At 39.2% G+C, this 72,089-nt stretch overlaps 4 protein-coding genes across 5 annotated transcripts; all 4 read left to right on the top strand.

Annotated features, from left to right (window-relative positions):
• The first annotated feature begins 12,934 nt into the window (after window positions 1–12,934).
• Window positions 12,935–14,748, top strand: LOC149821796 (putative aquaporin TIP1-1). The gene is made up of 3 exons (XM_089981056.1): window positions 12,935–13,090; window positions 13,252–13,496; window positions 14,065–14,748. Exons 1-3 carry the CDS (start codon window positions 12,952–12,954, stop codon window positions 14,431–14,433), a joined length of 753 nt encoding a protein of 250 aa, XP_089837182.1. The 5' UTR covers window positions 12,935–12,951; the 3' UTR covers window positions 14,434–14,748.
• A 23,474-nt stretch (window positions 14,749–38,222) lies between these two features.
• Window positions 38,223–45,437, top strand: LOC149821795 (uncharacterized). 2 transcript variants are annotated; one of them, XM_089981054.1, is made up of 5 exons: window positions 38,223–38,712; window positions 39,105–42,065; window positions 43,518–43,571; window positions 43,822–44,156; window positions 44,762–45,437. In XM_089981054.1, exons 1-4 carry the CDS (start codon window positions 38,248–38,250, stop codon window positions 44,059–44,061), a joined length of 3,720 nt encoding a protein of 1,239 aa, XP_089837180.1. In that variant the 5' UTR covers window positions 38,223–38,247; the 3' UTR covers window positions 44,062–44,156; window positions 44,762–45,437. The 2 variants fall into 2 exon arrangements, with proteins under 2 accessions (XP_089837180.1, XP_089837181.1); XM_089981055.1 differs by having other exon boundaries at window positions 38,578–38,712; window positions 39,283–42,065.
• Window positions 45,438–47,623: 2,186 nt separating this feature from the next.
• On the top strand, window positions 47,624–48,013 carry LOC149821794 (uncharacterized). The gene has a single exon (XM_089981438.1). It carries the CDS (start codon window positions 47,624–47,626, stop codon window positions 48,011–48,013), a length of 390 nt encoding a protein of 129 aa, XP_089837564.1.
• Window positions 48,014–54,543: 6,530 nt separating this feature from the next.
• Window positions 54,544–64,362, top strand: LOC149821793 (Ankyrin repeat family protein). The gene is made up of 6 exons (XM_089980796.1): window positions 54,544–54,815; window positions 63,245–63,336; window positions 63,416–63,494; window positions 63,704–63,798; window positions 63,890–63,985; window positions 64,063–64,362. Exons 1-6 carry the CDS (start codon window positions 54,545–54,547, stop codon window positions 64,138–64,140), a joined length of 711 nt encoding a protein of 236 aa, XP_089836922.1. The 5' UTR covers window position 54,544; the 3' UTR covers window positions 64,141–64,362.
• Window positions 64,363–72,089: the final 7,727 nt, after the last annotated feature.

Genomic DNA, 72,089 nt, shown 5'->3' with positions numbered 1-72,089 from the left:
ATTATAATTTATTCTAAACTTATGATTTTAACTAATTTATACTTACAGAGCTATTGCAGGTCTTTGAAAGAGCCATGAGTCTATATATTTGAACTGCTCTGATACCAAAGTTGTAACTCTCTAATTATTTAACTCAAAATTTGGAATATATATATTTTTTAAATTACAACGAAATATTTGGTTAACCATTCAGTTAAATAGTTGGGTGAGTTACATGGTATAACAGAGGTTATTCATGCCACATTCAATATCATGTCAATAAATTAAATGTCTAATCATTATTACAAAAATCATAATAACAAGTCATAATGTTTATCAAAGACCTGCAGGACTACAAATATGTGATCTTATGGCTTCACTCACAACAACGCCTACAATACGCTCTGTGTACCTCATTCATTTCCTGAAAAACAAGAAAGGTAGAGAGGTCAGATTACAATTAGTCTAAGTAAGCAACATTCTATCATTGTATATGTGCATAATGTCATGTGTACAGGTAAACATGCAACTATCCAAATATAAAGGTATAATTTGCATATTTCATATAAGTCACATCAATACTTTTCAATATTCATTTAAAACCCAAGTATCACCATCTTGATACTAAAAGACATGTATCACTACATGTTAAAAGTAAAAATTTAAGTTTTTTTTATTAATACGCTCTGTGGGTACGCACATGCTAAACATCATAGCGGACCGAGACCACTCAGGGGTTTAATACGATTTTTATCAAGTGACCTGAGTGACTAGCTGTACGAATATCCAAAGGGGACGATTTATGACCGAGAGAGTACTCTCCAATGGCAAGAACTAAAAATATAATGCATTCTGGAAACTTCTGTAGAAGACTTGGACCGACCACCTAGGACACATTGGTAGTCTTGGCCCTCTAACTTCGAGGACTAGAGACCGGGTGAGATACTTCGCTCTCACAAACACAAAGAGTGTCCCATGGAGTTTGTACCGTCTACCTCTTTAAGTAGACCATGAGTCCGGTAACATACACTGTCTTTCAGATGTACTTAGAAACCAGAGAATCCAATAAAATATACCATCTTTCAGGTATACCTAGAAATCCCAAATTTTAGTTAAGAGTGTTTACATTAGTTTGTATATTATTTGGTTCATATCATAGCATCTTGTAAAGATATCGTAATTGCATCCCGTACTCGGGTGGAAACAAGTGTAAATGAGTCCGACATAGTGCAAGTAAACACTTGGACAACTATTCACAAACCACAGGCTCATGTTCGCCTAACACTCTTTCATTACATGTCAAGTCATTTTCACAAATCAAATGTACATGACAACGTCATGTTTTTATAGAATTCGCTAGAGCTCCTATGGCTCCATACGGTTTCGACGAATTCACACACGTATTTATGAGATTTAGAAATACACAGAATCCCCTTTCAGGGCACCATTGATTTTAAATTGAACACCAGTTTGTATTCAAAGTGTGAACACCTCATATGCATTATCATAGTTTGAGGTGCGATTTGAGAACTTATTCAATTTAGCCCTTTCAACAAGTATACCTTGACATAGTTAATTATATATGTCAATTTTTACACACATGTATGTATTTGAGACTGTGCTATTTGTAGACTGGTTTTATAGACCTCTTTCGGTCCATTTCTGAACCTAACCTGAATGAGTGTCAGGTTGTCTAATGTAGCAAACATTCATTGTTTTACTTATCTATCATTTTCTTTTATTTATTTTTTTGAAATTCAAATTTGGGTTGCTGCTGACCCCATTAAAACAACATGAGTTGTTGTCCAGTCTGCAACACCCAACACCAACAGAACCATCATTTTCCAAAAGTGGGCTGGGCTGCGATAGAATCCGACTGTCCGGGTCTACAACGCCCAGTCACATATATATATATATATATATATTGAGATAAGTTGGGCTGCAGCAAAACCTGGTTGGTGGGGTCTGCAGTGCCCAACACCAATTGCACCTTCATTTTTCAAAAGCGGGCTGGGTTGTGGCAGAATCCAACAATCTGGGTCTGCAGTGCTCAACCATAACATGTTGATATATTTTTTTTGACCGATCTGAACCGTGAATCAATATGTATAATCACTATATATATATATATATATTTGACAAATCTAAACAGTGAATCAAAACATATCATAGCTATATCTTTTTGACATATCTAAACATTGAATCAAGAGATATCATAAGTATATTTTTTTTGACATATCAAAACAGTGAATCAAAACTTATCATAGTTATATTTTTTTGACAAATCTAAACAATGAATCAAAACATATTACAACAATACATTTTTTTGACAGATCTGAACCGTGAATCAATATGTATCATCACTATATATATTTTTTGACAGATCTAAATAGGGAATCAAAACATATCATGGCTATACATTTTTTTGACAGATTTGAATCATGAATCAATATGTATCATCACTATATATAATTTTTTTGACAGATCTAAATAGTGAATCAAGACATATCACAGCTATACAATTTTTTGACAAATCTGAACCGTGAATCAATATATATCATCATTATATATATATATATATATTGACAGATCTAAATAGTGAATCAAAACAAAATCATGGCTATACATTTTTTTGACAGATCTGAACCATGAGCCTATATATGTATCATCACTATATATTTTTTTGACAGATCTAAATAGTGAATCAAAACATATCACAGCTATATAAATTTTTTTGACAAATCTGAATCGTGATTCAATATATGTCTGGTCCTCTTTCGAATAGTATCACACATATATCTAATCCCACGGTTGAGTATATGTATGATTATACATATATCTGGACAGTAGATGTCTACGTGTGTCACACGTCCCTAAGCAAGCTTATAAGAACATAATGCCCCTACCTCTTCCGACGAGTCGAATCATCAAACACTCACGAGTTATGTGGCTGGATCTTGGTTTGTAGTCCTTCATTCGTCTAGCACCTCCACTATGGATGATAGCACAACAAAAAGGAGATAGAAGGGAAGAGAGGAAAATCGAGGGGAATGAGAGAGAGATTGAGACCCAAAAAAAAAATCATATAGCTTGTATTATGACAACTTCAGAAATTTTTCCCTTCTTGTTTTCTTTGGTTCTTTGCCATAAATCAAAATTTCTTGAAACCGTCCCTCCTCTTTCTTTATTCACGTCCATTCAATTCTTTCCTCCTTTCATTTTTGCATTATTATTTCAAATCTTACCTTTTCTTCCATCTATACACACAAGGCAACCACCTTAACTTCATCAAGAAAACTCGTGAAAGTAGAAGAAGGGAATATCTAGCTTCTTAAATAAAATTTCAACCTTCTTCTTCTTCTTAAATTTTATTCTAGAGTCTATAGGAAAAAGCGTGTGCTAAATGAAGAAATTTTTTCATGTTTTTTAAACCAAGATTTTGAATTCCAAAACCCTTATTGTGTTTCTCAATTAGTCTTTATCTTCCATAAAGAAAAACATATAGTCTTAAAATTTGATCAAGATTTTATTAAAAAGAATTATAGCATACCACAACAAAAACTGTGTGTATAGTGGGATTTGAACTCAAGTCACTTTTCAAAGGAGAAACGAATCTCTCCACAACACTATTGCTCTTTTCCTTTCTATTAGAGTATTCATTAATTTATTTTAATATACATATGAGAGTTATAGTCTGTTTGTCAAAAAGAAAGCATAACACTTTACCAAAACCGTGCGTGTGGTGGTGGGATTTGAACTCACATCATCTCTCAAAGAGGCAACAAACATCTCCACAACACCACTTCACTTTTTATTGTAATAATGTCTACATTAATTTATTTATATACATATGAGTTTTTTAATGGATCTCAAATTTGGGTTGGATCCCCAAATACTATGAATTTATAAAATTCCTCAATTGGCTTTCGGATCTTGATTGGGGTCATACAATATTTGGATTCATTAAAAATCCAATTGCATTCAAATGGGGTTTCAAATCCATCTGGGATCCAAATCCATTTGCTATATCTGAATCCAACTACTGATTCCATATGATCTTGTTCGGATCCAAGATCCATTTGGACCCAATGTATTCAAATAATATCATATCATCATATTTATTATGAAGGAAATTCACTTTTATTTATTTCAATAATTGTTGAAATTTACAGATTTTACATAAAACGCCGGATGTTTTTCGGTTTTTGAGAAACCGAAAGCCACTCTAGCTGGTCTTTAATCCTCCCCCCTTGTTTCAGTTGATGGCAACCAACACCCGTGAGTCCGTCGGCGATGACGACCCTCTCTCCCCACCCAACGACAGACACCCTCCACCGTCAATGGCGTCGACAAAGGTGAGTCATTTTTTTTTCTTGTGTTTTGCAGGCAGCCTCAATCGACTGCCATCACCACCGACGACTGAGGCCATTGTAGTCGATGGCAACGACCAGTCCACGTTGACCAACCATCATCTGCGGTAGCTGCAACAACGAAGGGGAGCCTGCCTAACAGGTGTTCCCTGTGATTGCGTCCACCGAAACAAACACCATTGTCGACGGCCATCTTTGACGGTCGATCCCAAATGCGGTCGGTGAACGACCAGCTATCAATGCCTTGGGTCGACCGCCAACGGCTGCAGTGGTGAAGTTCAATATAAAAAAATGGGTTCTTAACCCCCCTGCTTTTATGCTCCTCCATTCGGCGACATCCAGCCTCCGTCGCTGGCTGTTGCCAGCGACAGTCAGTCGAGGGTAGTCACCAACATCGAAGGTGGTCACCGGCGTCGACCGACCAGCTGTGGCCAACCCTCGATGCCAGGGTCATTCGCAATGCTGTTTGACTCCGTCGAGAGTGATTCTTAAAGGGGTATAATTTTTTTTTTTGAAGCAAGGGGTTCAACCTGAGAAGCACATGACGAGGGCTTACAAAATGTGGCACCAAACGGGATTCAGGCATCATGACAGCCGTCACTGCCTTCACAGGAGGACAACAATAGATGCCGACCCATAGGCAATTGTGCACCAGACAACTCCTCACCCTTCGCCATTCAACTTCTCAAAAGTAAATGAGAGTCTGACAAGAGAGAAGTTCATCGATACAAATTTTGTCGAGTACCGCATGAATGTCGACGCACCCACACACACAACGAATGAGAAGTGGGCCCATAACCCAATGTAGGCATTCTAAAAACATAACCGGAATGTAAAAGCAAGAATACATACCGGTTGACGCCATGGATGAAACGAGTGTTGGCATAGGTGCATGACGTTCTCCTTAGCCTATCGACGCTCACGATGAGCTAAAGCTGTCAAGTTGATGGTGAGTAGGACCCTGAACCCAAATGAGAAATAAAGGACACCTTGGTTGCTCTCATCAAGCAGTCATGCCTCAATTTATAGTGGGAGGAGAGTGGAGGTTACATACATGACATTCATGTATGTGAACCCTTCACATGCCATGTTGAATGTGAACTCTTCACATTCACTTAACCCCCTCTCCACTATCTCCCCCACTAATGCCTTTATTAGTGCCGTGTGTCAAATTAGGTCACTCAGAGTTGAACCGGATCTAAAATATCCAACAAAAACGCCCTTTGTTAATCGAACCAGGATCAGGTGCCATCACATGCCGTACCTAGTGCCCTCCATCTTTGGCTTTGTGGGGCCCAAAAGCATATTGGGGGGAAGCCAGGTGCAAAGGCACACTCAAAGTGTGCCATGTGATGGCACCTGATCCTGACTCTTCTTAATCCAATCCGAGTAGTGGAGTGCAATGGTATGCTCCCCTTGCCTGGTAGGAGCATCTAGTGCCGCGACAGCTTGTGTTGGTAGGTTGTAAGTTCAAATCAACGGTATCGTTGTATAACTGGTAGACTGCCTAACCCCAGCTTGCCTTTAAAAAATAACAAAAAAAAAAGAGAGTCGTGGAGTGCACTGTGGGCCCTACCAAAGATCAATCATTTGTGGGCCCACCAACGTGATGATCTGCTTAAAAGGATAAGGCTGACCAATGGGAATGACAGCCCAATGCCAACTCACCACGGGGCCCACTTGGTCCTCAACATCATGTGCTAGTCACGTGTGGATAAGAGGGCCTTCATTTTTCACAACAGCTTAAGCAACGCCCATTTGCTAGTTTCTGCAGGCAACCCACATCAGCTAATCTTGTTGGGCTTCTGTTCCTCGTCTAGGGTTCATCACTATCATTATTGTCATAAGAACAAGAGCATTAAATGAATGGCCTTTCCAACCTAAACAATGCAAAATGATCAAGTGGGTAGCATGTTGCCCTTGATCTAGTGACCCACTAGGGTGCATTCTCAGCCGTAGGATGTTGCTGGATGACTCAACCACACCTACCCTGATCTAGCATATGCTAACAAGATGCCAATTGCTGTAAATCTTGGAGTGGTCGTAGCTATAACCCCACAAGGTCCATTATTTGATCATTCTTATTAAACAAATGTTCGATGCGATTCGTCAAAAACAAGAGGCCAAGAGCTTTTTGTGAATATTAGAACTTCCATGATTTGAACAAGGATATAGAGGCACCGGAGCTGGTAAAGTTGTTCAAAAGCAACAGCATCAAGGCCTTGAGTGTGAAATTGATTTCTAGCTAGACCCTGTTTGTGATCAAGTAGTGGAATTGATGTTTAGACCCTCCCTGTTTGTGATGAAGTTGAATGAGAAATCTAGATCAATGTAGGGATAGCAAATGGAGGAGCTGCTTCCAATCGAAGGTGTTCATTTCTCCTTCCATACTTACAATCTACAAATGTGTGTGGTTACTTCATTCTCTAGATAGTGTAACTCGAGTAATTGGTTGGAGATCTTCATTGATTTCGCCGATATTTTGACAAAATTGCCACTGATATAATGCGAAAAACATGCAATATTTTCAAAATATCACTCATTTTGAAAATGCCATTTATTTAGGGTGAATATTTGCTCCTAGTGAAGGTATGAAACTATTAAGCTAAAAATCATATTATACAAGTTGTAGCAACTCAAAGTGTGTTCAAATGCTTTATTTGCTACAAATATGCCCTTGGATTTTGTTGTCTTGACTTAAGTAAGGCTCTGTTTAGGAGCCTTGAATCAGAGGTGTGTTGTGGTTTCCACTAGTACTCTCATGCTCTCTGCTGTTTGGGAGAATTGGAATTTCCAAAACACTGGATTGTGAATGGAGTTGGCAGCCCAACACCATTCAAGAGAGGATGTTTTTGGCAACTCCCTCCTTTAACACAACATTTTGGGGCAAACCATATTTTGGCAATACATGAAAATGGTGTTTGGATCTCAATGCAGCCCCCCAAACAAAGCCTAAATGAAAATTTGAGACAAAGTTTTGGCACGTTTAGGGCTGTTGTTTTTTTGAAGCCCTTGGACAACTTTCTTACCTGTTGCAATCACATGGTTGAAGACCTATTTTCTAATAAATTATGAAAATGAGGTGATTTTTACTCAATAATTTTGTACCTTTATCTTCTATACATATATTTTATATTTTTATATGCCCTAAGATTTTTCCTCGACCATATTTTTCTCGATATTGAGATTTGTGATATTGGTTCCATTCAAATTTGACTAACAAGTAAAGCTACAAGGGGTAACTAAGGCTAGGTTGGAACACACTTTTTGACAATGACAACTACAAATTTCCAGTTCTTTCTGTTTTATGAACAATCAGGAATCGTTGTTCCTGACTTAGGTACGCTAGAAAGTATTTTTTGAATGTCAAACACATTTGAATTCGAATTTGAAAATTCCGGGACAGGAAGCATGACCATGTTCCTTTTTCTGATATTTACATGGAGAAACCACCCTCAGGACCAGCAGAGACCTAGACACTCTTGCTCTGCCTGTCGTACTTACGGTCACTGTCACGGCTGCCTAAAACTCTATAGGCTAACCCTTTTCCTCCAGAGAGTTACCATGCTTCGGCTTGCGCAAGGGCTAACACCCATGGGATTTGAACCTAGAGCACCTGCCTAGCGGCCTAGGTCCCATCCCACTACGCCAAACCCCTTTGGGGCAAGCATGACCTTGTTCCTGAAGTCTTAACATTTCTGCTAAGATAGCAACAAGATTGTTGAAGGGGTTGATGGCTATATATGTGTAGCGCAAATGTGACCAAGTTTGTGAACTTTCTGTGCTAAGAGTCTGTTTCCTTAGCCCCAAATGAGAATTGTTTTCTCACAATGATGATAGAGCGGTACCCATTTGCCCCATTTTCCAATGCAAGCAAATGTGAAATGGAATCGTGATTCCCAATCACATTAGGGGCCATTTTACTCACTTTTCAAGTGGTGTGATTTCAAATCCCATGAAATTCTAGCAAATGTGCCCTTGGTTTATGAAATTGGTCAGGTTTCTAGATTGTTTACTCAGAACTAAGAGGAAGGAAAACTCTGCCGAATTGAAAGCTAATAAGACACAAGAAAGAGGCCCTTACCAAGAGGTGGACCACACACAACCCAATCATGGTAGGGGTATGGGCCCACTCAGTACCAATTTTCTAATTTGATCCACTTTATCACAGTTTCATTGGGGGCCCACAATTCTGAGCATGTGAGTAGGACCTACAAAAAGCTTCAAATTAAAATCAATTTTGGTTATTTATATTAATTTGAATCGTGAAGGGGGCGTTTGCAACAAAATGTAAGTGCCAGTTTGAAGCCATAGTTTTCCAAGTCTAGCTTCAACACTTTCATTATTGAAAGTTCATTGTAAGTGCCTGGGCTTATTTTAATTTGCATGCATGTGAGTGCGCCAAACCACCTTTTCAATGGAGTGTGTCCAGCATTGTGCTCATAGTTTGGACTCCCCAAAGGGCAATCACTTTTTTTCTGGACAACATAAAGAAACCACCATTATGGTTCAGACATCCCATTACAGACCAAGAGGTGCCACTTCCACTACCACCCTGTTTCTGTGTCCTCGGCGTAAAACTTTATGGGTACTCCTTTTCCGAAAATGATAGTTTCCCAATAGCTTCGACCTCGTGACGAAAAAAATGCACACCCTAGATATCAAACTCACAACATCCTTCAACTTGAAGATCATAAGAGCAACCCACCTGGCTAGGTGTGCAGAGCTTTTAAACTGTAAGACAATTACTTTCTCAAACATGATCAAAAAGTTTTTTTTTTCTTGACGACGAAGGAAAACCTTCACCGAGAACCGGGCCCACCTCCTTGCAAGGTAAAACTCTTAGATTGAGGAAATGACCATCCAGCCTTACATGCCCCAACCATAATAAAGCAACAACAGCCTCCATGAGCCTGCAAGATTCGATCCCGAGCCTTCAGCTTGATACAGGACCCCGCTGACCACATGGGTAACCACCAAGTTAAAGCCACTCAGTGAGCAGGGCCAGCACCAGCCTGCTTTAAGATGTATGGGGGTGATGTACTGGTGTCTCCTGGGTTTGTCACTGTCAGACCCTTCAATTTCATTTCTTCTTTTCAAAAGCTTGGAAATGTTCTTCTACCATGTGAAAATTGGAGCCTACAGTAAATGTGAGCATTGTTTCATTATTTTCAATATATAAAGGATAAGCATTTATTTTCTAGAGGGTAGCTGAACCTGACATATTGCATAATTTTCCAAAGACAGTAGAAATCGTGATAGTTATCACCAATGCCAAGTTTTGCCTACTCCAAAACTGCAGGAGTATAGTAGATTCATTTTTTTTTTATCTATGTTAAAATAAGGGGTCACACTCTATGCAAGTGTTTATTTGTCACCACTGGTAAAATCAGGTTATTTCTTCAACAATTTCTGATCTCTAGCGAATCTATCAGTAGCATTCGAAACCAAATGAAGTTCTGACCATTTGTCGAAAAAAAAAATTTAGATCAAATGACCAAAATTGCTCCTTGATTCTTTTGAACATGGTACTATCTGCACTTGCCTTTTCTCTTATTTCACCAAGGTTTCTTATTTCATGAACTCACACATTTGCAGTGTGATGTTTGTGAATTTACTCTTCTTTCATTGGATGCCTTTTTTTTCCATACCTTGACATTCCAATGGTAGATCTGTAACTGCAAAGTTTCCATTCAAAAAACTTGTTTTGGATGAAATGAGTTGCTTTTCCCTTTTCTCAATTTGGAAAGTGACACTGGAATAGAGCTTTCAGAGATTCGCAGCAAATTGAATGCTGTCTCACATGAATTTTCATTCTTTTAATAGAGGAAAGAATATTGGAAGCTAGGCTGCTTCCCTCATTAGTGGGAACCATAGTGACAAACGTTAAAAACAGCAAAATCTCGTTTTTCAAAAACTCGCGAGAATTTGAAAAGTTTTCATAAATCTCTCATTTTTGGCAAAATCTTGGCAATAAAAAAATAAATTAAAAAATATAAAATTTATTTTTTATAAGAAAATATTAATAAGCCAAGTGAGAGTTTCGAGCCAGGATCAAGTGCCATCACATGGCACACTTTGAGTGTACCTCTGCACCTGGCGGCCCTCTATCTGCTTTTGGGCCCTACAACTGACAGACTGTCAACCAAAGATGGAGGGCATCAGGTGCAGGTGCAGCTACACACTTCAAAGTGTGCCATGTGATGGCACCTGATCCTGGCTCGAGATTAGGGGTGGCAATCGGGTCGGGTTGGCTGGTTGGCGGGTCGGGTTGGTGGGTTGGCGTGTCAGCATACCTCAACCCGACCCGTTTATTAAACGGGTCGGCTGTGGCAAACACGAACCCGACCCGTTTAATAAACGGGTAACCCGACACGACCCGCCAACCCATTTAATAAATGGGTTGGGTCGGGTAAACAGGTTTTCAGGTTGGCGGGTCGGGTTGGCGGGTTGATGGATCGGGTAGGCAGGTTGGCGGGTCGGGTTGGCGGGTTGGGAGCCGGGTTGGCGGGTCGACCCACCCGCCTAACCCGTTTATTAAACGGGTTGGCGGGTTGGCATACCCCCAACCCGACCCGACCTGTTTAATAAACGGGTTACACGGGTCGACCCGTTTATTAAACGGGTTGGCTTAAGCCCAACCCGAACCCGCCTAAGGGTCGGGTTGGCGGGTCGTGTCAGAAATTGCCACCCCTACTCGAGATATTTTATGGTGCTTAGTACCAGTGCCCTTCCATTAAAATCCAAACTAATTACATTAGTTTAGTATAATGACAAACAAGACCAACGCTCTCTTTCCATACCCGGACCAACGCTCTCTTTCCAAAATGTGCTTAGTAAAATGTGTATTGACAATGAGGGGACACGGACTGAGTCTACACTTACAAATTTTCAAACCTTTCAGCAAAAAAAAAAAAAACATAATAAAATTGGCAAGAGATGTAGAGACTAGAGATAGAGAAGAAGCATAATTAACCATATTTTATCTATAAAAAAGAAAAGCTTTAATTTCCAAATTTTATCATTTTATTCAATCTTATCTCAAACTTGTTCATAGTTTATTCAAGTTTGCGACTTTTGAGACCCAAATGAAGAAATATGGAAATTAATCTTGAAAATATAAGTAGAGTAGGAACCGTCCATCTAATTTCAACCACACATGTAGAGTTGATATTTTGAAAGCATTGCTATTTTATTATGGCATTTTGAAAGGCTGCCATAATAGTGAAAAAACATGATATTTTCCAAATATCACTTATTTGAAAAATATTGCATATTTATCTCAACATTAATTCTATTAAAACACATTTTGTAACATTTTTATATTTATATTTTACATGTGCCAATATTTTTCATGAGACCTTATGGAGGAAAAACCGATTTCTTTTTTAAATATCTACAGATTTCATCGTGTGACAATGATCACAACAAAACAAAGTAAATCTTGCACGATATCATTAAAAAGGCGTTTGATTGCATGGACAGCAGCATCTCGGGTCACTACTGTCTAGGTCCCACGCGTCCAATGAAAATGGCGGACGGGCCCATGGTGTCCCACGCGTCCAGCGGGGTACCTCTTAGGTGTCATATTATTCCACCCCTCTTCTTGGAGCATTGGAGTTCGGAACACCTTATATATATATATATATATATAAAGAGTGGAACACCGAGACAATTCTACCCAATCATGTCCGTGCAATCAAACGCCCTCTAAGAGATCACTTTTTCTGAACCAAGGAGAGCCCCGTTGAACTGAACCGGGTCTAGTTAAGCAACTGGTTTCGGGTAGGGGTGTCAACGGGTCAGGTTTGCTTCGGACCCAGGTAGAACCAGACTTGAATCAGATTTTTGGGTATGGTATTGGGTCTGAACTCAGCTCTAATAGGATTCACCAAATAGGTTCTAATTTAGCCATTTGGTCTCGTAGTCTTTTTAAGGATCCATAATACTCACACACTTTTATCACTTTGTGTGCATACATTGATCTTCTTAAGTATTTTTCATTTGTGAGAGACATCTGTTTGGGTATACATTTGCTTGATAAAAATCTAAGCCTCGAATGACTCGGCTCTTAATCGGGTCTTCTTATTTATCACCATACCCAGATCTTATAGAGTTTGGTTTGGGTCGGGTCTGAGTAAACCAGGCCCATTGATACCCCTAGTTTCAGGCCATCAGCGAACAATGGGATTCGAACCAATTATTGAACCCAGGCCCCCACTCAAGAACCAGCCAACCCATCTACACAAAAATCCGGACATTTTCGAGGCCATTTTCGTTATTTGTGTGATTCCGTACGGTATCTCTGGTAACCCCAAGACAGCAGATCGACGTGGCACGCAGCGACCATTCGGTCGGCGGGTCGGGCCCACGCTGAGCTGTATGGAAAACGACGACGAGGCAGGGGGTTGTAAGAAAACTACCCCACGAACAAGGATAGCCGAGAAATATTTTACATAATAATTCTAGCCCACGGGCTGTAGCCAGTTCACCACCGCCTACAGCGGGTAGTCTCCCTGTCTCTCGCGTGTATATAGCTACCTTAGACTCAGGCAGAAGAGAGCGTCTGTGTGTGAGCAAGAGAGAGAGAGAGAGAGGAAAGATGTCGGTGCCGTTCTCGAGAATTGCTTGGGGGACGCCGCAGGAGGTAGTGCACCCTGGTGCGCTCAAGTGCGCCCTCGCCGAGTTCATCTCCACCCTCATCTTCGTTTTCGCCGGCGAAGGCTCCGGCATCGCTTTGAGTCCGTTTGATGCCTCTCTCTCTCTCTCTCTCTCTCTCTTCTTTTAAGCTTAAAAAGTGTTATAATGTGATTTCATTTTCAAATGATAAGAGTTGTTACTTGCAAAAAAGTTGGGCATGTTATAAGCAGTGCATGACTGCGTGTATTTTTTTGTTTGGCAGACAAGTTGGGGGGTGGGAGCACGCCGGCAGGGCTGGTGGTGGCGTCGCTGGCGCACGGGTTGGGGCTGTTCATAGGCGTAGCGGTGAGCGCCAACATCTCCGGTGGCCACGTGAACCCCGCCGTGACCTTCGGCGCCTTCATCGGAGGCAACATTACGCTGCTCCGTGGCATCCTGTACTGGATCGGCCAGCTGCTCGGCTCCACCGTCGCCTGCCTCCTCCTCAAGTTCACTACCGACGGCTTGGTACGTCCCATCCTCCCCTTCCTTTCTGCACCGTCACTTTCTCATCCACTCTGTTTTGTTGGTGTTACGGTGCTGGATGCGGAAACGAGTGCTGGACAACTAGATATGTTGCCTCCAAGGATACCTTTGGGTGCTCGATCCAGTAATGTGCTGGACGAGATTTACCTCAGGATCGAGCAGGATAAGATTTAAGAAGCAGCTAGGCCGTCAGGTTCCACGCTTCTCGCCCTGCGTTAAGTCTTAACGTTCAGGACCCAGCATTATGTAATGGGCGCGAACCATGCTGGGTGGAACCACGAGGCCTAGATCACTCAAACCAACCACCCACATTGCACGAAGTGATGCAAAATTCCGGATCCAGTATGGAACTTTTCTGATTTTTTTTACTGTTTCAACCCGATTCAAATCCGACTTTCCTATGTATTTAGCTTATTTGAATCCGATCCGGTTGAATCCCTAACACGTATACTCGAATCCAGCACCGTGATGGTACCCATCACGATGTCATGGATCTTTCTTTTTTTTCCTTTTGAGTGGATGGAGCTAATGCTGGACTGTGTGGGTGCAGGCGACGCCTATATTCTCGCTATCCGACGTCTCCGTGTGGAACGCGTTCGTGTTTGAGATAGTGATGACCTTCGGGCTGGTATACACGGTGTACGCGACGGCCATCGACCCAAATAAGGGCACCCTCGGCACTATTGCACCCATAGCGATCGGTCTCACAGTGGCCGCCAACATCTTCTCCGGCGGGCCGTTCACCGGAGCTGCCATGAACCCCGCCGTCGCCTTCGGCCCGGCCCTGGTCAGCTGGGACTGGACACACCACTGGGTCTACTGGGCCGGACCCCTCATCGGTGCCGCCATCGCCGGCCTCATCTTCGAGCACATCTTCATCTCCCGCACCCACGAGCAGCTCCCGACCACCGACTACTAGAGCCCACCGGCGGAGACTACTTTGGGGAGTTCGTTGTCGGCCGATTTCCTTTCTCCTAAAACGCTTTGATTCCTTTCTTTCTTTCTTTCTGTCATTTCTGCTCCATCCATCATCATTCATTCAGTGGTGGTGATTCCATCCTTCCCTCCACACTCTCTCCTTGTGAAGCTAATGAGGTTCTGGTGACGGTGGTGGGTGATGGATCAGTGGACTCTCTTTTGTATTCTTGGATTCTCTTCCTCCATTCTGTGATCTCTCGTGTAATTTGATGTTGTTATGCTTCAACATGTCCCTATTGTGCATGTTCACCTACCATCTCTCTCTCTCTCTCTCTCTCTCTCTCTCTATATATATATATATATATATATATATATATATATATATATACGTTGGCTTATCGATATAGTTGATGTTAAGCTAACAGATATGATGGAACATTTGCATGTGAACCCAGCTCAAACAAGTGGTACGTTTGAGGATCACAACCTACCAACGAGACCTTACATTGCACCAACTAACAACTCAATGGCTTGATCAGCTTGGGTACAAATGCCATCACTTGAACCATTGCCAATTTGAAGTTCATATTACAAAGTTTATCTTTTATGACTAGGAACCCTCTCTGAAGCGATAAAAACCTCGGTTGGCACTCACAACCACCCTGCCTTAAGTGACCCACCAGCAGGGTTTGAGCTGGTGCCTTCATATCAGCACACTCATAACCACCCTGAAGTTTCCAGTACAAAGTTATTGTGTTATTTTAACACATGAAAATGGGATATAGGTAAAATTGGCCCAACTAGATCATAGAAAGACACACGACCTTAGTTGGGCAATTAATTTTTAAGGTCTTCTTAGTTTTCCCTTTGATTATCGAATGGGTGGTAGGTAATGTCTTTGGTAACCCCACCTTAAAATATAAAAGAGAGCTTAATTAAAGCAATAATGACTTATGGGTCACTTGACAATCATCCAAAGCTTAATTATAGCAATAATGACTATATGGTTGAATGAACTTAATTATGACAATATTATATTAATATCGCCCTACAAAGAGGCCAGTTGTTAACAGCTCGAAGTAGGGCCTTCCTCTTTTGGATTCAAAGATATTTGCCACGTGTCTGTTATTCATTGGCGGAAATCAGTGAGGTCTACTTAAGGATGACCCGGTAGTACATGTCGATAAAGGTGCAATGCCATCAGTTTCACGTGGGCGGTGCAATTATGCTGCAATGCTGAGGTGGCCTCCACAGTGATAAAACTGACAGGTTGGATTGCGCCGTACCCAGTGGCCGCGTCCAGACGGGAGAATCCGGGTCAGGCGGTTGTTGAGATCCAGACCCGGTCAGAAAGATTCGAACCCGAGACCCAGTGGTCAAGAGCAAGGTGGTTTTGCCTATCCAACCGCGTACATTGGCTGGCCTCCAGTTGGATAAAACCATTGTTGTCAGTTTCGGTATCGGCCCTGAATGGGTTGGGCCACCGATACTGATACGTACCATACTCAAGTGAATCGTTCTTTATCTGCCAGAAAATAATAAAAAATATTACAGGTCAATCATAACGTGACATGTGTTAAAACTATTAATATAATAATAATAAATTATATTTTAGTATTTTTTTTGAATTTATTTAAAAATAGACGATTCAGTGTGAAGCGTATCAATATTCTTCCGATATGATGCACATCCGCCAATAGGCACCTATACTGATAACATTGGGTAAAACTCTTGTCCCCCTTGTGATTCCAAGTGGGCTTTGAGTTGGTTTGGGTTCAATTGCATTGTGTGGGTAAGTCTGTTTAGGGCTTTTCTAGACCTTTTGCCTGAGGACCTGGATTGACATGCATGTAGGCTTATCATAGTGACCAATATCAGTTTTTTTTTCAAAGAAAACTCAAAAACAAAAATGCTAGAAATTGGTGGGCTAATATTTTCTGATAAAAAAATGTCACATTTTTTAAATTGTATCATTTTAATTTTTAAAAATAATTAAAATTGTTTATTTTTTAATTCAATGTTTTGCCATTTTTGCCAAGAAAGCAGAAAATTAAAAAAATTGCAAAAGACATATTATCACTATGATGTATATCTCAAACACATTTGAGAAACCTACTTAGGACCTTATCTAATTCTGATCGTTGTTTTCAACTCATATTTTAGGAAACCGCCACATATAAAATGTATATATATATATATATATATATATATATAGAGAGAGAGAGAGAGAGAGAGAGAGAAACTCTTTGCTAACTCTATTCAAGAAAGTCTTGTAGTCCCATTGGAAATCATTCAAGCAATGCACATGTCACGGAGAGAGGGTTACCACACTCTAGCCAATGTTCAAATTCTTACATCCCAAGTTTCAAGTTTAAGGGTTTTGGCACCATGGCATTTTGTTGTGCTAAACAAGTACCTCTCTTTTTTTTTTGACATTTATAAAAGGAAAAATTCCTAGAGATGGCAGTGGAGGGTCCCGTTTGGACTGGGGATGGAGGACATGAAACGGGGACGAAGGTTAAAATTAAAACCCGCATGGTCGGGGATGGAGCCGGAGATGAAATTATGCTTTCCCCTGACCCGCTCGATCCCTGATCCCCGTTAGTAAACCTTTCTCTCCTTCTTTAGGGGTGACCAAGGTTGTTAAATGCACTGAGGCGAAGCGAGACGTTGAGTATGTTATGAAGCGAGGCGTAAGCCTCGAGGCGTTGGAGCGTAAGCTTCATGATCAATCGGGGGTCCAATCGAACCCGATCCATTTTCACCCCCTGAGTCCCGGCCCCCTAGGGCATCCTCATCCGTCTCTCTCTCTCTTCGGCACCGTCCGCTCCCTCGCCCAGTTCTGCCTCACCGGCTCCCAGAAGGACTCCGACTGCAGCATCATCCTCGAGTACAACAAGAAGCGCAACGCCTTCGACAAGGTCCACCAGGAGACCTTCGGCAAGTTCGGTTGCCGCCGAATCGTCCCGAGTATGTTCCTCGCCGTCGACCTCAAGGGCCGCACCGTCATGATTGGCGCCTGCGAGAAGCAGAAGCTCGTCTACGCCCTCAACCGCGACACTGCTGCCCGCCTCCCCATCTCCACCCCTCTCGAGGCTCACAAGTCCCACACCCGCATCTACTCCATCGTTGTCGTCGACTGCAACAACTCCATCTTTGCCGCCATCAAGCTCGACTACTCCGAAGCCAACTAGGACCCCTCTGGCCATGTTGCCATCGACGCTCAGAAGCATCTCACCTTCTACAAACTTGACCTCGTCTCTTCCGCAAGTGGTCCGAGCCCATTGACAATGGCGCCAACCTGCTCGTCATTGTCCCCGACGGCGGATTTTGGCAGGAAAGGGGCGGTTTGTAGGGACTACACAGATGGGTATGCTTTAGAAGCGAAGCACGTTTCGACTTGAGGCGTGCGCTTCACATGAGTGAAACGTGCATTTCAAGCCTGAAACGCCTCAATGCAACGCCTCAATACCTTGAGCGTGCGCTTCGCCTATGAGGCGTACGCTTCAGGTATTGAGGCGTACGCCTCTCACAACACTGGGGGTGACAGTAGACCAACTGGAAACAGACCTCTGCTCGCCCCGCTCTTTCCCGTCTCAGATCCCTGTTAGTAAACCTTTCTCTCTTTCTTTAAAAATGGCAGTATGGGCCCCGCCGTGCCTCACCCCCGTTTGAACCGAAGATGAAAGATATGAAACGGGGATGAAGGTTAAAATCAAAACCTGTGCGGGGATGGATGGCAGAATTTTTTGGAGATCTTGTCCGCCCCGATCCACTTGGGGAAAACCATAGTTCAGGTGTTGAGAACCGGAAGAGATTGATGCTCGATCTGAAGTATGGCCCACCGCAGTGCACGCCACCTGCTTGTTGTCAGAGTAAGGTTGCGTTTGGATGCATTCGTAAACAATGACTTTTTTTTTCAGGAATAGGTAAATTTTATTGAGAAAGTGGTGATGAAAGTTCACCACAGAAAAATAATACAGATAAAGCATCCTTGATTTCTCCTCTTTCTCTCCTATTTACCCACGTACTCAAACTTAAAACGAATGCCCGTCATGTGCTGCACCTGATCACCCACCATCTGCTATTAGGACCCTGCAGCAGATGGTGTAGGGCTGTCAACGGGTCGGGTCAGGGTTGACTTAAACCCATTCATATAACTAATAAGCGGGTTCAGGTTCAAGTTGCGGTTTTGTGGAGTCACAAAAATAGAATCTCAAATCTAGATCCACATAATTTTAGATTTTTTTACTATTATTATATATATAATATTCAGGTACTCGGCAAAAAATCATGATCTAAACCTGGCCTACATATTACTCCGGTAAGTACTTTCCATGCTCATAACCGTGAATTGGAGTTCGGGTCAGGTCCGATATCCGATACGAACTAGATCCATTAACATCCCTAAGATGCTCAGTATGGGACCCAACAGCAGATGGTGGGTGATCATGTGCAGGAGCACACCATAACTGTGCAATCACATTGTACCTAATTTACCCCACACTTTCTTCACCAATATATATATATATATTGGATAGTCCAAGGAAAAATTAAATAGAAAACATATCTGATGATCTAAGACTGAATCCAGATCCGATCTGTATGTTCTAATACTGATCTGGTGAAAACATATCCAAAACATTATCCTTACATGTAATAAATATATTTGGATCATAGTTTTATCTGAATCCAAATTAGATCCAACTTAAAATACTGATACAAATCCAAAAATGTTCCAATTGAACCAATCCAAATCCGATCCAAATGCACATTTCAGATCTTACTTTAAGGATCTAAAACCAGAAATAATAATGTGCCAGAATCGGATTGGATATCCAACCGGTCCATTTATACCCCCAATTTTACCACCACTCCTCATCCTCTTCTCCTTCGTTGGAAAATTCCAATAAGCCCGCTAGTTTTTTGAACGATAGGGATGCAAACGAATTGGATCCGGAACAGCAAAATACATGAGGAGTCTGATCCGCAGCTAAAATGACAAAAGCTCTATCCTAGATCTGACCCATTTGCATCTCTATTTATGACTATATCACCTACTCTATCAATTGGTGAGGTATTGCCCCACCCCAACCCGGGTTGGGTTTAGTAAGTGTGGAGTTTGGACTTCAGGCTGTAGGCCCAATTAGCTATCCTATATAGGATATGACCAATATATCGTCCCCAGTTCGGACTGGAAATTTTCATACTAAAATCGATCGTGTCTAACTCTAGTCATGATTATAATCCATTATTTTTAAATAAACAATATAAAATAATAAAATTTTATCAGGTCTACAAGTTTTATCGGGTCCACAATTTTATCCGACACTAGGATCCACCCACAAGCTATACATATATATATATATATATGTCACCAGGACACAGCCAAACGGACAAGGGACACGCCATTGTTGTGTATTTTTTCTATTCAGAATAGAATTAAGGGAATAGGACACGAGAGTAAGTTGGAGTATCCCTGTGACATAGCCTATAAGTTTACCAGTTTTTTCAAGTGGGCGAGCTCCTGCTTATGAACCACCATCGCCCTCCCCTCAGCTCCAGATGTTTCTTTCATTTTTTCCTCCAAAGTGTTCAGAATTGGATTCGGATCTAAGTCCGGTCTTACAATAAAGTTTCAGATCTAGTTAAGAAATGTGACCCTGTGATACCGGACCTGGTGAAAATGGGCAAAAATCTATTGAAAAAAGCTAATCGGATCTTAATAGACCCCATTAAGTACCTCTTTTACTTCGTTAGGAGAATATTGGAGCCACACGTGTCAGCACATCACTTTCTCATCTTTGTGCATGGTGAGAAAGGTATGTCTGATTGGCGCTTTCATACGAAAAATACATGATGCACACGGGTCTTTTTAGGGCCGGTTTGTTTGTTTGTTTCGTGTAGTTTTCATGAGAAAATGCTGAGCTAGCATCCTGTTCTCTCTCTTTCCCACCATTGGGTAAAACAAACACTGCATGCCATTCTGATACAAGTGGGCCCCAACTTTTGCCGCCACCTTTTCTTTCTCCCTTCGCAGCTAGGGATCATAGTGACAAATATCGCGAGATTTATGAAAATCTCACGATAATATCGAGAGAAATTGCTTGAAAGTTTAAAACGGCAATTTCTTGCGAGATTTTCAAAATATCACGAGATTTATGAAAAAACATAAATACCTTGATTTAAACTGGATATTTATGTTTCAAACGGCTATTTATGGTGAAAAACCAAGTATTTTTTTTAAAAATAAATTTTATTAATATTTTCTTATAAAAAATACTTTTATATATTTTAATTTATTTTTTATTGTAGAGATTTTGCCAAAAAAATGTGAGATTTATGAAAAATTTTCAATTTCTCATGAGTTTTTGAAAAATGAGATTTTGCCAAAAAAAAAAGTTTGTCACTTTGCTAGGGATGTGAAAGGCTTGGACTCGAGTAGGATCTAGGTATTACTAAGTCTAAATTGGATATAGTATAGTAAGATCTGGATTTGGGCTCGAGGTTGAATGAGAATCAGCCAAAACAGAATCTGAATCCGACTTTACATGTATTTGGATCCGGATTATAAATTGATGTTAAATGACAATAATGTCAAACAGTTATAGCAACTTTAATCAAAATAGAAATAGAGATTCAATGGAGATCAAAGCCACCGCAAACAACCCTACAATGTACTTTTTCTAATATGCACTGATGAGAGAATTGTTTTCTTCCAAGGTGAAACATTTTATACTTAAATGCCCTTTGATTTTTGAAAGTTGGTTACAAGATTGACTTTGTAAATAGGGGTGTCTAAGGGTCGGGTTTGGTTTGGACTCAGATGAAACCAGACATGATCCTGATTTTCGGGTATGGTATTGAGTCCGGACCTCAATCTAATCGGACCTACCATAAGAGAAACCATACTCAGATCCGATAAGAACAATATGCACTAGACCCGGGCCATACCCAGTAAAATAATGTTTTTTATCTTTTTTACATTGAAAACTTGTGGGTCTTTCGGGCCCATGTTGAGCCCATGTCTGGTGTCGAATTTCACAAACTATACCTGGATCCATGTATTAATCGGACCTTCATATCCAGAATCGAGTCTTCTTATTTATCACCATACCCAAACCCTATAGGGTTTGGTATGGGTCGGATCTGGGTAAACCCGACCCATTGACTATCCAACAATTACAGCTGCTACTTCATCCCCCACTCATGACCACAAAATGGTTTCAATGATGAAAAATATAAAGAGCTCAGGTATAGACTTGTGCCAAGATGTGGGCTTGAAAATGGACTCTAGATTGTATCCCATCTTAGATCTAAATCTAGACTAGAAATCTAATGTATATTTCGACCTGAACTTGGACTCAGGTTTGGATCTAAACTCAGGCTCAATGTGTTTTTAAATTGGGTTTAGATATGGGTCCTGGGCTTGGGCTTGGGATGACTTGAGCATAAATGCGGATTGAGAGTTGAGACCTCTGCCCATACTTGGACTTGAATTCAGATGTAAAGATGATCCTGAACTCATGGATCCCCACATCGAAATTTCTGAATTCAATGCTTGACCCAAGCTTAGAGACTGATTTTTGGACCCAAATGTGGACAAGATACCTGAGACATTTTGTGCTCAAGTTAGGCCTAAACACAGAATGACTAGTCTACAATATTCATATGGCAAAAATTTTGGAGCCGGCCTTGGCCTAAGCCCAGACCTGGACTTCAACATGGATCTAGTTTTGGACATCAGCTAGATCGTAAATGCAGATCTAGGCCAAGTTGAGTTGAATAAGATAGCTAGCCAAACTGGTTCCATTGCACTATCTTAACCAAGGGCTCTTTGGTTCAAATCCTGTGGGAGTATTATTTATTATGGCTAGGACTGATAAACAAGCTGAAGAAACTGAACAGAGGGTGTTCAAGATTTGGCTCCATTTTTGTCACGAGCTGAGCTGCGCACAGGCTTATGGCGAGCCCTAGTTAAATGAGCCAAGCTCGAGCTATGTCATTTACAAATAAAATATATTTTTAAAACTAAAAATAGTAAAACTTAGACTCTAAACCTATTGATTAAAGCTCAAACTGACCCGTTTATAAAAATATCCACATTATTTCAAAAGTTGTAATCAACAAGATTTGAACTCTAAGCTTATTGTTTGCAAGCCAAACACTTCAATCATCTACACTTTATGCTATAAAATGTATGTGAAATATATCTATTAGTAGTTAGCCAGTTATACAAGCCAAACGCTATGTTCACTTTTTTTTTTTTAAAGGCAAGATGGGGTTAGGCAGACCCTACCAGATATCTCTTAAGCCCTATGTGGCAGAGGTATTCAAACCTGGGCTTTCAGCTTGGCACTGGACCCCGCTTACCACATGGGATAACACAGGACCACGCTTAGGGATTTGAACACTATGTTCACTTAGCCTAATTTCATGAGTTTGAACAAGCTCTTTATGAGCCAAGCCAAACATTAAAGACCCTTTCAATCAAAACGCTGGATGCATAAATATATTTCAGTTCAGTTTCACTCACCCCTATGTCATCCCCCATCTTCGTACCCCTCTATGATGCATGTTGTTTTAATTAAATCTGACCCTAACCAATGATGTTCTGGCAAACTCATGAAAAATTGAGCAAATTTTTTTAATAGACTATATAGCAAAAAATTAAACATTTATTTTTTTAAATATTTTTTTTTTAAATTTTTTTTGTAATTATTTTTTAGCACAATGAAAATAAAAACCTTTTTAACACAATATTCATTTCATTGAACTGATTACAAAATTAAGAGGTGAACTTTCATTGAATCTCTACCAAATTACATCCAAATACATTTTTGATGAAAACCCAAAATACAAAGCACTCACACGAAGATAAGAGTCCATGATACAACTCAAAAAATACCTTAGTTAAGTGCATCTGACATCATCAAGCCTGCCTACTCGTGGGTACCTAAAAAGAGATAAATAAGCAGAAGTGAGACAAACCACAAGTCTTATTAAGAAACATGACCATCCACTACGCAATAGCGTACATGGGTAGGTCACCAAGCCCAACTGGACTCCAACTAAATCTATGACTAATTACGAGTCTCAATCCCTGTCTCCTTTCATAATTTGACTCGACAAGACCTCTAACTCAAGAAGTCACTCAAACAATTGTGCAAAACCTAAATGTACGCATGTATATTTTTTTTCTTTTTCATTTAGGTTCATCTTTTGCTTTCTACCAATGCACATCACAATTTACTTAATTCTCACTTTCATTATTATCTCTCAAGAGAGCACCACTGCCTCGAGTCACTATAGGCTTGTCGGTCTACATGGGGGTGTATATTCATCCATGAGTGATTTAAATAGTTTATTTTAATCTCCATAAGAACTCGGTTCCCCAGTACCAATGTATAGAATCCTTCGTTAAGGAGTTTCTTTCCTTGAAAAAGTCGTAGTGCACTAATGCTAGCATATCTAGCTGGACCTCCAACAATAAAAAGAAGTCTGTGTCCCTTAAGCCACTGTGGTTGGGGACTGATTTACCTTAGTGACCAAAGCAGGGCCCACAATAGTAACACGCTACTGCCAATTGAGAAAGAGTCTGTCGACAACTCAACATAATCTCATAAGGTTGGTACAAGCTCGCTCTTAAGGTGAGTAAAGAGTCACTCAAAGTGACAAGTTACCCTGTCTTTCAAGCACTACAAGAAATTTGTGAATTAGCGACGGTTGTAATCTTTCGCTAATCCGTCGCTAAATAGTTTAGTGATGGACTAGCGACGAATTAGCGATGAATAACTTCCATCGCAATTTTCTAGTAGCTAATTAGCGACAAAACATATCTGTCACTACTTTCATCGCTAATTTGCGATGGATTAGCGAATGCCATGATCCATCGTCAATCCACAGAGATTTGGTTTTGTGACAGATACACATCCATCGCTAATTACGTCACCATTGTAGCGACGGATTACAATCTGTCGCAAAGCCGATTCAGTTTTGCGATGGATAAATAACCATCCTTAATCTGTCGCTAAATTGGAGGTTGATACTAATTAACGATGAATATTATCTGTCGCTAATCCATCACAAAAAAGAAAAAATTTGTTTGAAATATAAATATCAAGAAAAAATTTCTCGTTATACAATTTATATATCCTGTGTATAAAAAATAAAGTACACATACAAAATACAAATACAAAGCAGCTGAAACAAATTTAGCACAAGATACAAGGTGAAAAAATTTATCGATCCACTATAATCCTCGTCAAGTTTTAATTATTTATAAGTGAACATATACAAAGAGTTTCTTTTGAAACAACAAGAAGGTGCAACAAATGCAACACATGAATCTAATCATCGCCAAGATTCTGAGCATCATCCTCTTCATTGTCTCGATCTGCCCCTTCATCCATGCCTCCATCAGCTCCTCTACGTTGATTATCTCTATCATCCTATAAGAGAACCAAAAGGTTAGTATTGATAAACAAAATATAATGAAATAAATTATATACCATGCACATAATTTAAGGCAATCAAAGTAACATGAATGAATTACACAAAAACTAACTAGCAATAAAATGAAGGACATTAACTGAATTTAGATATGTGTCTTAAGGCTAAAAAAAAAAATTTTGTAGTGATTCAATCATGCAGATATGTGTTCTAAGGTTGTCAAAAAAATATCATAGTAATTCAAGCATGCATATATGTGTTATAAGATTGTCAAATAAATGTGTTATGTATCACAATCATGCATATATGTGTTATAAGGCAGTAAAAAAAAATTCATAGTAATTCAATCATGAAGATATGTGTTCTAAAGTTGTCAAAAAACTTTCATAGTGATTCAATAATGCATATATATGTTATAAGGCAATCAAACAATTTTATAGTGAGGAAATCATGCTTATATATGTGTTCTAAGGTTGTAAAAAAACTTTCATAGTCATGAAATCATGCTTATATATGTGTTCTAAGGTTGTCAAAAAACTTTCATAGTGATTCAATCATGCGTATATGTGTTATAAGGCAGTCAAAAAACTTTCATAGTAATGAAATCATGCTTATATGTGTTCTAATGTTGTAAAAAAACTTTCGTAGTGATTCAATCATGCATATATGTGTTATAAAGCAGTCAAAAACTTTTATAGTGATGAAATCATGCTTATATGTGTTCTAATGTAATAAAAAAACTCTCATAGTGCTTCAATCAAGCATATATGTATTCTAAGGTTGTAAAAAAACTTTCATAGTGATTCAAGCATGCATATATGTGTTCTAAGGTTGTCAAAAAACTTTCATAGTGATAGAATCATGCTTATATATGTTCTATTGTTGTCAAAAAACTTTCATAGTGATTCAATCATACATATATGTGTTATAAGGCAATAAAAAAACTTTTATAGTGATGAAATCATGCTTATATGTGTTCTAATGTTGTTAAAAAACTCTCATAGTGATTCAATCATGTATATATGTGTTCTAAGGCTGTCAAAAAACTTTCATAGTGATTCAAGCATGCATATATGTGTTCTAAGGCAGTCAAAAAACTTTCATAATGATAAAATCATGCTAATATGTGTTCTAAGGTTGTCAAAAAACTTTTATAGTGATTCAATCATGCATATATGTCTTATAAGGCAGTCAAAAAACTTTCATAGTGATGAAATCATGCTTATATGTATTTTAATGTTGTCAAAAAAGTCTCATAGTGATTCAATCATGTATATATGTGTTCTAAGGTTGTCAAAAAACTTTCATAGTGATTCAAGCATGCATATATGTGTTCTAAGACAGTAAAAAAACTTTCATAATGATGAAATCATGCTTATATGTGTTCTAATGTTGTAAAAAACTCTCATAGTGATTCAATCATGCATATATGTGTTCTAAGGTTGTCAAAAAACTTTCATAGCGATTCAAGCATGCATATATGTGTTCTAAGGTAGTAAAAAAACTTTCATAATGATGAAATCATGCTAATATGTGTTCTAAGATTGTCAAAAAACTTTCATAGTGATTCAATCATGCATATATGTGTCATAAGGCAGTAAAAAAACTTTCATAATGATGAAATCATGCTCATATGTGATGAAATCATGCATATACTAGCTTGAAATCTAACGACATGAAACAAATGACATGAAACTTTTATACCTGACAGGAACCTGCAGACAAAGTTCCCTTGTCCCGAAAAAAGCTGCATAACTCATTACAGACAACATCAGAAATTGCTTCATATAAATAGTCATGCACTGTGTCCTTAACAAGTTGACAGACACCATCCCAAGAATTAGCAGGGTCAATCGAACGTTGAGAGTTGATGCTGGTGGAAGAACTCTAAGAGCCCTGGATATAGGAGGCAACAACTGGTGTGGTGTTCATATTACTCCCAAACCTGAACACACGACCCTTTTTTGGTTCACCGGTTGCAGTCACCCATGTTGCAGGATTAAAAGGCGGATGCTGAGTGGAGTCATCATTATATCGCTCTACCATCTGCTGCTCATATGACTCCTACAAAGTAATGATTACAGTATGAATTAATAATTGAGAATTACAATGTTCATGGTAACTTATCTATTACAATGTTTATTAATACAATAAATACATACCGTTGTCGCTCTCGCCTTTTCTGATACGAACTCTCCCGTGCTCTTACCTTTATGTGTTTTAATAAACACATCCTTGTAAGACACAATACATCATTTTTTTGCTTCCTGCGAGGTTAAATGATAAAAAAATCAATTAAAAAGTATGCAAAAATACTTATAAATTTGACAATATATATTGATGAGTTACCATTTTCTTCTGGTGGCTCTCAAAAGTCCTAGATCCACCTGTGTCTAGATGGGCATCGGGCACCTTCGCTCATTTTTTTGTAGCCTTTGCTGAGCGGTTTTGAAATTTATGGCCTGCCCACTTGTCGCACATTACATCCCAATAATCTGACCAGATAGTAGGAGGGTCATGACCCTTTCACTGCAGTGAATCATCTATCCCACTAGATGCTTTTATTGCTGCAGTCTTCATATTGTGCAGCATGTCTGCAAATCGACTGGCAGCCACCTTATGCCATACCCGCCTCGCGTCCTGCTCCTTCGCAGTCGCGAAGCAATTCAAAACCTATAAATAATTTCAGAAAGTTAGTACACATGACTATAACAAAAAATTAAATATGAAACAAATTAGCTATGATACTTGAATAAAGTTACCCTATTATTTATGCCTAAGTAAGTCAACTCCATTATTTCTTCTATAACACCGTAGTAGTCACGTTCATTTTCATCGTAGTTGTTACCCTTGACACACACATCATTATTTATCGTTGACTTGTTTACACCGTAGTCTTTTGTATAGAATCGATAACCATTTATGATATACCCATTGTAACATTGCACAACTTTGGTCGGATCATTTTGTAAATCACATATTCCTTTGTTATTAACATCACCATGGCGGACCTACAAGCACAAACAATGATTGTGATCATGACCAATTAAGTAACTTATTGTTGTTTACACGGAAAGAATGTATGTGATCGTCCTTACCAACTCTTTCAACCATGCTACAAACTTATTTTCACGTTCTTTCTGTACTTCTGAATCAGTGAGATGCGTAAGTTCTCTTCACAACTTCAGATCAAATCCTCTGCACTTAACAAATATTTAAATTACCGAACCATGTACGCATGTATAAAACTTAGTGTTACATATTAAGTATACTTACTCTATGTAGGGGTTGATCGCTGAGCAATTAAAAAGGATATAGATTTGTGCTGCGTCTTGCTCTCGATCTTCCAAGATTCTTGACCGGCAACTGCCAAAGGCATGCCCAAATAGTTGAAATATCGACAGTTTGTCAGCTACAGTAAATTGTTCTTCATCATCATTACTAAGTAGGCAAGTGTAACGTGTTAGAATGTGAGGTTCAAAGTACATAGATGAGAAATTTGAAATCTCTTATAAAGTGTACGCCTCACAAATAAAACCCTCCACTCTTGCTTTATTCTGAACCTTTTTATTGAGGCCAAACATCTGTCAACAATATACATCTCATAATCTAATAAATTCTCAATAGCATTGAAGAAAAAAATATATATTTCAAATGGATACATCCACCGATATTACACATGACCACCAATCCTAAGTTCATATGGCAAATGTATGTTCCATAACATCAAAAAATGCTAGCAGAAATATCTTCTCTAGCTGACAAATAATAGTGACGACAGAATTCTTGAGATTCTTTACCTCAGTTACTATAACTTTTGATGCACACAATGTTCTAAAAAATCTACTCAACTCGGATAATACCCCCCATATAGGTTTGTCTAACATATCATGGAATGCTAGGGGAATCAACCGTTGCATAATGACATGACAATCATGGTTGTTCAACCCATATAATTGTTCTTCATCTATCTTCACATCCCAAGCAATGTTAGAGACTTCCATCTGAAAATCTCAATTGTCTCAACCATTGACATGCCTGCTTTACTTGATCTAGTCCATGCACGTACCTTGCCATTGGTTTCAGTACTTTGCCATTGTACTCTTTGAGTTTCAATTTTGGTCTTTTACATATTACTTTTAAATCCATACGAGCCTTCAGATTATCCTTCGTTTTTCCTTTAATGTTCATTACCGTATTGAACACATTATCAAACACATTTTTCTCCACATGCATCACATCCAAATTATGTTGTATCAATAAGCTCGACCAATATGGTAGTTCCCAAAATATAGATTTCTTTGTCCAATTGTGATCCTTCTCAAATCCAAGAAAGAGCATCAAACTACAGGCATCTGTTAGTCCATATGGAAAGTATCACAATCATTTTAAAATCTGTATGCCAGACAACCATGTAAGTGAACCTTCCATTTCAGTTGTACCGAATACATTCTTTTATCGTTGGAACGGATGATCGCTAGGTAGAAATCAACGGTGACAATCAAATCAGCACAGCTTCCTTCCATGCATCAATCTAAAATATTTTGTATCCTCCATGCGGTACAGACATGCCAACCTCTCATGTGTGCTCCAACCATATAACATACCATATGTAGGGAAGTCACTGATTGTTCATAAAACAACAACCTTCATATTGAAGTTTTATTTTTTGTGGCCATCGTACGTGAGAACACCGTCATCCCATAATATTTTCAGTTCATCAATCAATGACCTTAAATATACATCAAGATTTTGGCCCGAAGAGGTTGGACCAGGGATCAATAGAGACAAGAAAAGATTTTGATGCTTCATACACAAGCTTGGAGGAAAGTTGTATGAAGTTACAAATACTGGCCAACACGAGTATGGAGTTGTTCTACCCCCAAATGGATTAAATCCATCTGTACATAAACCGAGCCTAACATTTCTCACTTCCATTGCGAAGGTCTGGTAAGTACGATCAAAGTGCTTCCAAGCTTCCGCATCAACAGGATGCGTGATCTTGTCTTCATCATGTCAAACTTTATTTGCATGTCATTTCATGTGTTTAGCTGTCCTCGAAGACATACAATCGTTGCAATCTAGGGGTGAGAGGGAAGTAGCTGAGTGACTTGTATGACACTTCTTTTGACTTCATGCTACCATTGCCTCTTGTCTTTGGCTTGAACCGAGGATGCCCACATGACAGGCATGATTTGCTATTTTCCTAATCTTTGAAATACAACATGCAATGATTTGGACAAGCATCTATCTTTTGATACTCCATACCTAGAGCGTTGACTATAACCTTCGCATGATAGAAGATTTGTGGCAATTTCTCATCTTTGGGCAACATACTCTTCATAATAGAGCATAAATAGTCAAAACATGATTGACTCAAATTAAACTCGGACTTCAAATTCAGTAGTTGAAGAACTGCAAATAAGATAATGTGACTCTCGCAATCATTTCAAAGTGGCTCATCAGCATCTGTAAGTAAATCATAAAATCTGCTAACTGCATTGTTTGGTGCTTCTTCCTCTACTCTAGTTGTTACATCATTAGGACCTATAACAGAACTCAGTTCTGGTCCTACGACATCAAATAGCAAATCCATATAAGGATTATCGTGCGCCACATCCACCCGTGTGTCAAAATTGTTCTTAAATTCTTCACCATGAAACATCCAATTCTGATAATCACTCACAAAACCCTTCATGTATAGGTGATGTCTAACGCCATGAGATTCCAAAAATCAATTATTCTTACACATCGTGCAGGGGCACCTGATCCAACTTGTGGGATCCACTGTACTGACACTTGCTATTGCAAATTCAATAAAACTATCAACACTATCCATATATTCAAGCGATACCTCATTGTCAACTATCCTACGGTACATCCATTCACGGTTTACAACTATTTTGCCCTATGATGTTACGGATATTATCCTAAACAGTTAAAAGAGAATCATAAGAATGCTATGATAAAGAAAATATCTAATTTATCATGCATTCATGGTGGATGTAATAATTTGATATATATCACACACACACACACACACACATATATATATATGATGTCATTCAATCACAAGAACTATGATGCATGCATTGATAACGTAATATTTCCATGTGTAAAACCATCCATTTGAAGCATGTTTGAAGCATTGACAACTTATAATTCATTTTCATATGCAAACCCATTCATAACACGATACATTCATTTGAAGCATATTTTCATAATACAATTTCACTTGAAAGACATAATCAAATTGAAAATAACTTAATGCAAGTATGAATACAGTCACATCAAACATTGCAATACATTCAAATCATTCATATCAAAACAATGTTAAACATGTACCTGCAACAAACACACTCCAATATCCTGCTAACTACTACCATGACTAGCATGAAATCTGAACTCCAAAAATAAGAGCACTTCTATTTTCATACATTAAAATCATGCTTAGTATGATCTTTGAACTCCATCAAAGCAATCCTAGATATTCACAACTAAGTGAGTATGTGAACAAAAAAGTGTTGCATCCAAGAAATCAAATAACCTTTGATGCGCTTGCATCACTTACTCACTACGGGTATTTACCCAATTTGCATGCTATTGCCTTTGTAATTTTTTCTTATTTCTTTTTGCATTGCATTTTTAGCCGCATGCGATGCTTAACACTATGCATTGTGCGATTATCTCAGCTATGCACCTGCAAAGCACATTTATATACAACAGGAGTAGCAACCCATCAAGAGGCGGTAGGGGCTCCGCCACCGCCTGGCAGAAAGAAAGAGGCGGTATACCTACAAACTCACCGACGAAGGGGATCCGATCGCGAGTCAGTTGCAGAGCGAGGCTACCAGAACAGGAGGACGATAAGGTCACTGGCGTGGGTCAGGGGAGATTTTCAAAAAATAGCTGATATTTGCAAAACCGTCTCCTCCCCTCCCTGCCCCCAACAACCTGACAGAAAAAGGGAGCAGGGGTGCAACCCCTGCCTTCCTGTCAAAAGGAAAGGAAGAGCGGAAGAGGCAGGGGGGTGTCGCCCCCCTCCCGTGTCTGCTTGTCAGCCTGAAAAGGGAGCATGCCCCTCCCTTGCTATCAGAGGAAACAGGGAGGGGCTTGGCCCCTCCATTGCGAAAAGATGAAGTAAGGAGAGGGGTGGGCTTAGTTGCCAGGTCGAGCTCGACCCCAACCTCGATCGAGAGGGAAGTGGGCTCGGCTACCTGGTCGAGCCCAACCCTATTAGAACAGAGAGAGAGAGAGAGAGAGGAGCAGGGAGGGCCTCCCCCTCCCTTGTCGAAAAGAAAGGACACAGAGCGAGCGAGCAGGGAGGGGCGACACCCCTTCTGTTGAAATCAAGAGGCAGAGGTTGGGGTTACATCGAGCGAACAAGGTGAGAAAGGGGCATCAGCCCTTGCCAAAAATAAAAGAGAGACAGGGCATCGACCCCTGCCAAAAATAAAAAGAGGGACAGGGGCCGATGGCCCTTGTCGGACCAGGAAGAAAGGGGGGGGGGGGGCAAGGGCCAATGACCCTTGTCATCCTTGAAAAGAATCAAGGCAGGGGCCAATGGCCCCTACCGACTTCAAAAGAAAATTGGGGCAGGGGCCATTGGCCCCTATCGAATTCTGAAAAAAGAAGTAGGGGCCAAAGCCCCCTGCTAGAATCTCCAAAACAGGCGGAAGGGGGGGGGGAGGGGGGCTTCCGTCGGCCGACTAGGTGACAGAGGGCAAAACAAGAGCGCGCGCGCGCGAGAGAGAGAGAGAGAGAGAGAGAGAGAGAGAGAGAGAGAGAGAGAGAGAGAGAGAGAGAGAGAGAGAGGAGAAAGAAGAAGGGAAGGGAGGAGACGTACCTAAGAGAAGAGGTCACCGACGTCGACAGACGAGCAAGAGGGAAGGACAGAGGAGATGAGTAGGATGGGGCAAGAGAAAGGTCAGATGACTAACGAGGTGGTGCCGATGAAACTGCTGGAGAGGGAGGCGGTCGCCAAAAGGGGCAGAAGGGAGGGCGAGCAACGGGGCGAGAGAAAGGGCGAGGGTGTGCTATGAATGAAATAGAAAGGAAAAAGAAAGGGCGCTCACATTAGGGTTTTACGGAAAATTTAGCGACAAATTAGCAATGAAAAAATTCTGTCACAAACGTCATCATAAATTTGCAACGGAATAGCGACATAAAAATGATGTCGCTCATCCATCGCGAAGTTGCGATGAAGTGTGAGACAAAATTTTTCTGTCATAAATTTGCGACGAAATTTTTCTGTCACTAATTCTGCTACTAATTCCAATTTTAGGGCCGAACAATTTTCTCTCGCTAATCCGTCACAACTTTGCGACGAATTATTTTTATCGCAAATTTCTGTGACTAAATAACATTTTTCTTGTAGTGAAGGCGTAATCAAATCTGTGTATCCTGTTTATATTAAATTTTGATTCATTATCAAAATTTTAAATTTTCAATGTACCCTTCAGGTACTCATGGCCTTGCCCAACAAAACACATTAACATTTTAATTTAAAAGAAAATTCATTTCTCAACAATAGTGTAAACACCTTATTGTACTCTCAACGAGCCTTTTCTGTGCTTAACAATAAGCTCTCACTTGAAAAAATCATTTCCTAAGGTTCACACTATGAGAAATAAAATTGAGAATATTCATAAATCTCAAGTTTACGAATCTCAAACCTCATACATGACCACTAGGACCCATGTATAGGCTAAACCACTAGTTTCTTAGGTTAATTAGTATGATTGAATTATAATTTTTTCTTTATTTCATTTTTTATTTTTTCTTTCTAGGTTCAATTCATCTTTCATGGTTCTAGAACAACCAAAAATATAGTTTTTAGTTTTCACTTTTTCTTTTCTTTTTTAATTAACCACATGAGGTGCATGAATATATATACGTGACCTACTAACACCCGCGTATACGAGGTTCTACCTAATTCAAGAGCAACTATACTCACTCACATTCTACACACTGGATTTGATTCTTGTGCATATATATATATATATATATATATATATATATATTGTTAATGTTCATTTTTTTCTTTTTTTAGAATCCATAAGGAACTACATAAACTCTTATTTCAAAATTTACTTAATATGTATATAAAATAAATTATTTTAAACATACATATATATATATATATATATTTTAAACTGAATCTTCTTTCTCATAAATCCTCATATCATCCAACATATATATGTCTATGTCTAGATTTCAAAATATATTAATTGAATATTAAATTAAAACTTTTTCTTGACCATATTCAAAACACACTAGTGAGAGGTCAAAACATTTTTTTTTCTTTATGGCATAACTAACATTCAAATTTAATAGGCCAATAAAAGTTTTATTTTTTTATAATGCACATGAGCAAAGTGACAACTAATTGTAACATAAAATTTTATTTCAAATGTACATGAGTATGGGCTATTCATACATGACAGAAATTTACTTTAAATATATATATGAACATGAGTATTCATTACATAAAAATGCATATAGCAGGTTGTTATTTTAAATATATATATGAACATGAGCAGTCATTACATAAAAACGCATATAGCAGGTTGTTCACACAAATTTGTAATGTATATTAACAGGGTTGTTCATATTTGACAACCACTTGAAATAAAAATTTTATATGCAAGTGCTGATCATATTTATGACAATACCTTATAGATAAAAAGTCATTAGACAACAATTCATAAAATGCATATCTAGACAAGTGTTGCCTATACTATGACAACAACTCATATGATTTAAATTCATGTGCATTACTGTTATAATATGACAACAAATTCACAAAAAAAAATCATATTGCATATGCACAATGTTGTTAATATTATGACAACATCTAGTTTAAGAACAAATGAACAAGGTTGTTCATATTATCATGGCAACGACTAGTTTAAGAACAAATGAATAGGGTTGTTCATATTAACATGACAACAACTTGATTTAAACACAAAGAAACAATGTTGTTCATGAGATTGTGATAAAAATTTTATTTAAACACAAACGAATGGGATTGTTCATATTGACATGACAACATTATATTTTTAAAACAAAATGAACATGGGTTATTCATATTAATATGACTGCATTATATATATTTAGGCACAAATGAACAAGAGCCAATTCATTTCATCAAAATACTTATGAACCAAATAAATTTTATGAATTAAAAAAACATTCATTCATGCCAATACAGAAATTGCAGGCTTATATGTATACATTAAAACATTTTTTTATGAATTAAAAGAACATTCATTCACGCTAGAACAAAAATCACATGCCTATATGTATACGTTAAATTTTTTTTTTATGAATTAAAAGAACATCCACTTAACCCAAACCGGTTTAAAAAAAAAACCCAAAAACTCAAACTAGTTTTCTAAAATCCACCAAAACTGGTTTCTAAAATCAAACACAAAACTGATTTAAAAAAATCAAAATGGGTTTCTAAAACCATATATATATATATATATATATATATATATATATATATATATATATATATATTACAATAAAACTCTAAAACCGATTTTAAAAAAAAATTATAACTCAAAACCAGTTTCCACAAATCAACATTCGAAACGGTGCTTCTCGGTTTCAAACTCAAAGCTGAATAGCTCGGTTTCTAAAAATGAAACCTAATACATATATATATATATATATATATATATATATATATATATATATATATATATATATATATATATATATATATATATATTCAAAACAAACCAAATTCATAATGTGTTTTTTTTTAACAAAACACCAACCATATAATTTGGTTTCTACAAATAAAAAACCGAGTAGCTTGGTTACTAAAACCCAAACTCAAAACTGGTAGACTTGGTTAAAAAAAAATCTATACTTATATATATCTATATCTATATCTATATATATATATATATATATATATATATATATATATATATTCAAGTTACATACAAGAGAAACCAAAATTTAATACTAAAGAAAATGTTGGTTTCTAAAGTTAAAACTAGCTCAAAACTGTGAAAGGCAATATATATATATATATAATGTATATTTAACACTTTTTTTTTGTTTTCTTTTTTTTTAGATTTTATTTAGCATGTCATATAAAAAAATAGAACAAAATATCCACACTTAACAATGTTTGAAGCCATCATTTTTTTGACAAATTCACTCAAATTGGGCCTAACACATGTGACTACTGCATAGAAGAGGTCGACACCAATATTGGTTTGCAAAATCCAAAAGGCGCAATCCCTAGGCACTGAAAAACTCATCTTCAAGCTTGGTTCTACGACGTTTCTCCTCCTTAAGACCGTTCCAAACACAAAACAACAAAAAGAAAAAAGAAAATAAAAAAATATATCTCATACAAATGAGAAAATACAAGAAAAAATTGAGACAGAAGGCCAGACCTATCCGGGTCTACTTGTCCTTCACCCCTAGGCAGGGTGTCTCCAAAAACTTCAAAAATCTTCATTGAGCTGGTCTGGCCTCCACAACTACACCAAAATATAGTTGAAAAGGTAAGTGGTACAACCCAAAAATCCAAAGCTCCAAAGCCAACCAAAACATGGTTGTGTGTGTAGAGAGAGAGAGAGAGAGAGAGAGAGATCGACGATCCCCTCCTTTTTTTTTCTCTCTAAATTAAAGATGCCTCTCTTAATCATATTCTCTGACTTTTTTTGCATTTTTTTCATTCTTAATTATATTTTTTTGAATCGGTCAGCTTGGACGGCAAGGCCTCTACTTTCAAATAGGAGTAGCAGCCAACTGTTGCATGCAAACTAAGCTATGCATGCATTGGTCCAAGAAGATGTGAGTTATGCTACTCTATTTACATTAAATTTTCTTGTATTTTTTCTCTAATTTTTTTTAATGTACTAGATGGGTGACAAAAGGGGTTCTCTTCTTTCAAGTGGGCTCATAATGAGCTCACTGCATGACCTTTAGAGGGACCAATGCATGCAGACCAAGCTCTGCATGCATTGGTCTTAGGTGAGGTGGTTTTGAAAACGTCTACCTCTCTTTAAAACCTATCTCCTTCTTTTCAAATCACCTCACTCTACAAAACTAATTCAAAAACCTACCTTAATCAAAGCTAGTCAAAGTGTATGAGACCAATATGGGTCTCATGCAATTGACTTGGTTGGTCAACCTAGGTTGCGACAATTATGTCCCTCAGGATAAAAAATATCCCTACAAGACTTCGAATTTACTCGAATTGCCCCCAAAACTTAACGAGAGTGTTTCAAAATCAATTCAAGCTCGAATTTGATGAAATAAAAGTCAAAATTCATCAAAACTTCATTACAAATCCATTCTCATCCTCGAAAACAGGGTTTGCTAGCCCTAAATGTTCGAATTTATTTTAAAAAGATAATACTCAAAAATCAAGGTTTTTACAATTTTGCTTGTCTAGCCGGAGCAATTAGTGCATGTCACCTTGTGTTGGGACATTGCAAGTTCAAACCCCAAATGATATGGTTGTATAAATGGTAGGAGTCTGTCTAACCCCAGCTTTCTCTATAGCTTTTTTTTTTGACCCTATAGATAGATTCAACATGATAAGAATGTGGTTTGTTTCATATTTTTCAAGAAAAAAACATGATTTTTTAAACCACAAAATTTTGTGTATTGCCAGCCATTGATTTTTGAATCACCAAATAATCTTGCACATAAGTTGGATTTCAACGATTTATAAATGTCGGTCTTCACTTAATGAATGATGTAGATGACATGGGTGGAGTCCGATTTGATCAAAATAGCTTGCATTATCAAAATCCCAAGAAAGAGACCCAAGAGGTTTGGCTTAGTGGGATGGGGCCTAGACCATTTGATGAGCAGTCTAGGTTCAAATCCCATGGCTGTCACGCCAAGCCTTTGAGCAAGGCTAGGTCTATGTGCTTGGAGCGGTTTCTTCGAGTAAAAAAATAAAATAAAATCCCAAGAAAAGAAAGGGTGTGAAGATAAGGATGACATTGGGGATGAGTGAAACCTAATCGGTTATCTACCAAGAATTGTGACCTCGATCCAAAAAGCCAAGAAGATTTACAGACACAATGACACAAATGGTGCGGACAAATATGGGCGATATTGTGAAAAAATTTCAAAACAACGTTATATGTTAGGTTGTTAGTTTATACGTAAAACGTCATGGATATTCTCGTTTAAATGTCGTGAAAAACATGAATTCAACAATATTTCGCGATAAAAAACACGGGAAAAATAAAAACTTTTAACATCTCACGATAAATTTATCATCCGTTATTTTTCCGTTTTAAACGTTTCGCTGGTTTTATTCACAACCCAAGGGGAGGCACCAGCATATCGTTATTCGTTAGCGTGCTCTCCTCTTATGGAGCACCCTGGTTCCTCTCCCTTGCGTGTGTTGGTGAGGCCACCCCATTCCTCCTCTTTCTCTTCGACCTCCTCAGCCTCTGCTTCCCAGTCTCTGCCTTCTCACCCCACCCTCCCCATCTCCTCATCTTCTCCCCCAAACAACGATGGTGTCATCGTTATAGGCGTCATCGGTCGAGACCCAGATGAGGCAACGCAGTTAATCAACCGAATTCTCGATGCCAACATCTTCGGCTCCGGTAAACAGGATGAAGATATCCATGCCAACCTCAGAAACGGTAAGAAGAATCGTGGGGTGTCGATTTCTGATTGGTTTCGGGGCAGGAGGATCAGCTACTACTTCGACGAGGAGAAGGGGATCGTCTTCTTGCTACTCGCGACATCTCGGCGGCTCTATGCGAGTGATTCTTCCTTCGAGGAATGCGATTCCGATGACCTTCGTGGGATTCTCGCTTTGTTCTTGGTTGGTCTCCTACTCCTCTATTTCAATTTTGAGTTTTGAATATTGGGCGTTCATGAAAATCGTGGTTTTGAACGACGGGTGTCGTTGAAATCGTGTTAACAAATAGTTTTGTAGTAGAAACGTGAGTTTTTGTTGGTGCTGAACGTGCTTAGAGTTGATGATGAACCAGTTTGTTTGATTTTCTTGTTAGGGTTTCCAGTTTTAGTGATTGTGAAGAAAGTCATGGTTTTGAACGATGGGTGTTGTCGAAATCGTGCTAAGTAGTGTTTTATTGAAACCAATTAGGTTTTGATGCTACTCAGCGTCTTCTTAGAGTTTATAATGGAACAATTTGTTTGATTTTCTTGTTGGGGTTTCGAGTTTTTTAGTGTTTATAAAAAATGCGATGACAGGTCTGTCATGTTATCATGTTTCTACACGAAGGGTCACACTTCGATACGAATTTGTTGAAGAAATTCCGACTGCTTCAATCTGCCAAACACGCATTGAGTCCATTTGTGAAATCGCAAGTTACATCGTTGACAACGTCCAAGTCTTCTTCCTCATCTTCGTCTCTGTTGTCATCATCAGGACAACCAAATTCGGGAACCATCTCCTCTAACAAGTCCCCAAGCAGAGGTGGGGCAATGGGGAGCCGACATCCATCTTCAATTTCTCTCATGTCAGGCTCTTACTCATCGTTGTTTCCCGGGCAATGTACGCCCGTTATTCTTTTCATCTTTGTCGATGATTTCACAGACAGTGTGAGTTCAGGATTGCAAGCTGGGGATCAGATAGATGAGTTGTCTTCTGCCAATCAATCTGGTGGGCCTGTTGGGTTACTGAGGGGCAATGTGTCTTCAAATTCTTCAAACTCTGTTGTCATGTTATCTCGCCCGGTAAATAAGAATGAAGGTGGTTTCAGGAAGAAATTACAGTCATCTCTTGAAGCTCAGATCCGGTTCTTGGTTAAGAAGTGTAGAACATTGAATGGGGGTGCCACAGAAGGCGGCCATTCTGGCTCCAGCATGGGTTCACGAGGTATGGGAACTGTGGGTTCTGGAGCTGGCATCGGAGGTGCATTGTTCTCTCTTGATGCTACACGAGCGGTAGCTCTTTTAGACCGATCTACAAACCATAAAGGAGAGTCTCTGAATTTTGTCACGGGTCTCGTTGAAGAGATCTTGAACGGAAATGCTTCCTTGGATGTCCTTCACGTTGAGAATAATAGCCAGAATGGTTCTAAGGAGGATGCTCAATTGATTAGGGAATTTATATACAGGCAATGTGATATTCTTAGAGGCAGAGGAGGGTTGTCTACAAATCCAAGTAGTGGTTCTGCTGCTGGTGTTGGCATGGTGGCTGTTGCTGCTGCTGCAGCAGCTGCTTCTGCTGCATCTGGAGGCAGTAGCATTGGTGTTAGTGGTGGTTCAGCAAAGCCGATTTGCAATCCTCCTGAACTCCCAAGTCTTGAGAACTGGATGTCTGCAACTCAGCTTCTTCTCGATGCATTAGTATCTATGAAGCATGGGCTTGTGAAGGAAAAGGAGGACTTTGCTATGGAATCTGATCGATCAGGAGGTAGCCTAAGTAAGCCTACCCAGATAAATAGGAGTGGAGTTTCTTCCTGTGGGACGGATGCAATTCAAGCTGCTATATCGTGTCTGGAAAGTGGTAAGGGTCTGAACATGAAATTTTCAATTGAATGGTGCCAAAAGGCTCTTCCAGCTGCTACACAGGTTTATATGGAAGGATTGCCACCTTGTTATCCAACTACAGTACATGAGGAGTATCTAGAGAAGGCCTTACGTGCATTCTTTTCAATGGTGAAGGGCTCAGCTGTTCAAATGTTTTCAGAAAAACTGAAAAAAGAATGTGATTCCATCTGGAAATCCGGGAGGCGGCTTTGTGATGCAATCAGTTTAACTGGAAAATTATGCATGCACCAGAAGCATGATGTTGAGCATAAAGGCCACGGTTTATCTAGAAATTCAAGTATTGAGCTTGATGTGGGTGCAACCTCAGATGCTTCTGTCAAGAAACATTGCAGTGATTATGTTTTTCTTCATGCCTGTGCCTGTGGCCGTTCAAGGCGTATTCGTGACGATCCTTTTGATTTTGAGAGTGCCAATTTTACTTTCAATCAGTTTCCAGATTGTGAAAATATGCTTCCTTCACTTGCTCTACCCACTGTTGAGGATGGTGGACCTGTCAAAGCTTCAGCATGGAATCTTATTCGCCTGGGAGGTAGTAGATATTATGAACCTACAAAGGGTTTGCTCCAAAGTGGATTCTGCAAAAAAAGGAAGTTTCTGTCAATGTGTACAGTAGTTCCTTTTAAGCAAGGTCATACAAATGGGTTTTCAATCGGAAACACAAGGAAAGGATCACTTACTTCAATCACAAAATCAGATGCCAAGATTCAATCGGTTCCTGAAATGGCTACCAATATGCCGTTACCCACAGAAGCTCAAAAGAAAGGGGTGGGCAACATTTCCTCAGGTGATCAGAGGATCAGCTTTGGTAGAGGACTTCCAACTCTTGAGATGAAGAAACCTTTTACAGCAGCAATTACTGGTCCATTGGATCAAGATTCAGCATTTCCTCCTCTTCAACAAAGGAAACAGTCACTAATAGGTGCAGAGAAGAGTATCAAACAAAGTGTTGAGAAGTTTCAGAAAGAAGGTGGAAGCCCTGCAATTGGTGGGAGTCAGAGGAATTTAAAACAGAATGAAAACTTGGTTCAGGAAAATTCACAAAGTATTGGTAGTACCTACCAGATGGAAGGCAGTCCATTTTTACAGATAGGAAGCAATGTGGTGCCAGTTATATTGAATGGCAGTAAAAAGGTCCAGCCTACCACCCCTTTAAAACATGCAATAGTCTATGTTGGTTTGGAGCATGAATGCTCCTATGGACACCGTTTTTTACTATCCACAGAACATTTAGAAGGATTTGGTTCTCCATATTCATCAGCTGATGATGCTCAAACCTCTTCTGTAGAAAACTCACACAACCAATCTGGACAAGCTATAAAGCAGGGGAGGGTTCAGAAACAAGAAAAAGTTGATCCACACACAGCAGGAGCAGAAAAGCTTTCTGTAAATAGGTCAAAGGAGTCAGTTTTGGACAATGACCAACAAAAGGAACAGGGCCAACCTTTTATGGTGCATGCAACACTTCCCAGAGTTTGGAAGGACTATGATGAGTGTCTTCAACATGTCATTCTCAATGATGGCAGTGAAGGATCTACTCTTTTGAACACAAATTTGCCGATATATATGAACTGTCCATACTGCCGAGTGGCTAAGCCAAAAAAGCACTCAGATGTGAAGTTTGCAAGCACAATTTCACAACTTCAACGCATTTTTCTGGTATTATTCTCTTGAGAATGTCTTGTGCAAGCATGTATGCCTACTTTGTTGGCTGGATGTTTCTTATTTGCTGATGCATGACAAACATTTATTTAGGTAGTGAAGTGCTTGCATATCATTACTGCATGAATATAATTGTTTGGATTGTTAGATATGTTTCGCCATTTTATTTCATAGGCTTTTTTATTCCTATGTGATTCTCACATCTTATTACTAGAGGATGCAACCTCATGTTTCCACAGTTTTTTTTGAGGTTATGTGTGATGCTATGCTTTATCACTGCTGATCTTATTTGGCTTGGGAGGCTTCTTGCAAATCATCTTCTTCATCATCATCATCATATTAGTTGTTTTTGGTCAATGCAAGTGCCTTCTCAAAGTTGCTTCTAATACTGCATTTTGTGGGTGGTCAAAGCATGTAGAAATGAAAGTAAACTTGTACTTGATTTTTTCTCATTTTTGTTTCTTTTCTTTCTTTTTCCTTGTGAAAGAACAGAACACGTAAGTTACACGATTTCCTTTTCCCCTTTTTCTAAGCAATAGAAAACACTCGCTTTTACATAGTCAATAATTTGACCTGAAATGTTCTTTTTTGTGTATTTGGTGACCTTTCTTATTCTTATTTGCCTCTCAATCAACAGACGATGTCAAGATTGATGGTCTCTCTCCCATTTATTGATCTATGACATCATCAATTTCCGCTTTGATTCAATGGGCTGTAGTTGCAATAATGGATTCTGTTATGCTCTTCACAAAAACCTATTCAACAAGGCCCAGGAATAGAGCTCTTTCCCATGTCTTCAACTGTCTTTTGATGCCAAGAATGAAGATTAAATGTTTTGAAGGTTTCACTTTTTCAGTTCCATTTTCTTTAGATCATGTTGAAACTATGAGAAGGCGGCCAAGTTGCCTTCCCCAGCACCCCACCCCACACACACACACATCCCGACTAATGATTGAGATGCTTGAAATTATTTGGAAAATAAGGATGTTCACTCTTTAATAGTAATTTTCAAAGATTTTTAACAGGGAAAATTGCCAACAATGTGGCATGGATGAGAATTATGCATTTAATATTTTCTCTACAAGGGAAAGGATACCATTTTCCATGATAGCAACCATATGAAATTTGAGCTGAAGTTATGAGAGAGAGAGCTGAACAGTTGACATGTTTATTTGTTTGTTTTCTGGTGAGCTACATCACATGCCCGTTGCCTAGACAGCAGTTCAGATTCCATTTCATGTTTATCTCTTACACAGGATTCCTTTTATCAATATCATTCTGCCAATAGTTCTGTGCTTAACATTGCCTTGTATATTTGTATACAGATTCCTGAGTTAAAATAATCTGGTTTCTTGTTGTCCTGGCTTATGAGAAATCTTATATTTTTATGACATTAAATTCCTTGTTTACATTTAGACTGGTTTCCATTTATAGGTTTGTTTTGTGTAGGTTACACCACCATTTCCCACAGTGTTATCTACCTGCCCAATTGTGCAATTTGAGGTATGCAACACTTTATTCATGTTCCTTTGATAAGAACTAGCTTTTGTGATAGTTGATAAGGTAATCCTTAACTGAAGAGTCTCGTGTTTGTTCCTTAGCAGGAAGCTGCAGGAACTTTTATAAATTGTTTACTGACTGAATGAACTGTGCAACTGATAGTACTGGAGAATATTATTTTCCATTTTGTTCTAAGTTCGAGTTTCAGTCTTGGTACTGATAGCTATTTGTGTTTCATGGATTGGGTTTTTAGGAATCTTTGCTTCCTGCATCAGTTCATGATCGTGAAAGCCAATCACGTTTTAACCTTGGTTCCCAAATTATCTTGCCACCTGAAAGTTTTTTAACATTAAGACTGCCATTTGTCTATGGTGTGCAACTCAATGATGGTGGCTGTCATCCACTAAAACCACTCGAACATCAGCCTGAATCCACTGCATGGATTGTTAAGGGCACAGTGTTGCAGGTTGTGTCAAAGGGAAATAATCTATAGAAGGGATGCTTCATCAAGTCAGAATTCAATGCATCAAGGAACCATGCTAATCATCTGGGGGACCATGGTGAGTTACAGCTCGATGTCAGCTTCAAGTGAGTATTGAAATTCTTTCTCATTCTCATTTCTGTCTATTCTCTAGCCATGTCTCAGAAATATGTTTTTGTCTTCTGTCATTAAAAAAAGATATATGAAAATGTTTGCAAAAGGAAATTTCCTTGAAAGCCTTGAATCTTTTACTCATTTTCATGTGTTGTCTTGCTTCCATATTGGAGAGTTTATTGTGATTTTACCGACTTTGAACGAAATACTATCAGTGCAGGAATATATCTAAATAACTAGTAGTTAGTGTTGCTGAAAGAAAAAATCTCTATTTGATGAGGCTTCTTCCTATACCTATGAATTTCCATTGCCCAGAAATTATGTATTTATCGTTGTTGTCATTGACAGAATGATACTACATAAATTTCATTTTGGTGCTGAAAAATATATACTTTTGTCTGAATCTCCTCCTTTGTTTTGTTGGGACTTGAAATGGTTATTTGACATATTTCATTATTGTAGCTAGGAGCATGAGCATTTAGCTTTTGCACTTCCTCATCCAAAGATCATAACATGACACATGATTGTTTTGTTCGTGCAAATTATCATATAGTGGTGAATGATGCTTATTTGTTTTCACTTTCTAATGGTGCTGCAGCTAATGATTGGATAGCGAGATTGTTGCAAAGGGATATGCAGAATGGAAAAGTTGGATGGAATATGGCATGTTTAGACTCCCAAGTGAGCAATCAATTTAGAGGGTCAGATGAGATAGCTGGATTATTTGAAGTCGATGTGATCTTAACCGAGGGGTCTTGACGTTAATTCCCTTCAGATGCTCCTGCTAGGCTAAGGTAAAAGAGGCTGTCCATATATGAAGGTCTGATGTTATGTGCAATACTGTTCAATGGCTCACCTAGCTTAATCATGGATATGCTGACTTGACCATGATTGAAGCAGCACACTGCACAAACTTCAGGAGCTTGACCATGTTCTAGATTGATGGAACTCCGATGAGCTGTTACTATTTGCCCTACAAAATAAGAGCAGTCCTAGCTGGACAAGTGCAGGCTAAATTCTCCAGTTCAGCTACAGCTGGTGACTGTCCATGCTCGTTGTAAATCAAAAATCAGAAAGCCCCTAGTTAGTTGCAGAAGAATGCTTGTGAATACAAACTGTTTGGCTAGTGGACATCTTCCAAACCATGAGCCATGAATCCCGTGCGGTAGTAAGTTAGCTTGATTACTGGAGTAAATTGACAGTTCCAGAATGACCAAGTTTAAAGTATGTTAGTTTTTTTTTTGTTATAAAAGAATTTTAAAAGGGTAATTTTAGGAAAACAAAGTTAAAATACTGTGCTTAGAGAGGGTGAGGTATGATCTTATGGAGCGGATCATGCACAATATCTGCAATTTCAGACAGCATGAAGGTTGTTTTTGTATTGCTGTATGCATTAGTTTTGGTTCCTCTATTGCTACGTGTTGGTTTGGAACAATCTCACAAGTCTTGGTCTTGGGAAAATTGCAGAGGGAAAGTCTTGTGATGTTTTGAAATTTTGGTTTCTCTTGAAAGAACCTCAAATAATACTGGCGTATACTCAGGTTGTTGAACTCGAGCCAAAGCTCAAACATGTCTGTGTTGATAAGCCAAGCTTGAACAGACCAATGTCGATCGGCTCAAGCAGGGCTCGTGTGCTTTTAATATAAGTTTTGCTAACTTGTAATGTTGTATTTGATGGTCCACCGATGCTGCACATGGCCTTGTCAATTATTCTACATGCATCTCTCTCTTTCTCTAACATTAAAGTTGGCATGAGGCAAATGCTTGACCAACAATTTTTTTTTAGAGAAGCTTGACCAACAATTTGATGAGTCAGGTGAAATGCATCAGTGGCTTTCAAAGATTGTGACATTCAGCTTGGTTGGTGGCTGTTGTCCTTAGGGCTGGTAAATGAACAGAGGAGGTTGTGACTCGCTCGATTTGGCTTGTCACGATCTAGTTAGTCATTGGTTCATATAGTTGTCAAGGTGAGCCATGAGCACCTTGTTTAACTTAAACGAGTTGAGCTCGAATACAAGTTAATCCACACAACTCGGGAGAGCTTGTATAGCGGCTCGGGAGAGCTGACATAGATAAAAAATTATATTTTATGTATAATATCTATTTTAAGTGCAATATATAAAAAGAAGATTGAATAAAATATATATACAAAAGAGAAGGATGCATAAAAAACATATACATAACATATTAACTAGTAAGTGTAATATATAAAATATATTAAGCTTGATATATAAAAATATATATTTCATGTAAATACATGAAATGTTTTTACACAATTCATGGCTCATGTTTGGCTCATCTAATTCAAGGACGAGCCAAGATTGAGCTCGGCTTGGCTTAACACTAACACGAATACAAGCCGATTAACGAGCTCAATCTACTGGAAAACAAACCAAGCCCGAATAGGGTCAGGTTACCAGCCCTAAACGTCCTAGGAATAAGTCGTTTTTGCTACAAGGAAAGACATTAATTGCAATTCCATGTGGGTAGAGCTGGTTGAGAGTACTCCCCCAAGAGGTCAAGCATTTTAACCTAACAATGTTTTTGATATCTGTCAGATATCATCAACCTAGTCTGTGGATCGGCCACATCGTGTATATTTTGGGAATCATGAAACATTCGCACACTCTCTATCTCTCTCAAATAAACTGAAGCAACAAGAAGGTCATACTAAAGACAAAATAAATAAATAAAAGATAATATAAGCAAGAAAATTCAGTAGGGCCTACCACGCTTGGGCTTGCGGCAGGGGTAGGGATGGCAGTGGACCCGGGGAAAGCGGGGCCCGCCTCTTTCCGTTTGGACCGGGGATAAAGGGTATGAAACAGGGATGGAGGCGGGGACGAAGGTTAAAATCCATTCCCATCCAGGGATGGACATGCACTTTTCCCCGCCCTGCCTCATCCCCGTTTGAACCGGGGATGGAGGACATGAAACGGGGATGAAGGCAGGGGTGGAGGATAAAATCCATCCCCGCCGGGGATGGAGGTGGGGGGTGGAGGATAAAATCTTGAGGCGGGGCGGGGGTGGAGACCTTGTCCCCCGCCCCGCCCCACTGCCATCCCTAGGCAGGGGTGATGCTCATGGGATTTGAACCTACCTGAATAATATCAATAAAACAACTGATGCATTTCACCCAACGAATCAAATAAGTAACGGGTGCGGATCTGCCTCATACCTACTAGCCTGCTGGAGAGAGAGAGAGAGAGAGAGAGAGAGAGAGAGAGAGAGAGAGAGAGAGAGAGAGAGTTCAACTTGTTAGGTGGGAGGTAACCATGGCGCATATAAATATGGCCACGGGCATGCAATTTCCTCACTGGCCTTTCACTGTACTCATAGGACAACAAGCAATACTGTGTGAATAAACAGAGAGAGAGAGAGAGAGAGAGAGAGAGAGAGAGAGAGAGAGAGAGAGAGAGAGAGAGAGAGAGAGAGAGAGGCTTCTCAGATGATTGAATCCATGAGAGAAAAAGCTGAGATATACGTGGGTGAGATTGAGTGCCAAAAGAGATCAGCTGAGCTTCTTGATGAGTTCGGCATCCCTAGGGGTCTCCTCCCTCTCGACAACATAGTTGAGATCGGACTCGCCCGGTCTGAGGGCTCCAAATGGTCGAGGCAAAAGAAGGAGCAGTACTTCCATCAGATCGGCCGGAGTGTCTCTTTCGCTGCAGAAGTCACGGAGTTCATCGAGCCACGGCGGACGAAGAAGGTGACTGGCGTGAAGGCGAGGGAGCTCCTCCTCTGGGTAGCCGTCTCCGAGATGTCAGTTGACTGCCAAAAATCTGGGAATATCCTGTTTAAGACACATACTGGGATTTTTCCCGAAAATTCCCATTATCCGCGTTTGTGATCGACGAGGATGGCAAGAAATAGAAGTGAAGCGACATCATGATAAATTTCTTGATATTTTTTTGTATTCACAAGTTTAGTTTATGTACTTGCATGTTAATATGCATAACGTGGTAATGACGAAGAGGTTCGTGTTTTTTCTTGTTGTGATTAAATAAACTACCGCTAACCATACAGTAACAATTTGCTTGTTATAAAACTCTTGGGAGATTTTTAAACCTTTTGGTGGTTTTCAGAAAACTATGCAAAGTTCGACAAATGACAATTAAAAAATATATGGTAAACTTTATAATAAATAAAACAAAGTTTTCTTATCATTTGTTAAATAAATATATGTAATCGCGCGATATATATTTTCATATAAATGACAAGATCACGATATTTTGAAAATATTATGTTTTTATTAGCATTTTAAAATTTCACCAAAATATCATACTTTGTCACAATATTTAAGGAGCAGTTTTTGCATTTGGGGATTGGTGGTGGCTCAGTACCGAATTGACTTGCCCTCAGATGAACATTTTTGCATCTAATAAATACATTAATGCCTTTATCAGTAACATTTTTGCATCAAATATTTGAGTGGGCCGGCAAGTCTTGATCAGAGTTTTAGCCGTAAGTTGGGCTGTACAATGGTTCGGGTATGAGACCCATCAAGGTGTTTTACCCAATTCAACCAAACAACCACTTGTCAAGTTTGGGTCCGTGTCTTGTTGGATCGAGAAAATAAGATCACAAAGCTGGATCTATATAAATTAAGAAGCACCAAAACTACATACAAGATGCTTGGGTCAGGTCGGGTCAGATTGGAAATCAGACAAATAATCAATACCCAAACCTGCCCTGGATGTTGCTAGGGTTGGGTTTGGGTCGACCTGCATATTATTAAGGTGGGCAATTTTTATGACAATACCAATGTATCCGTTTCTGGGTTAAATGGAGTACCCAATACAAATCTAACCCATTAACTGCCCTAGCATCTGATATTATTGGTCGCATTAGCATTTGGGTTAGACCCACAAGATCAGAGAAGCAGATCTTTTTTTTATTGGCAGATCCAAGAAGCAGATTATTCTGAATTAGATTTACCTAGTTGTGGTTCAGGTCTGACCTGCTGGGACTGCAAGTCCAACAAATCAGGAAAATTGGAATAAGATGGGATATTGCGTACATAAATATGAGAGAGAGAGAGCATTAGCTCGGATTAGGTAATATGCCAAAACAAGAATTTTTTATTTTTATGTTTTGATTCCACCTCCCGTGGCCTTCGTCACAACCATTCAGTGGGGCCCAACAAAAAGTGCAGATTGTACTGAACTTTATTTGTTACCAGCCAAAAGCGGTGCACCTGCGTGTGTGCCGTGAGGTAGGGCCTATGATGCATGCCTTGGCTATCGCATGTGACGATGGTATGAGACAACATTATACTTCTCGTAATCAGTTCAACAAGCAAGCCTAAAGTGTGTGCGTTACTTCTCAAGTGCATCTGCTTAGCGCCATGCTCCCATGTCATGGGAGTCTCTCTGGTCATCCACAGCCATGTGCCATGTTTTGTGGGTGCTAAGCCACCTATAGCCTATCTCAACTTCAAGCCCACAAACAAAATACTTTCTTGCGGAATTCATGTACCACGGTTGAGTATTCTCCTGCACAATCATATGTGGGAAACACGCATGTGAAGTCAGATCACAGAAAAAGCAACTTCATCCGAAGGTGGCACGTCAGTGCCCACGAGGGCCCACCAGAACTTCGGGGACATGCTTCTTCTTGCACATTGAGAATTATTGAGCCAAGATCGAAATCTCCGATAAGGTCATTTCGGTAGAATACAAAGTCTATGTTCGAGAACTCTATTGAGAATAAAAGCGGTGCATTTTCAATGGATATTAGGGTTCGTCCTATTGACGGAGAGTCAACGCCCATAACACCTATATAGGTGACCTTCCTCTTGACTTGCATTGGTGCACCACTGTGCAGTCCGAAGTGGGCAACCCTTATATCTCATGAATAACACATCAGAGTGCACGAGGGTGCTCACGAGTATACAAATTTTTCACGGACATTAGCAGACATGTGTAGGGCTCACTCTAGTCGCTCGTCTTGTCGCCCAACCTCGCAACGAGTGCATGTTGAGTGACAGTGATTCCTCTTGGCTAGGGAGCTTCACTACGTCAAACTAGCAGCTGGCTTAGGCTGAGATCCAAAAAGACTTCTTTATCGCAGCGAGGGGTTCTCCGCAGGATGCACGCTGTGCTCTGCGAGACCCGCAAGTGCTAAAATACAATATACCCCTCGTTCGGTGTGTCTTTGGAACTTGATGCTTAATCTAAGGTCTGGAATGATTATTCAGACGCATAACTGGCTATATTGACCATCGACTGCTTGTGCGTTTATCATATAAAGGCAACACACCCGTTCCTCGTAGGCTTGAAGGCTCTTCACATTGATAATTGACATTGCCCCACTCTATTGATCCATTTGACTTTATCGCTTCTGATATTCTGTTGTGCCAAGTGTGCATGGGATATGCATGACTCTCTTCCGCTAGGCTTACGTAGCTCCTTGCCTAAGGCAAGCTGTGTGTCGCATGATCGTCGCATGATCGAGACAACCCATCAATCTTCCTCTCTGCGCAAGTCAAGAAGATGCGGAGAAAAAAGGCTGTAACAACTGGTATCAGAGCATATCAAACTCGTACCATAGCCTACCACACTGATATAAGAGTGCATCAAATTGGTCTCAAAGTTGCCCCAAACTGTTATCGGTGTCTGCTTATCAGTTTTGGTCATCGTCAGATTCACTCAAACTGCTATCAGAATATAAACTACCTTGGTTCACATTTTTTTTATTGGTTATTTGGTCTCTATTGGTATCATTTGTTCGGATTCTTCAAGTTCTCTGCATCGTTTTTTACTAGTTAATTCGTGGCAAACTGATTGGGACACAATACACCACAAGTGTAAGTTGTGGTAAAGTTTACAATCAGATATCTATCATCTTTGTTGAAGGTACTTGCAACACTGTTAGATGCAGATCGTTGAATGATCGAGTTCTCAAATACATAAGTGACTCCAACACTTCCTCCACTCTTTATTGTCTGAAGTCGCAAAAGAGTGACCCGTGTCTGCTACTTTTCCTATTCTTCTACCGACGGATGCTGCTACTTAATTTAGCGAAATGGTTATGGGACACTTCATAAGGCTTCATGGTGATGTTAGTATTTACAGTTGCTCACTTTTGCATGTGCTTTCAAGTGTTTCTGCATATTAAAGATAAAAAAAAGTTTTAAATTTCATGTATTTTCAAGGGTTGAAATCTCGGGGTTGCCACACTCTAATGGTCAGATATTCGACCCATTGTTTGTCGTATTTATACAGAGTTTTAATTTGGCTTTTCACTTTTTTTTTAAGATTTTGAGTTTTGCACATATGGCTGGTAAATATGTTGAGCTTAGGTTGTTCGGGCTCGGTTTGTTAAGGGTAAACTCATGCTCAGGCTTGCATAATGATTTTATCACGAGTATGAGCTCATTATGAACCAAGCTTTACAAGTTAATCACGAGCTAGCTCTTTTTTTAAAATATTTGTTTCTTAAGTATTTTTAAAAGCTTGATATTATATTAAATATATAAAAATATATTTGTAATGCATGTATAAAAAATGTATAATATGTATATTGTGTATATGAGAAACTAGAATATGTAAACTCATCAAATATATAAGCTCCAATGCACCAACAGGAACTGTCCGATCTTCAAATCGAACGACTCTTTGTACCAATAGGGTTCCCCTTTCCTTTCTTTCCTCTTTTCCCTTTCCCTCCCACCACCTCCACCACCGCTCCTTCCTCTGCCTCCTTGTCATCCCTTCATTGCTGGATAGTCTTTCTGATGTTGGACTTTCTGCACTAAACCCTCTCCCTCGCCTTCTTACCCTCATTCACGCCCTCCATGCCCGACCTCTCCCTCTCTGCACAGTTCTCTCTCTCTCAAGATCAACGACTCTACTTCAACATTCCTTCATTTTGGCTACAGAAGTGTTGCACTCTCTCAAGATCAACGAGGGGGCCTTTTTCACTCTAAAGCTTGACTTTCATAAAGCCTACGACTCGGTTCATTGGCCGTTCCTCTTCAACATGTTGGCAAACTTGGGCTTCGGTAGGCGTTTCTCTAGCTGGGTGCATGAGCTGGTAACCAATGCCCAATCACAAATTCAGATCAATGGGGGTCAAGGGAAAACAATTCAAACTTGGTCGTGGTCTTCGACAAGGATGTCCTCTGTCTCTGTTACTCTTTAACGTCGTCTCTGAAGGCCTGATGGTTTTGGTTAAGAGGGCAGTGGAGGGTGATCTAATTGAATCTCTCGGTATTCAAAAGTGTCGTAGTCAGATCCTGACCTACGCCGATGATATAATTATCTTCGGAAGGGCCTTCATCCAACAAATGTTAAGATTCAAGTTTGTCCTTCTTGTTTTTCAATCGATGTCAGGTCTATCCTTGAACTACGAGAAGTGTTGTCTATCCATGGTCAACGCCCCTCCATCAATGTTGGACATGGGCCAACGGATATTCGGATGCTCGGTATCGAATAACTATTTTTCTTATCTGGGTCTGCCGCTTCAAATCAGTCGTGTATCAACGGCAGCCTGGAGCACCACTATCCACAAGCGTGCGTCAGTGAACTATATCAAAGCTTCAACGATCATGGATCCAAGCATGGTCTGCAGTTCTGTCTCATAATGGAAATGTTGACTCGCAGTCTCAGTTCTTTGGTCGTAACCTTTCTCTGAACGGATTTTTCCGCTCAAAAGAAGGCTACCTCTCTCTCCTTCCGTCGGGGGTGGACCGGTTCCCGACGAACCTGATCTGGGGCAAGGGTCCCACTCCGAGATCATGTTTCCTGGCTTGGCTAATCTTACATGATCGGGTGCAGACTGACAACTTCCTCAAATCCATCGGATTTCATCTGCCGAGTAGATGTGTGTTGTGTGAGGCGGCTGAAGAATCTGCCTTTCACCTTTTTTGGGAGTGCTCTGTTTTTCAAAACATCTTTAAGGTGACTTGGAATAAGCCGGGGGTCAGCGTGCGCCAGGAATCGTTCGCCAACGATTTGTTATGGGGTCCTCAACCAGTTCGTCATTGCAACAAATGACATATTATTTGGCGAACTTGGCTTCTCTCGTCATGGTGGGCCGTATGGATGACTCACAACAACGCTATTTTCAGCATATTCCGGCAGTGTTCAACAAAATAGTGAACCTTATTTTGGCGGACGTATACGCCATTCTCCGCATCAACATTCCTGATCTGCAACACCATCTGCCTCCAGGGACCATTCATGATCCAGGGTGATGCTCGTCGCCTAACTGTATTTGTTTTTTGTTTCTTTTTTCCTTTTCCCCTTGCATCTCTACTTTTCTTTTTTCCTTTTTTGGGGCTCCTTGGCATGTCTTGGGCCCGGATTTGGTTACCCGGTAGGTTCAATGTTGGTTGAACCTGTTTTCGTATCGTAATGTTGATGGTTATAGTTCAGCTCTCTCTCTCTCGTTACTGCACTCCACCCAAGGACGATAGACGACCTCCTCACATTGTTCGCGCCCTTCTCGCATGACCTCTCCCTCTCTGCACACTGCTTTCTCTCTCCACCTAGGGACGGCGAATGACCTTCTTGCTGCCTCGCCAAACGATCTTCCACCGTGGTGGTCCTCCGGTGAGAGAGAGAAGGGACACGGCGGGGAGGTCGGTGATGGAGGTGGAAGGAAGAAAGAAAGGAGGTTGATGGTGAGAGGAAAAAAGAGAGGAGAAACTACACAGGAGTCGTCGATCTAGAAATTAGATGGTTGCTGTTGGTGCACAAGCATTTACATATTTAATGGGTTTACACATTCTAATTTTCTGTGTGTATCAGCCCGGCCCGGCCCGCTAATAGATCGGGCTGATCAGGCTATTGATCGGGCTAGCCCAGTCAACGGCCTGACCCGTTTACTAATGGGCCACGTTTTGACTCGATTCTTAACCAGCTCAGGTTTTAAGAGAAGCCCATGGCTCAACCCATTAGTCCAACGGGCCACTGTGATGCGGGTCAAGTCCATCACGACCGGCCCATTCCAAACTCATTTGTAGATTATTTTTTAATAAAACTAACACAATAATTCTTAGAATAAAAAAATAAATTAAATGAAAATATAAAATTAATAGCTAGTAATAGTTACCCACTCTTAAAATTAACAAAAAATGAATTAATTGTAATAGTTAATTTATAAATTTTTATATTATTAAAAAAGTTAATAAATATCTCAGAACCGGCCCGGTAGCCGAAGGACCGGGCCGGGTTTCGGCCCGGGCCTAAAATTATGGCCCACACCCTGCCCTGACGGGCCGGGTTGGCTTGTCCCATTGGCCGGCCGGCCCGGTTGCCGACCCCTAATATATACTATATGTATAAAAAGATTATACCGTACCATAACCTATTTTTTGTACACGTGTGGCACCCACAAAAGGCCCTTTCTTTGTGCGTCAAGATTAACGGTCTAGATGGAGCCTCGCTTAGGGTGCACCTTTCCCAGCGGCCTTTTCCCTCCCTCCTTTCTTTGGACGAGGGGAAGCGCGGTTCCTCTGAGAACGAGGGAAGCGATCGAGGCCATGGCCGTTCCTGGGAGGCTTAACGGACTCATGAACGAAGAAGACGACGACGGAGGAGAAGAATGGATCGACTTGTCTCGCCCGGAGGACCTCTCTCCCGAACTGCGCTCCCTCGCGTCCGCAGCCGAGGCCGGCGACGTCCAACGCCTCCGTCTCGCTCTCGGTACTCTCTCTCTCTCTCATGTTCATCTGAATACAGTGAAATTTATGCACAAAGTGGTACTACTCGTTCTATTGAACCATACGAGTATTTCTGCGTTTTTTCTTATTGTGGAGAAAGTCTAGTCTGCAAAACTGTCTCTGGAAGATCTTCCATCCTATCGAGCTTGATTGGGTGGTTTCTGTATCTTGTTGCTTTGATTTCACTCCACCCCTTACGTGGGTCGGTCGTCGTTTTGATTTTGTTTTAATTGTCAGTATCTTTTTTGTAATCTGGGCAAATTTTGGCATACACAAAATCATTGAATGGTTATATGAAGAAGTTGAACGGCCTTGCATAGTTTGAAAAAGTGGGCCTGTTGTTCAATTTGGATGAGAGTTTATGGTGGTAGTCGTCTAAACCCATGTTTCCACTACATCTGTGCAAGAACAATCCGTTTAATCCTAGTGATGTGCCGACATCCACACGCTTTTCCAGATAAATAGAATAGGTTGACATGTTGTATTGTGGATCGCATGCAGAGTGCAAACCACCAACTCGTTGAAGGAAGAGCAGCAACTATAGATCAATAAAGTGGGACAAAATTCGGTGGGCTGAACGCCATGAGGCTGGGAATCTCTACTTCAGAGTTCAGAGTGATTTTTACGCTTAATACTTTGATTCTTATCAATATCCAACTATGCCTCCTTTGGATTGCCATTAGCCATTAGCCCTATAGAAACTACCCAACCAAACCAGCCCACCTGATCGAGGGAATGGTCTTATCCAGAAAACATATTTATATTTGTGGTAAAAACATATAAGAAAAGTAAGATGAGAGTTTTACAAAAACTTAAAACGTAAATTTCAAAAAATTCTTGGGTAAGCGATAACTAACTAGGTTACTGGCTTATGGGCCCTTGTATGAGGCACCATGGCCATCAGCCCCATAGTTTAGGGCAACAACTATCATACTTACTTAGAAGAGTGATTGCCGGCATGCACCAACTAAGAGGGTATTTGCATTCGTCCACTTATCAGGAAACCAGGGTGACTTAGGATTTCAGATTGTGCTTCCCATTGCAATATTTCTACTTATTCAAATTTTATGTACAAATGATTGCGGGATGCAACAGTACCAGTTATTCAGTAAACTTGTATAAGTTGGAATGCTGCTCTAGGGATCACAATGCGAGATCCCAACTTGTCCTACTCTCATGGATAAGTGGATGCAATTGAACCAATGTTGTTAAATTGATTCCAAGGGTGAATTTTTTTTGCAAATGATTCAAAAAATCAGACTGAAGTGAATGAGATGGAATTGGTTTCAAGTGAAATTAAAAAGATTTTAATTAAAATCTATAAGTTAAATAAAAAATAGTAAATTATGCTAGAAATGTGTTAAAAAACTACATAGGATCACATTATTAAATGAATGATTTTTTTGTGTGAGACAGTTGGGTGTCCATGTGAAGTGGTTGCCTTAGTTCCACCTAAAATACCATTTAAAAATAAGGAGCATGCAAAGAAAGATAGTGCGTAGAATCAACTCCAAAAATAGAAGCAATATCATGAAACCACATGTATTAGAATGGAAAATTCAGATTCTTTTGCGTGGCAAAAGGAGCTGCATTGTTGGAAATGCAATTGAAACCCCAGACTAAACCAATCTTCCACATAAAGGAAGAGGAAGAAATCAAAATTTTCACTGATGGATAGCTGCACCCTAGATTCACCACTTGCGGAAATGCACAGAAAGCGCAAGAAGCTGGACTGAGTATGGGCATGCATATTGCCAAAAGAACAACCAAAATCCTATAGTTACCTTTGACACACTCCTGGAGAGAGATCCCTACATCTCTTCACTGGCCCTGTGGTAGTGGGGTTGAAGCTTAAGGGTATGTTTGGTTGCATCTCATGTGATTCCAAATCACATGAGATGGAATCAAATGTGATTTGAAGTCATATGATTTCAAATCACATATTCTACCATGTGATTTGGAATCACATGAGATTCACTTCAAATGTGATTTGAAATCACATTCTCTTTCTCATTTGCATGAGATTCTAAAAGATTAAAATACATCCTTTAGGTTACATCTCATGTGATTTCAAATCACATGTAAAATTTCTTCTCTTGTTGATGGTTTTACGAGGACATCAATCTTATTATAATTAGATTTTTTTATAGAAAGTCCTGGTTAACAAGTTTCTCAAGTGGTTGTTTTTCGTTTGATTCTTGATGAACATTGCTCTGGTTCTCCCCGTCTATCTGCCTGATGTAGCTTGGTCTTTAGGCTTAGTCTATTGATGCCTCCTATCCAATGTTGTTTGTATTGTATCAATGCAAGGGCACGATACAATACACACCCGCATATCGATACGAATGTGTATTGTACATGAATTGTACGTGTACTGTATGATACAGAGCCATACCATATCGTATTATACAGTATCAACATTCTTTAAAGAGGGCAAAACCAAGGTTTTAGGTTTTTGGGTTTTAAAGGGCTTTTGAGGGCCGAAACTCTCATTCGTATAGAACATACTAGAGAGCTTCCCACACACCTTAGGAGTCTTAAGACAATCTTGGGGGCTGATCTTTGCGCCGGGGAGAGGGATTTCGTGAAGAGTGCATTTTCACTATTTTTTCACCCAAAGAAAGTTATGGTAAAAAAATCTTATTTCTTGCTTTTATTGGGTTATTTTGGAGGAAGATGACTTCAAATGATCCCACATGACAATGGGGCACTCGTGTAATGAGTGAAAACCGATTAAAAATCGAGTGCAACTATTGTCATACAGTTTTTTTGAGTGGTATCTCTCGGTTGAAGTGAATGTGGCAGAAATGGGGTATGCAGATCCATGCGAGGATGTGTATGGTGAAGAGTTCTTACTTTTGATCTTAGCATAGCATCTGAAGTAGAAAATTTTGCAATTAAAGGGAAGGGTGTGATTGGTGGTGCCGGTAGTAGTGACGCAAGCACCAAAAGAAGAGTAGTAGAAAAAATAAGGAAGAAAGAGTTCTTCGAGAGGAGGTAAAGCTAGAGTCTCTATTAGGATTATTTTCTCTCCTAGGGCTGCCTTTGAGGCACAGCCTGATATTCGTACTGCTGTGACTTCTCAGCATTTAGTCGAGCAGGCGAATATCGCAGTTGGAAGATGGTTTTATGATGCTTGCATTCCTTTCAATTCAGCAAATTCATTTGATTTTTAGGTCATGGCAGATGTCATAACCAACATTGGGCCTGGATACAAGATGTCTTCATTATCATGCTTTGAGATGAAAGATTTTAAATGCTAATGTGAATGAAGTGAAAGCTTATTGTAATGAGATATTACTATTTTGCATTGTTCTTGTGAGATTTGATGATTGATGATGTATTATGTAGCTCATAGAGACAAATGTTTCGCATGTAATTTTATGGTTGCATTCCGTGCATTTCATCATTGTTTTGTGTGTTATGATTTTTTAGAATTTTTGCCATTTTTCTGATGTTTTACGCTTTTTTTAGAATTTTTAATTTTTTTCAAAATTTACAAATTTTTTTTACAATGTGATACGATACATATCTTATTTTGGGCCCGATCGATACGGGTTATGATACGATCCGTACAACCTTGCTCCTATCCTTTAAGTCTAAGCTTCATCATAGCTCCTTTTTGTTTGAATCAGTTGATTTGCATCATGATAAGAATTAGTGTACTCGCAGTACTGAAACATAATACTAATCCTTTTAAGACAGTATACTCACATGTTGTGGATAGGGGAGTATTGATGTGCAGCCAGTGTGCCAAGTGTCAAGAAGTCATGACATTAGAATTTGTTGTTTTGCAACAGCATGCAAGGAATATTGATCTCCCTTTGGGGAGCAAATAACATGCAAGTGAAAGATGGTTGTATAATTAAGCCTTAGGCGTTACTGAAAAAGGATGAAGAAAATGTATGAATCTTCATAGAGAAGTTTTGCATTTAACCAAACGAACGAGTCTCATTTCATTGTGTTATGTAATGACTCCAGATTGAGCATGGTGTGACACTGTACCAATATATTTATGTTTGCTGCTCTGATTCATCATATTTGGATGGGCAGTGGCATCTTTTTACTGTTTCGACTTTTGATTGACATTTTTATTAGTACTCTATTGTAATAATCATGTCTAAGGTGAAGACTTCCCGTCTCTTCTTACTATGATGTGTAATACCTCAAGTTGGTTTTGTAGTGAAGTTACTAGTGTTCTTCTTTGGTGGTTTAAGGCTTGTGATGGGATACGAGTCATATGACTTTCCTGATTTTGGGACTCGGGTAGTTTCCAGTTTGCTCCAGTGCTAGCAAGGATTCATCTTCAAATCCAGGGGCCAATGGTAGGTTATAGACTTATAGTGGAGCTGGAGATCTTTAAATTTCTCAGCTACTGCTTCTCTGTGTCCTATGTCAGTGGGGTCTAGGGTTTGATCCATGTTATCGGCACTTTATTGATTGGTTACAAGAAGCTGCAGTTCAAATTCTAATGCAAATAACCTATGTTACCGCGACACGGCACCTTGGGTGCCGTACCCATGTCGACACGGGTACTGGTACCTAGACATGGCATTTATCGTGTCCTATATTATATTTATATTATGTATTAGAAGGCGAGAAGGATATTTATAGGCTTGCAAAGATGAAAGATAGGAAATCGAAGGATTTGGGTATGGTTAGATGTATCAAAGATGAAACACAAAGGGTTTTAGTCAAAGATGAGGAGATTAAGGAGAGATGGAAAGATTATTTTGATAAGCTATTTAATGATAGTCATGCTCAAGATCTTGGAGACTTCTCCATTCCTTTTCATGAGATAAATCGTGACTTCATGCGCAAGATTCAAAAGAAAGAAATTGCAGAGACTTTGAAGAAAATGAAATCAAGAAGGGCAGTTGGCCCAGATGGTATACCTATCGAGGCTTGGAAATGCTTGGGAGAGAAAGGTTTAGAATGGTTGACAAATCTTTTTAACTTGATTTGGCGAACAAATAAGATGCCTAATGAGTGGAGGAAGAGTACTTTGGTGCCTTTATATAAGAATAAGGGTGATATACAAGATTGCACAAACTATCGTGGTATAAAACTCATGAGTCATACTATGAAACTTTGGGAGAGGGTGATTGAGTCTAGGTTGAGGAAGGTTGTCATGGTATCTGAGAATCAATTTGGTTTTATGCGTGGAAGATCAACTATGGAAGCTATACATCTTCTTAGACAACTTATTGAAAGATATAGAGAGAGGAACAAAGATTTGCATATGGTTTTTATTGATTTAGAGAAGGCATACGATAGAGTACCTAGGGACGTTCTCTGGTGGACAATGATGAAGAAAGGTGTTTCTCTCAAGTACATTAGTATAATTAAAGATATGTATGAAGGAGTAATAACCAATGTCCGCACTTGTGGAGGGGTGACAACCAATTTTCCGATAACGATTGGGTTACATCAAGGATCTGCTTTAAGCCCTTTCCTATTTGCGATAGTGATGGATGAGCTTACGAGATCAATTCAAGAAAATGTACCGTGGTGTATGTTGTTTGCTGATGATATTGTTTTGATTGATGAGTCTAGAGCTGGGGTTAATGCTAAGTTAGAATTATGGAGACAGACATTGGAAGCTAGAGGTTTTAAGTTGAGTAAGAGTAAGACTGAATATATGGAATGTCGGTTTAGTAAGCAACGAAGTAGTGATGGGAGTGTAGTGAAGCTTGGTGAGCAAGATATACCGGTGAATGATTATTTCAAATATTTGGGATCCATCATTCAAAAGTATGGAGAAATTGATGGAGATGTAAATCATAGGATAAAGGTTGGGTGGATGAAATGGAAAAGTGCTACTGGAGTGCTGTGCGATCGTAGAATGCCATTGCGGTTGAAGGGAAAGTTTTATAGGACGACTATTAGACCCGCTTTACTATATGGTACGGAATGTTGGGCTGCCAAGAGACATCATATTCAAAAAATGAGTGTAGCTGAGATGCGGATGCTTAGATGGATGTGTGGAAATACAATAAAAGATAAGATTCGGAACGAAGAGATACGTAAGAAGGTAGGTGTTGCACCCATTGAAAATAAGATGCGAGAGAATCGTTTACGGTGGTTTGGACATATTCGGCGAAGGCCTAATGATGCTCGAGTTAGAAGGTTGGAGAAATGGGAAAATATATTAGTTAAAAGAGGTCGGGGTAGGCCTAGGAAGACTTGGATGGAGATGATAGGAAAGGATATGAATGCTTTGAACCTCACCGAGGACATGGCGTTGGATAGAAATGATTGGAGGAAAAGGATTCATGTGGAAGACCCAAAATGAATTTCTTTTTTGGTTCATATCGCTGACCCCAATTGTTTTGGGATGAAGGCGTAGTTGTTGTTGTTGTTGTATGTATTATATTTTCAATATATAATATATATTTTCAGTATATTTTAGATATATAATATATATTCAGTATATTTTAGATATGTAATATATATTTTTCAGTATATATCTAGTCGTATCCCCGTTCCCACTTTTTTTGGAATTGCTGTGTTGTACCCTCCGTACCCGCACCCGCACCCGTACCCAGGTGACATAGCAAATAACATAAAAGGTCTAGTTATTTATTGGCAAATTTTTGTGTAATGTGTTGTCATGGGACTGCAGACTTGCAGTCACTTATTTACCTTTTATCTTTGCACACCATGAAACTCTAGTGGAGATTTTGGTTCATCAATCAAATAGCTAAGTTGGGGGAGTCTTAATCAACATTGGAAGAGCACAATTATCTACTGCAGCATTGGTGGCCATGGTGCAAAATTTGGGCTTTGGACCTCCATTAGGTAGCAAGAGGCATGTGTGGAGTACTTGCTAGTTTGACAATGCCACAAACCCTGGCACTAAAAAATTCCATCAAAAGCAGGTCATCCGAATAAATAGAAGGATTAGGTACATCTTTCCCCTCCTGTCAGCTCATTCTTATTCTTTAACAATGAAGTTTCTCTTTGTTGCTTCGGAAAGGGAAAACCATGTCAGATTTTGCTAAGTCCAAGAAAGTTTGCCATGTAAGTATCCTCAGGTCAGTTCCGCATTACTCAATAATGCATTCTAATGTTTAGGTGATAGAGTCCTGCTTATGCAGTGACAATCTTGTTGATTTAAAAGCCACTGCAGTAGCAACAAACTTATGAGATACCAAAGGCCCTGAAAAGTGAAACAAGAGGTAGCTGCGGCCATTGGGTTTGAAGATTCTGTCATGATTTCAACACAATAAGTCTCCAATCCTGTGGTAGTGGCAGCATAATGTTGTGGTGTAACTACCACTGTCTGGCTCTGCTGGCACTAAAATGTTGCTGAAGACACTTGGTTATGTAGTAACCCTGTTGACAATACTGTCCGGAATCAAGGTCATCTCATCTCACGTGTGTACAAATAAATAATATGTTTATGTTTCCATGTGCGCTTGAACATGCAACTCTTTTTCACCCTTGTTGATGTGACATACTGGTTCGTATGAATATTCAAGTTCTCCAACTGTCTTTGCTACTTGAAATAATTTTGTGGCTGTCTGGATATAGATATGTTTACTACTCATCTGTAATAAGCAGAAATAATAAATGTTCACAAAAAAGAAATAGAAAACAATTGGTTGCTATGTGAATGACAAACTGTTTGAAATGATTTGTAAAAACAGCTGTGTTTGGATATACATATAAGTTGTACCAAATTAAAGTCAAATGAGACTGTTAGATCCAAAATTGACACCGTGGATCTAAGATAGGTCTGAAAGATGAGGATCCATGTTGAAAGTGGGTACGTTCATGTTTTCTCTAATATTCACTCAAATGGACTCAATTGAATTTATGCAAGAAGTAAATGTATTTAAGGTTGGGTAAAAGCTAAGAAGGTTTACACAGGATCCATGTTAGACCCAAGAGTTGTCTTCGGTTAAACCCACAGATCAAAATGGCTTAAAGTTGAACCTAAATAATTTTGTACCAGCCCTTGTTAGTTTCTATATTGGGCCTTTAGTGAACCAAACTGAAATGAATTAATGATGATACTTCAAATAAAAAGCACAAAAGAAAAATCCCCTTCATTTATAAAATTAGCTTGCTGTTTATTCAAAATTTCTATCATTTTTAGTGTATGCTGAAAAACAAAAATAACTGTTCTAGGTCATCTGTCTCTCCTGGCAATGACCTATTGAGTTTTCCATGACATTCATTTGCACTAGTTTCTCTTGGAGTTCTGCCTGGCTGACAATCCTATTAATGTTTCTATTGGAGAATTCTGGAAACTATTTACCATCTAATTCATGGTTGAAGGCAACACCGGATTCTTTATTGTATCATGGTGAAACTAGCTTTTGTGACCAATGCTGGTTGATAATTTTTGCCATCCCACCCCCATCATTGATATGAACATTCTGCTATTTGATCTGTGAAATGCAGATAGCTGGAATGGGAGCATTGATCTTGCAGTGGAAGATGGAGATACTGCCCTCCATTTGGCATGCCTATATGGTCATCTATCTTGTGTCCAGGTTGAGAAAAAGGATCCTAAGACACTATTTTTCCTTTTTTTGGGCAATGTGGACTGACAATTTCTCTTGTTTCACTTAGCTACTTCTCGAAAGGGGAGCTTGCCTGGAATCCATGGATGAAGATGGGGCAATTCCTCTTCATGATGCTTGTGCGGGAGGTAGGCGTTTGTTTATACGGACTCTTTTATATATATATATATATTATACTATTAATTATTAATTATTAGGAGTGAATGTTTTGCTTAGGTGAATCCCATGGTTTGGGAATTTGAACTTAAGCTCCCTCCAGGTGGAAAAAGGTTGCTTTACAGCTTTTTATGTATATGCCATATTTCAATGTCAATTATTTTGCTACTTTTATATGCAGGATTTACTGAAATTGTTCAGCTTTTAGTCAATTCTGCTAACAACTCGGATGCTGTTAAGCGAATGCTGAATATGGTGGACGTGGAGGGTGATACTGTGAGTCAGACCTTAAAGTGAAAAAACCTCTTTTTTCTGTGTTAACTGATCTCCCACCATAAGATTTTTGTTGGATTGATAATCTATATAGCCTCTTCACCATGCGGCGAGAGGGGAGCATTTGGAGGTTGTTCGCGTGTTACTGTCTGCTGGTGCATCTCCTGAAAGGATTAACATCTTTGGAAAGGTTGATGTATGCTTCATTGACCTTGTATTTCTATCAGATTACAGTGAACTGTATCATCTAATTGTTGTGTATGACAGATTCCTGCAGAGCTCTCAGATCCGGGAACAGAAGTGAGGCGTATTCTAGAGGGCGCTGTAGGTAATCCTGCCGTTTAGCCATAGTTTTTATTTCAAGAGGGATTGGGAAAATGACTGCTGAGTCTGGGATCTTTGAAGAGGTGCTTTCAGCTGGAAGCTGCATGTTTATTTTTCTTGTATGTGATGGCTAACTGTCTTCAGATTCCCATATGTTTGAGGAAAATTTGGTAGGCAAACTGTTTCCTTTATTAGAGGTTCTGCAGCTTAATCATCATTTATAAAGAAGTTTATGGGTATAAATCTTCCTCATTGATGGACATTGGAGAGCGGGTAACAAATTTCTCCTGGTCTATGGTATGGTGATGTCTGGTTGTGTCACTATCTGATCTGCCAACATCCATATATGTGATGTGTGTGGGTGAGGGAGAGAGAGAGAGAGAGAGAGAGAGAGAGAGAGAGAGAGAGAGAGAGAGAGAGATGGTACTGGTATGTTGCTGGCTTGTTCAATTATTTGGTTTTGTTGGATGTTTTTTTATCTGTCCACTTTTAGAAAATGAACTGGGTATGCAGGTTATCTCTGAGACAGGTGGACTAGAAATGAGCATAATTCTCTCTCTCTTGCTGACGTTTAACGAGGGAAAACTCTGGTTCATGTGGTGGGGCTTGGGAATTAATATGATCGACTCCCTGCTGTATGTTCCATCTCCAAGCAGTTAAAGCCCATTGATGCACCTCGTCCACCAAGGAGCCTGCTGCTTTAGCCTAAAGGCAAAGTATGCATGCCTATCATATCTAATTGTTGTCGTCCTTCAACTTGAATGCCTTGGGAGAACCCACCTAGCGAGGTGTAGGGAGCGTTGTGGGCTCCCTATAGGATCCCTTTAGTAAAAGGTGGTCTAGCATGTTTGGAAGCGAGAAAATGTTGAGAAAAATGCAAGTAGGAAAGAAAAAATGACCACTTTTTCAACCATTTCAAACAAGAGATTTTTTTTTTTTAAGTTTTCTAAAAGCGGTTTTTGATAGGAAAAATTCATTTCATAGGGCAACCATTGACCAACAATACATTTCATACCATGGGCAGCTACAATAAGAGCTTTCTCAATCTTATTCTTTCTCCTACCCACCACCATTTTCAGGTCTCTCTCTCTCTCTCTCTCTCTCTCTCAGAGGAGGCTGATCAAACCCCCCTCCTTCCCTCCATTTTTCTCACATTTTTTATTCCGTTTGTTTCATGCTACACAAGCAAGTGAACATTTTTCATTTAGAAAAGTTATCATTATCAAAACTTTTCATAGGCAAAATTTCCTTTTCCTGTGATAATTATTTTTTGCTTCCAAACATGCTCTAAGGGACAGAGGTTAGACAATCTTGAGTTACCAAACTTTCGGCAACTATTCTACCTTTGTCTGCCAGGCAAACTCCTATGTATACTGTTGAATTTGTTTCTTAGCTCTTACAATCGTAAGATCCAAACGTTCTTGAGAGGATAAAATTTTAAAGAAAAGTATGTTAAAGGTCTTGGTCGCCTTAAAAATTTGGCACTTAACCAAATTTTATAACCAAGTTAATTGTAGACGATCAAGTTGATTCAGCTATGGGCATTGTTTTTTGGGATCTGTTAGCAATTCAGACAACCACGTATGGCATTTTCTGTTGACACATGCTACTGATTTAACAAGATTTCTTGAACTCTTGTCAGCCAAACTTTTAATCATCACTTCTATTTAATTATGAACATCCAGGCATTTGGAGATTCTAGCAAAAATGCTCATGATAATAATGATTCACAGGTCAATTGAGTATAACCAATGTGTCTATCACGGGCATAGATTTTTTTGTAAACCTGCGATGCGCTAGACCGGCCAGCTTAACGGTCAAAGGCTACACAACAATATTTTTCTGAATCATTTCATTGGTCATGCGCACCACCTCGTGTGTAGCGGCTTAATAAAAGTTGATCAAGCACATCTCCAAATGCATATTTTATGTGGTCTGTATCATTTTGTACATAGTCGTTCTATACCGGATATCACTTTAGAAAAAAAGTATGAACTTGCCTTAGCCTTGCGTTTCATAGAGTCTATTGTGACTCCATGTGCATGCTACACCAAAACCTTTATACTAAAAGAACAAGACCTTATGGCCCTCAACCCGAAGACCAATTGATGATTGAACACCACAGTGAAAAGCACTATTCAGACCACTTCATCGGTGCCTAGGCATTCATTCACCTAACCACGAGTCACCATACTCGGTTGGAATCAGCTAAAGTGACCCCTTGAAGAATTAGCCCTAACCCACACACACCTTCGTGCGTTCAAACGCTACACGTGAAAAACTCTTCCAAGTCGAGAGGTTCTTAACTAAATCTTTAATGACAAATTCTTCTTATCCGCTGGTACTCCTTAACCAAACAATGCTCTACGTCTATGCTGTCACACAACGATGCACTAACGACGATATTATTACCTATCACGTGTCGAACTATCATCGCACTTCACTAATCAAGTCAATGCATACTTCATGTTCTTACACTCGATGCATTTTTCACTTAGTAGAGCTTTGCACTGCACATGCCCTCATTCTGAAGGCTTGGTTTGGGACAATGTCGGTCCTTATGCTAGATCTTCTGAACACAAATAAAACAAAACCATGATTAAAACAGTCTAGAACAATAATATTATAACTTGGTTTGCAAATCATTGGCTGATGTTCTTTCTATCAACTCTGGTCATTTATCATTTAATATAAGGCCCATTTCATTAGCATATTATAGTCAATCAAGCAAAAGAGAAAACACAATCAACAATGCTGATGTAGGCTAACATGAGCCGTACACTTATCAAGAGTTTCAATATGGAAAACCTTTTTGGCAGTTTTGGTAATACCAAGAGCATCATAATTTCATAAAGCAGTTAATTATCCCATTGTCCCTTTTGAGGTTCTGAGGGATGTGAATCAGCCAGGCGAATTGCTTACCTAAACCTTTTGGTTAGTGCATGAAACATAAATTGCTTAGCTGGGATAGGTGTTGGGCAATGAATGGTTGACTTGCAATTTCCATTTTTTTAGCATTATCATTTGGATGGTGCATTGCGCGTGCTCTGTAGTTTTCTTGCCCAACTAATCTTGGAAACAGATCAGGTCATGCTGAACCTGAGCGTTTTTGCTCATGCCAACATCGTGGCCATCCAATTTGCAATTTAAAAAAGCTCAAAAGTCAACAAAACCATGTGGCATTCATCCAAAATGCAAACGGACGGCCACGATGTCGGCATGAGCAAAAACGCTCATGTTCAGCATGACCTGATCTGCTTCCACTAATCTTACGTGCTGGGCACTTTGGTTTCTAGACCAAGGGAAAGTGCATGTGACATCTTGTTTACCCCAACTTTTCAGGTTTTATGTGCAAATAATGTATGTGTTACGGGCTTCACCAATGATGCTCCTCAACAATAGTGGCAGAACTTTCAAGCGCATAAGCAATCACTCGACAAGTGCATTAGCACAGGACTATAAGCACGCACATATATAATCACATAAAGAGAGCGAGAAGACAAATAAAACAAGAGAGAAAAGAATGCAAGAAGGCATGTAAGCATAAACTTCTATTAACAAAAGAAAATGTGTACAAAGGGATCCTGTATCTTTTAGTACATGTGAGATCGAAGGGCAAATCCCATTACAAGCACATAAAGAGAGCGAAGAGGTATGTACATTAGATAAAACAAAGTGAAAAACTTGGTAGTTCAAAACACGCTCTTCTGCCTAAGTTGGTGTCATTGTTAATTGAACATGATATTTCTTCACAAGCTGGTGATGCTTCATCATGATGGATTGCTTTCTCCCATGTAGCTTCACTCTTTGGTAGGGGCATCAACGAGTCAGGTTTGGTTCGAACCCAGATGGTACCAGATTTGGACCTAGTTTTTGGGTATGGTATCGAGTCCAGACCCGAGTCTAATCGAATCTACTATAAGAAAAACCATATCCGGACTCGATAAGAACTACATGAACTAGACCCAGACCATACTCCGTACGTAAAACCATATTTTTTATCATTTTTACATTGAAAAATTGCAAGTCTTAATCGGAACTCAGGTCAAGTCTGGGTTTGGTATAAAATTTTACAAAATATACATGGGTGCATGTATTAATTGAACCCTCGACTCCAGACTCATGTCTTATTATTTATCACCATACTTGGACCCTATAGGGTTTGGTTTAAATTGGGTCCAGGTAAACCAGGTTCGTTAACACCCTTACTCTCTAGTAGACCTTTCCATTGTAGCAAATATTTCTTCACTACATTGATATAATTGTTAAGAGTCATTGATGATGACTTTTGGTTTTTTGCTCGGTGTGCTAGTTGTTGAAGCCATGCATTATAGGATAGGAGCACACTGAGATATGCTCTGTTGATGATCTTCTTCATCTTCATGAAACAACTTTAGGTTGGACACATGAAAAACTAGATTCATTTGAAAATTTTCTGCTAAGTCCAACTTATACGCCAAGTTCTCAACATGCCTTGTGATGGTAAAGGAACCATCATATTTGTGAATGAGTTCTCAGTGGTGTCCCCAAAAGATAGTTGTGTGCTTGGGGAAGAACTTCATTAACACCTTATCTTTAACACGAAACTCTGCATGCCAATGCTTCTCATCAGCCCATTTCTTAATGTGTTTCGATGCCTGGTTTAGATATGCCTTTGCTAATTGTGCTTGGTCATACCAGTTCCTAATGAACTGGTATGCATAAGGCACTTTCCCATATCCTTGAGCAGCAAGAGAGTATGGATTTTGAGGTTGTTATCCTATGACAATTTTAAATGGATTGTAGTCGGATGACTCGCTCTTTTAAAGACTGTACCAAAATTGGGCTACATCAAGCAAATTCACCCAAGATCTCTCTTGTTAGTACTAATAAAGTCACAAAAATATTCCTCAAACCATGGCATTAATTCACTCAGTCTGCCCATCGGTCTGGGGATGAAAACTCATTTTGAAGTGTAAGTCAAGCTTCATCAATCAGAATACTGATCATGCATACATTTGACATTTTATTCATCTTTATTTATGCATGATTCGTGTTAAAATCGCTTTAAAACCCCATTTTTATCGTTAGTTTTGAGAAGCTGTATTGAAATCAAATTTATCGAAAAATCACATATTTCAAAGCTTGCCCTGTATTTTTCAGTGTTTAATTTAATTTAAGAATTTTTAATTAGTGTTTTAATTAGTTTAGAAGAGTTCAAGTAGGAGTCCTAGTTAGTTTAGGAAGTTTGGTTTTATGAAACACACTTTTTAAAAGATCCTTTTTAAAAATTATTGGACTTGTTTTGAAAAATATGCTTTAACCTAATATTCTAATATAAATAGTCATGTCAAGGGCTGGAAACATGTTTTTTCAGCAGCCTCTTGCCTCCCCTCCTTCTTGCCTCCCTCTTCTCTCTCTTCCTTGTTTTTTCTCTCTTTTGTCGATTTCTTTCTCTTCTTGTTCTCCTCTTCTTCTTTTTCTTCAAGCTTCGAACCCTTTCATCATCGGCAACCTCTTCCTCTTTGTCGGAGCAGCATGGATGTAGCTGGATTGACCACCTTCTCTTCTCAACCCGTCCATGATCTGCGAGGTGAGCTTCTTCTTCTCCCCCGTCTCTATAGATCGTCGTATTCAAATTTTTTTTCTGCATAGTCATTGCATATAGCATCATCTGATTTTTATTCGTTGTTTTTGCATAATAGAATAGATAATATGCATCGTAGGAATTAATTTGTACTTCGTTATTTCAGCAAAATCTTACAATGTGTGATACTACTTTTGCATCCTATGACTTATAGAATTGTGTGATTGCATAGATCGTGTAAGTCACACCTCAGTTTGTCGTCTGCAGCAATGAGAAGCCACTTGGAAACGCTGCAAAATAATACTCACTCTGTTATTCTAGCTGTTGCAGATGACCCGCATCAGCAAGCGTATCGGTGCATCATCTCATATGGTTTTGAATATTTTATTTAACGTCGGTCACGAGTTTTCATGATTGACGATAAAGCCGGTTCACCCCTTGCGTGATTCAGCATCCTGTTGCTAAGACGCTGATTTCCATTTTTGTTTGATACTTACGTAGATGTTCTCCCATTTAATTGACTTAGATGGATATTAGGTAGTTATAGTTTTAATATTAACAATATTTTATTCAGCAACATATAGTTTTAATTCCTTTATTTGAGTAGTTATGTAGTTCATTAGTTTAATTAATGTGTTTTGTTTGGGTAGTTTATTTATTGTAGGCTGTAGTGGTGTCCAGATCGTATAGATCAGCATAGATGTTGTGGTCATTTGAAACACCGAAGAGTGTATTCTTTTGATTCGATATCTGTTTGATTGATCAACGCACTACAGAATTTTCGTTTTGATCGCTTAGCAATCTGTAGCCTACAAGAACAGTCGGCACATGTGTGCATATTACCTACAGGTTCAGTAGAGTGCGTCATTCATACCTAAACTGCATGAGCTAGACAATGATTCACATAATAAAGCTTTTGGGTCTAGCATTGATGGTGATCAATGGACAACTAGATAATAATTTTTCTAGTCATATAATCTCAATAAGTTAAGGTCTATATAAGTATTTTAATAGTTTGGCTGAAAGTAGGTTCAGTAGATAAACATCTTTGAGTTGATTAGTTGATTAAATTAGAGTCATATTTCTTCATACCAGTAAGTAGATATATGGATTCACGTGTCTTATAGTTAATTGTTAGAATTACTTAGTTAGAGTCAATTCTTAATTCGTAGTACAATTAGTTAGTTATTTTTGAATTGTTTTATAGTTAGTGCATCTTTAATGATTTTTCATAAGTTGGCAGTCATATTTTTATTTGATAGCAAATCTGATTTTTTTTTTGTTCAAGTTAGTAGTATAATTCAATATTGATTAGTTTAGCTGTTACACAATTTGTCTTTTTTGTTGGTTAAGTAGTTATGCTAATTTGTCTTTTAGTGTAGTTAGTTTGTTTTGGTTAATTCAATTTGTTTTGCTGATTTTTAGGTATTAGACCTTGTCTAGCTTGTTTCGTTTTGCTGCGTTTTGCATTTTTTATTTTTTGCAGAAAAGCGTCGGAACATGCGGTAGAGCCTTTTTTGTGTCCTAAAAGTACCTTCTGAGGTCCCTTCAAGCCCTCAAAAATGCCCTCAGGAAGTCTTCAGAGGGACCTTAATCAAACCATACAAAAGTGTTCAACCTAAGTACCTAAAGGGTACACAGAGGGAAGGTTAAAGGAAAGCAAAGCAATACAAAGAGACTGCTAAGGACTCAGAGCACTGAAGACCTTTTCGTTTATTTTTAAAATAGACTTTATTTTATTCAATTCAATTCAATTCATTTGGGATCTGTAATAAGCCATTTTATTATTTCGCTTAAGCCCTTTGTGTATGGCAGTACTCTCTTAGTTCTTTATTTAATTAATTCTTTTATTTTTGGCAATAAAGAGTAGTGTAGACTGTGTGATTGAATACAAGTATCTCCCATTCCCTGAGATCGACCCGAACTCCACCACTCGTGCGAGCCGGTTATTATAATTTTGGTGTCCGGCTTTCACTTGATTTTCATTAAAAATATTGTTTTAAAAAGTGTTTTCATAAAACTCACACCAAGTACTTTTTACCAAAATTATCCTGCTCACAATCACTAACAATGCTCTTTGAGATTCTCTAATACTTGATCATGTGTTGCACAAACAACTTTGTAGTATCAACAGCCGAGCAAGTGACAATGGCAGGTATGAAGACAAGATACTTTGAGAATCTATCCACAACCACAAGAATTGAGTTGCACTCCTATACAATAGGCAAGTTGACAATGAAGTCCTTGGTGATACACTACCACAAACGACTTGGCACTGATAATGGCTTCAATAATTTTGCAGGCTTCTATTTAATGGCCTTGTCTTGTTGACAAATCAAGCAAATGTACATATATGCATCCACATCACTGCATATTTGTAGTCAGTAGAATGTACGCTCCAACA

The sequence above is a fragment of the Nuphar pumila genome, chromosome 11, assembly GCF_984573655.1.
Source record: "Nuphar pumila chromosome 11, dmNupPumi1.hap1.1, whole genome shotgun sequence".
Lineage (NCBI taxonomy): Eukaryota > Viridiplantae > Streptophyta > Magnoliopsida > Nymphaeales > Nymphaeaceae > Nuphar > Nuphar pumila.
The sequence above is the reverse complement of the archived record's forward strand: the minus strand, read 5'-3'. Positions and strand labels throughout refer to the sequence as shown.

Excerpts from the sequence above, each read along its gene's own strand:
- LOC149821796 (XM_089981056.1), top strand. The coding sequence starts at position 12,952 with ATGTCGGTGCCGTTCTCGAGAATTGCTTGGGGGACGCCGCAGGAGGTA. Across the intron at positions 13,091-13,251 it reads AGGCTCCGGCATCGCTTTGA|ACAAGTTGGGGGGTGGGAGC; the intron begins GTCCGTTTGATG and ends TTTGTTTGGCAG. Across the intron at positions 13,497-14,064 it reads AGTTCACTACCGACGGCTTG|GCGACGCCTATATTCTCGCT; the intron begins GTACGTCCCATC and ends GTGTGGGTGCAG.
- LOC149821795 (XM_089981054.1), top strand. The coding sequence starts at position 38,248 with ATGGAGCACCCTGGTTCCTCTCCCTTGCGTGTGTTGGTGAGGCCACCC. Across the intron at positions 38,713-39,104 it reads GGATTCTCGCTTTGTTCTTG|GTCTGTCATGTTATCATGTT; the intron begins GTTGGTCTCCTA and ends ATGCGATGACAG. Across the intron at positions 42,066-43,517 it reads AACTTCAACGCATTTTTCTG|GTTACACCACCATTTCCCAC; the intron begins GTATTATTCTCT and ends TGTTTTGTGTAG.
- LOC149821794 (XM_089981438.1), top strand. The coding sequence starts at position 47,624 with ATGAGAGAAAAAGCTGAGATATACGTGGGTGAGATTGAGTGCCAAAAG.
- LOC149821793 (XM_089980796.1), top strand. The coding sequence starts at position 54,545 with ATGGAGCCTCGCTTAGGGTGCACCTTTCCCAGCGGCCTTTTCCCTCCC. Across the intron at positions 54,816-63,244 it reads ACGCCTCCGTCTCGCTCTCG|ATAGCTGGAATGGGAGCATT; the intron begins GTACTCTCTCTC and ends TGTGAAATGCAG. Across the intron at positions 63,799-63,889 it reads TGGACGTGGAGGGTGATACT|CCTCTTCACCATGCGGCGAG; the intron begins GTGAGTCAGACC and ends TAATCTATATAG.